This window comes from the organism of the source record quoted next, unplaced genomic scaffold, assembly GCF_019419815.1.
Source record: "Pyrus x bretschneideri cultivar Hongxiangsu unplaced genomic scaffold, Pyrus_bretschneideri_v1 Contig40, whole genome shotgun sequence".
NCBI lineage: Eukaryota > Viridiplantae > Streptophyta > Magnoliopsida > Rosales > Rosaceae > Pyrus > Pyrus x bretschneideri.
This window is the reverse complement of record NW_025999724.1, coordinates 283,831-353,824: the sequence shown is the minus strand read 5'-3', so window position 1 is coordinate 353,824 and position 69,994 is coordinate 283,831. Positions and strand designations below refer to the sequence as shown.

The window sequence follows — 69,994 nt, the reverse complement described above, 5'->3', positions numbered from 1 at the left end:
GTTGAAATATTATTCTTGCAATTAACATGTGAATATTCATCTCCAATTTGAGGCTGCCACTCTATGCATTCATCATAAAAAATATTGGCATCCATAAAATCTTCTAGTTTTATGTATGTTGGTGACTGCTGTGCGACATGCAACTGAAGTAGATCCATGTCCTTTTGTGGCTGAACACATAGCTGGATTAAAAATCACAAATAAGAAGGTTAAGTTTTAATGAACTTTTGTATTAATAAAGTTAATATTCGAAATATTCAAATAAGCATGTTTATTCTCACCTCTTGAGACATATCATCTGCAACTTTATTTTCGAAATCAAACACGGTGAAGCTATGAGGTTCACCTTCATCACAGGTTGAAATATCATTCTTATCAGTATAAGAATAATTATTATCTCCAAATGGTGATTGTATTGTATTACAATCATCACTAGTGCCATTGGCTTGCAGAACAGCTCCCAGCATTATGTTTCCAGATGATAGGAATGTAGAGGAAGGGTAATCTTGTGGCTTCTGGTGCGGTGTTTGAGGGGGTGAATTCAGAATTTCTTCCAACTCAGCACGCAACTGGTGGATTAAGAATCACAAACAAGCAGATGTTAAATTTTAGCAGGGTTTGTGAGTCCATACAAAAAAAATGTAGAGTATATGATTATCTTACCTCTAGAAACCTAGCGGATGCAGCTGGATCATCCAAATCCGGGAATTTCCCGTCACCAGTTTCATCATCATCATCATCAAAGCTCAAAATGTTATTACAGTCTATAAGACAAGAACCATCTCCTCGCTCTTTGTATCCCAGATGTTCCACTGGCTCTGGAATTACATCACTTCCAGCAGCTTGATTGTCTTCCGAGTTAGCACCTGAATCAGCTAATTTTCCGTAGATTGGATCACCCTTCGGCTTCTTATAACTAGGCGACCTGTTCTTCAGGAGGCAGAGGACAAAGGAACCCACCTCAATTTCTGTAAACTCATGGATTACCCAATCGGTCTTCTTTGCTTTCGGCCCACGTGCACGACCTTCGTGGAATGTCAGAAACCTCTTCTTCCCAATCACAGCTTGGGATTCTTCAGCGCGGATCTCCCGCTCACCTCCTGTGCTCTTGTAAAAGCCTTGATATGTGGTCCGGTCGCGGCGAGTCTTGTTGATGTCCTTGTATTTGGGCCGGCTGAAGAAGAACCATTCCTTCTCATGAACTTCTGGGAAGAATGCTAAAATCCAACAACAAAACATAATGTTCAAAATTTGAAACCAATCCATCCAACTCTTGAAGAACAAAAAAACACAAAGACTGAAACACGATCATAAATTTTTGTGTGCAACAATATTATACAATAGGAAAGAGATATGGGTTGGCTCTTTAAAGGGAAATTAAACGAGATCAACACAAAGCAAATTTTTTTTTTTTTTTTTTTTGATAAAACACAAAACAATATATTAAAATTGAAACCAACACACCTCATGAATTTATGCATACAACAAGATCGTCAATAGATAGAAACAGAGCACTAGAATTACTACAAAAAAATGAAAATCGAAACCAACCAAATTCAATTCTGAAATGAAAAAAAAAAAAAAAAAAACCGAAAAATCGAAACAATATAATAAATTTAAATAAACAACATCAGAATCCACCAGAAATAAGGAATGGCTAGTGAAGAAAAAGTGAAAAAGATTAAAGGGTTTACCAGGAATATCCCAGGGTTCGTACTTGCAGACATCGATCTCAGGGATGACGGAGCGGAAATGGGAGTCGGTGCCCTGTATCTTGTTCTTCAAGTAGTAGCAAACCAGCAACTTATCAGTGGGGCAGAATCTGAACCCAGGTAGTAGGATCACATTCGCATGAACTGCATCTCCTTCTTCAGTTGTCATGTTGCTGCTGCTACTGCCACTGCTCATCACTCTCTCTCTCTCTCTCTCTCTCTCACACACACACAACTTTTGAACTGTGATTCTTGATCAGTGTTTTGGATTGTGTGGGGAAGCAGCATTTCAGTGAAGTTGTATTTATACACGCTCATCAAAGACCCAAAGCACTGGATTTTTGTATTGACCAGTATATTTTCCAAGTCTTTGAGCTTGAGGAGTAAGTTCATCTTTTGCGCCCTACCCCTACACTTTTGGGGTTTCTTTCATTTTGGTCTTCCAACTATTTCTTTTCACAATAATATTTTTATCTAATTCAAATTACCGTGTGATAAATTTTAACTTGGGTGATGAGAAAAGAGTATACTCCCCTAGTTACTTTGGCTACGGTTAATTTTACACGAATTTAATTGTAAGTCATATTACTATTCTAAGCTACCGCACTAACAAGGATATGAGAGTTTCTATGCTAGTGTAGTGGGCTGAAGAATAAGGTTCCTATCTAAACAAGAAAATCTACCACTTGATTTTCATTACAATCGGAAACCGTCTAAATTGAATTGCACACAACCAAGAATCGGTAGAAAGATTTAATTAATCAACCAACAAATTATACAATTACAGAGGTGCCAAATGTATAAATTTTTTAAGAACTAATAATTTAAACTGGAGATAATTTACACAGACATAAAAAACAATAAATCTCCTATATGGCCAGCACCCCATGAATAAGAACCAAAGAAAACCATTGAGAACCTAAACCATTATAAAGTTATAATGAATTGTCGAGAAATTTTTCAGAGTCTTGAGAACAAAGTTTAAGACATTAGATGTCATAATATAATTAGTTAGAGATTCTATGGATTGTCATCATTTTTCCACATTTTAAAAGTTACGTGACACATTTGGTCCCAAAAACCAAAAACAAAAAGGTTTAAAGACCTAAATGTAACAACTACCAAAACTCAAGGTGCAAATTTATAATTAAGTCTCGAGCTTCGATTACAAGTTCTAGCTTTAACGCGTTAATTTTTAGTTAATTTTATTCTGGCATGTAGTGGGAATGATAAAATCGAGAGTACTCAAGAACATTCTGGAATGTGATACATGGAAGTTTGGAAAGCCTTGCTCAAAGGCAGAGCATGATGTCACTACGTCAACCGTGCATGTCCATGTGGAGTCACAATAATGTTGATTAAGGTATTATAGATGTCCAATTTGGAATAGGATTCTATCGGATTTTTCTTTGTAAGAATTTTAAGAATTACTTTATCGTATTTGGTTATCTGTTATTCTACAATAAAAATTTATTTTGAAAAATTTATTTAAAATCAAACAGAAATAGTATCTGATGAAAATTAACCGTACGATATACGATTAACAAACACAATAAAATAATTCCCGAATTCTTCATAAAAAAAATCCAAAGAGAATCCTCATCTGTGAAATTTATAGACTTTGCGGTTATAGCTTTGAGTGTGCATCAAGTCTTTTTCACTTTGTAATTTGTAATTTTTGTTTCTTTTCTTATGAGGAATCTCACCTTGTAATTGGAGATTGAAAAGCCAACATTCAAGCTTGCACCATTTTTTTCTTTCCCTGATGATGACCATTCATTTTTCTTGAGTAGCACGTCAATTTAGTAACCACGTATATTTAATTTTTGAATTGATTTATTGGCATAAATTGAGGGTTCGAAAATTGTTGGATCAAATTCAAGGATCATAAATATGTTGAACGTTGTACCAGGAAAATGCTGAAGAATAATTAGTTTGAGATTGTACACACGAAATCCTGTGACAAATGAAATAAGAACACATGTCCAAATAATATTTGTATTAATGAATTTGTAGGGTTACAATCTCTTTAATTGAATCCTCTGATTCGATCTCTAAACATGTAAAATGTGTATGTAGGGGTTGTTGATTCAATGGTCGCAATGACTTGATCTTAGATGAACTATTGCCTCATGGATTTGGCTTGTGGCAAGGGAAGAACCGGCACGTGTGGTGCTTGATGATTCTTCATAGGTTTTGATGAAGAACGTAGATGGCTTTCTAAATTCTTTTGAGTATTTGGGAATTTGGTAATTGCTTGAGAGATTTAGAGTTTCAAAGTTTTAACGTCTGGGCGTGAAAATGATTTCTAGACCCTTTCTTTGTCCTGAAGCCTCCTATTTATAGACTTTCCAAGTTTTACCTACGAATTAACTGGGGCCTCATTCGTGTCTTTGTTTGAGATTTGTGATTTTACTCCTTCAATTAATATTTGATTTAATCAAATAAAAATTAAATTAAAAAATCAAACAAATCAATCTTCTCAATTTAGCATTTTCATTTTATTTAAATTAATTCATTAATTAATTTGTTAATTTAAATTAAAATCAAATATCAATTTCCATCAAATATCATCCATCCTCGCATGCCACGTAAGTCCTCACATACTGAAATTTAATGTATTGATGAACATTTATTTTTACCGAAATTTACATGTCTAGAGAGAGTGTTGACAGAAACTTGTAATTTGGGAACAAATTTCTTCTAACACAATTTCACCATTACTCGAAAAAAAGAGGGTTTTATTATTTAAGTTTGGACCCATTCTTGATTAAGTAATGTTTTAATTACAATCTTTTGTAATGTGCCACAAGAGAAAACACTCTTTGATTAAAATTATGAAGAAATGTCATGTTTGATTTTCTAGCTTGCCTACGTATCCTTTTTTAGGAGAATCAAGTCGACTCGTAGTTCAATGAAATTTGGATGGCCATTTAGATATGATGATTGAAGTGTTTAGGGTAAATTTGGTTGTGGTTGTGTCTAGAATCTAATACTAGACTACCTATGTATCTTTTGTGGAATCAAACCAATCAAAGTGGATATTGGTGAGGCTTTTTGCCATTTGAGTGCGACTTTGTGCCGTTTTAATTTTAGAGCGACTTTGTACCTTTTTAATTAATTGGATATTTAACGAAAATTTGTAGTGGTACAAGTCCAATAATTTGAGATGGCGAGTTCATCGTTTGAAAAAAAAAAAAAAATGGCGAGTTCATGGACCTTTGTGCTTTGAGTTGATTTGTGTCCATCATATTTTATATGCCGTCGGAGTTGTCTCCTCCACACCCATTATATTTGTATTTGATAACTGGGTTGATTAAAATTATTTTTTAGGCTCGATGCCTCTTCCATTTTTGAGCCCAACACTTAACAAATAGGCAAAAATGATGAGATCAAACGATAGCCTGATCACTTGACCAAGGGCATCAAAATAACTCTACTTTGCTAATCGTGAATGTCAGTCATCAACGTAGGAGGAATCACTCCAACTCTAATTGCAAAACTACGGAGAATATGCTTCTCTTTTGTTATGGGAAAAACTTCCCTCTTTTCATTCCTTGAAACGTTTGAAGGGATTATAAAAGTTCCTAATAAGCCTTGCAACAAAATGTTGTTGTGGATACAAATTTCTGTCTTCTTCTTCTTGAATAAAATTGCACCTACAAAACAAATAACACCTTAAGTCAAGGCCAAGAGCCTCACGCGCCCACGATGAATGGGGTGGGGGGGGCTTTGGCCGAGGAACCTCCAATGTCAAAGTTAGAATTTTGAGAAAAAAATGTTTGGAGAATTTAGAGAATTTTGCAAGAGAATTGGAATTGAGTTTTGGAGAAAATGAGATGGTTTATATAGGGTGTGGCCGGCCCCTTTGGGAGGAGGAGGACCGGCCACTTGGATGGTTTTTTGGGTGAAATTCATGATTTGTTAGCTAATTAATAAATTAATTAGGTAATAAATCAATTAATTAGCTAATTAATAAAAGAAGGAATGATTTGGGAGTTACCTTATGGAAAAGATTTGATGAGGATGGATGAAATAGGTTTTGAATAAATACCTATTTTGGGCACTTTTAACTTGATTGAGAGATGATTATTCACTGCTCGCACGTAGGAGTTCCAGTGTTTCTCAAGGGTAATTTTGTCATTTTCAATCAATTGTATTATGATATGATGTACCAACCATGTATCCGGCATATTGAAAAATCTTTTCGATTTGTCCTCATTTTGCCACATTTTCGTAAAGTTAGGGGACCAATTTGGTCAAAAAAGGGTTAAAGACCCAAATAGAACAACTACTAAAAACTCAAGGTGCAAATTTAATCAAGTCTTGAGCTTCCAATACAAGTTTTACCATAGTCACAAACAGTGGATCCCATCAACGTCCTTTGGGCGTTAATTAATTTATTTATTTTATTTTGTTGTGTAGTGGAAATCCTGGATTTAAATCTTATCCGAATCATCACATCTTATCCGTTTATCGTTTATTATGCGGTCAGAAATCATTTTGAATTTTTAATTTAAAACTAAACATAAATAGTACCTAACGAAATCTAACCGCATAATATACAATAAACGAATAAAATGTGAGAATCTCTAGGATCCTCGTAGAGAGATCCTCATCCGGGAATCTCATGATTCTTATTTGCCACCTCCCATAGGTTCAGCTTTACTAATTTTCTACAGTATTTTTTCGGAGGGAAACAAAATCGAGAGAACTCAAGAACATTCTGGAATCTAATAAAAGTTCGAAAGCCCTACTAATAATTGTTCCTTGTTTGTGAAGGCAGAGCATTACGTCACTACGTCTACTGAGCGTGTCCATGTGGAGTGACAAGAATGTTGACCAAGGTATAACAAATGTTGAAATTGCAGACGTGTACAATTTAGAAGATTTCAACACTACGTGTTATGTTTAAGTGGAATTTATTCTCTATATTGATATTGATTGTATGAATCTCACGTCGAATAAAGAATGAGTTACATATGTTTATAAGAATATCTTCAATGCGAACACTTCTATTTGAAATGTAAAGTTGCATCTATATCTTGTTTTACATTTTCAAAATGTAAATGTAAGTTTTACTTCAATGGAATAAATGTAAATTTGAGATACTATTTTTCAATGTTCTAAAAAGCGGCCTTGGCGGCCGCCTATGCACTCGACAGGGGAGCACCGATGCGACGAACCCAAAATCGTTTAGGAAATTGGCGATGCTATTAGGATGCCTTGTAAGGTCATCTCCAATTGAGGGCTAGACCAGAGGGTTGTGGAATCTGAGAGGGCCCCACAGAATCGGAGAAGGCTGGAGGGCTGGCGAAAAAAAATGGAAATCCTGTCGGTTTTAACTAACAGGAATGATTTGAATTTTTTTTTTTTTACAATTTTATTATTATTTTTTATTTACAAAAATTTTCCTATAACTTCTATTTTTCATATATATTTTTTTTAAATTCTATTTTTTTCTATAACTTTTATTTTACAAAATTTGTAGTTTTTAACAACATTTAGCAAATTATTAAAAACATTTGTAGTTTCTCATATTTGTTAAAAAAAAAAAACATTTAACAACATTTAAGTTGTAGTTTTGAAATAATAAATTATGTTTGGCCCTATGACCCTCGGTTGAAGACAGTTTTTTGTGATAGGGCTAAAACGAGCCCTCTGGCCCTTTGACCCTCAGTTGGAGACAGAGGTAAATATGATCATATACTGTTCATTATAATATTAATATCTTAGAGGATCTTGGAGGGCCAGAGGATTAAAACGAGCCTTCTGGCCAGCCATCGGTTGGAGATGGCCTAACGTACTCCCCCAAACTTGAATCGTTGCAGACCACTATTCCTGAAAGCATGAAAGAAATTAAAGCTGACTCCAACAAAAAAATAAAATGAAAAACAGCGAAAACAAAAGGAAAATTAGGAAAACTTGGGTTGCCTCCCAATAAGCTCTTCTTTATAGTCATGAGCTAGACTTTGCCGGATGTCTATGGAGTGACGGATGATGGGGCCTCACAGTACGCAACTTCTTTGATTTCTGGTAAAGTCGCATCCAAATAGTGCTTGAGATGATACAGGGAAATTAATTAAAGCAATATTTACATAAGATGGGTGTTTAATTCTGAAGGTTATCAACGGATTATACCAATCATAATCATCAAATTTTGATAATGATTGTAATTGCTACTCCATTAGGGATGGAACCTCAAATTTCAATACCAACAACCAGGACATCACCATTTAGTGTCTGGCTATTGTAATATATTTGGGACTCCAGCAGCCATGTTGCAGCAGATCCTGTATAACGCCATTTCCAGAATAAACGACTGTGGAACGAAAGCCTGAGTATGAGGCTAGAACTAGAACTTGGTATCGAAGTAACAATACCATTCCCCATCGGGGACACTTGATAAGTGGTTTTAAGGAGATGCTTCAAAGAAAGAACCCTATAGATGCCTGCTTCAAAACTGTATGCTTCAAAGACTCGGTTTTTGTTTTCTTCCGGGGCCGATGAAGAGCAATGCAACTCTGCAGCTTCCCTGACCTGGAAATAGAGTTAAAAGAAATCAAATTAAGTTGATTGAAAACAGAAAATAGCCTTCCCAAAGTGTCAATACATGAGCTTTTATTGACAATTTTAGCTTTGATTGCTTACCTTGTCTTGTGATACAGCTTTGCAGTCGGATTTTTCTCGGAGCAACTTCCAGTGGATAGACACGAATGAATGATGATTGAAGACGATCTCGTTGAGGTATATGACTTTTGATGAAGACAGTACAATATTAACAGACAATTTTGCTGAGGATTATTTGTAGTTCTGTTGACAGGAGAGTCGCGGTCTCCAAACAACTGCTTCTGAGAGACATCTTTGCTTCATCTAGACTCCTTGTAGGAAAGATTTCCAGTTGAAATCTCAAATACTGGTTTTGCTGCTGTTACTTTGAACTAACAGGTTCACCTCACACGCTTTGAAGTTTCTAAAACTAGGGAATGCTTAAAAACGTCCAAAAAGGACAAGAATAGGCTTAGGTAACCTACATCGGTTGTCCTGGACATATCCACCAGAACTAGGAAAAGAAGTTTCTAATGCCTACGGTTCCTGAAATGCAGATAAGGGTGTACTCTTGCTAGAGTTCTGCTAGAGTTCTTGGGGTTTACAAGTCCCATACTGCTGTTTTTGACAACTAAATCTTCTTGTTCACTAGCTATTCTAGAGTAACTAATACCAACTAAATCTATGTTACTGTTGCTATCTTAGACTCGTGCTTGTGACTCTTGGTAGATTAGAGTCACTAAAAGTAGGGTTTGTTGTTTCTTCCAGGATACTAATTACTAATCCTGGTCGACAATGATAAATCAAGAACCTAATGGGAAAAGTGTTTAAATCTCCATATATCTAGAGATCGCAACTCATCAGTGCATCCAATACAGTTATTGGGATGCACACATCTCCCAGTTCCATGTTCATTGGTGACGGCAGCAAGTAATCTTGTGACGGATCAAACGGCAGACACATAAATTCATCTGGATGAAAACAATCCTGGATTTAGAAACATAACGAGAAAATGTTGAGTTTTGATGTAATTTTTGTGCTCCATATTGGAAAATGAAGGATACAACATTCAGAGACTGGTTCTTACCTCTGGAATGATTTCATCGGTAGCTAGATCTTGAACACCATTAGGTTTGCTAACTGGTTCATTGGGATCATTGGTTGAAATAATATGCTCAGGTGGCTGATGTGTGGAGGGGTAGTAATCCTGTGTTTGATGTGGATGCGGTGGCTGATGTGGTTCTGGTGTCTGCAGCAGCTGCGGCGGTTGCGGCAGCTGAGAGGTTGAATTCGGAATCTCTCCCAACGCAGAACACAACTGGTGGATTAAGAAACACAAACAAGCAGGTGTTAAATTTTAGCAGGCGCAAGTACATACAAAAAATATGTAGAAAAAGCATATGATTATCTCACCTCAACATCCGAGACTTTCCGGCTACCAGTTTCATCATCACCATAAAAAATGGTCAAAATGTCATTCCAGTTTATAGAACAAGAACCATCTGGAGACTCAGAGTTTAAACAACATTAAGAGGTATAAACTCTGAGATATTAACATCTCTAAACAACAACATTAAGAGGTATAAGAGGGTTTAAACGTTGGGCATAATACGCTGAAGAATAAGGTCCCATCAAAACAAGACAATCTACCACCTCTTTTTTTATAACAATCGGAAAACTGTTTGAATTGAATTGCACACATAATTTACTCGAGGCTTTATTTATCAACCAACAAATTATATAATTACAGCAGTGTCAAATGTGTAAATGTTCTCAAACCAATAATTTAATCCCAAGATACTTTAAACAGACATACAAAAATAGTAAATTTCCTGTTCCTATATGGCTATCACCGCATAAATAAGAACCGATGGAAACCGTTGGGAACCTAAACCATTTATTAGGTTGTAATGAATTGTCCCACATTTACAACATTTTAAGGGACCAATTTGGTTCAGAAAAAGGTTTAGAGACCCAAATTGAACTACTAAACTCAAGGTGCAAGTTTATAATTAAGTCTTGGAGGAATTTTTAGTTGTGACGGGAATAAGGTTGATACACTACATGTTTTTATGTAAGTGGTGAAAAATTTTATTTTTTTAAATTATTAAATTTTTAACATACATATTTTACTATTTATATAGTAATACGTCATGTACCATCTCGTTTACCGATTACAATAAAAAATCTCTCTTAAGTCTTGGGCTTTCAATACAAGTTTTACCTTAAACGAGTTAATTTTCAGTTATTCTTATTTTGTCCCGTAGTGGCTGTCCCTTCTCTTAAGTTCAGCTTTATTAATGTTCTCCAAGAGAAATGCTAGCTAGCACGACTCGCCTAAAAAGCGAGTCTGGAAGACTCCCTCTAGAGCCTCTATTTGCATTCTCTCTCTCTCTCTCTCTCTCTCTCTCTCTCTTTCAAGATGAACGCTAAGTCTGTTAAAATCTCAAACCATTCTCACTCATTTAACAAATTTGGTATTTGTGGATCGTATTCATAGCTGCAGTCCTGAAATTGGCCATAGAAAAACAAACACTTGTATGAGAGAGGAAGAAACAAAATATGCAATTGAAAATAATATTATCTCTTTCTTCTTCAACTTGCAACAAAAATAAATAAATAAATTTAATGGTCTTATTTTTTAAGAAATTTTAATGAAAAGCCTGTAATACTGTTCACTTTAATGAAAAATCACATTTTTACACTAAAAAGTCAAATCTGATACTATTTATTTTACTTTTTATTTTACCTTTATCGTTAAAACTTAAAATTTTCAAATATTTTTCTTCACTTATTCTTATTTTTTATTATTGGATTAACAGTGGGACCAGACTCAACATTTATTATGGCAGCTTAATTACACATGCCTAGCGAGTTGGGACGGACTCGCCTAGACGAGTCTTGCCGCATTTCTCTTTTCTCCAATTTTTTTTAGGAATTCCTAGCCAGACTCGCTAGTAAAGCAAGTCTGGGCCGTCTAGCGAGAATAGCTAGGCACGATGCGCTTCCATCCCATACTCAAAAACAACCTGGGACCCACATTATTAAAAACCAATAAAAATAATAAAAGTGGTCATGAAAAACTCAGAATGCTAGAGCACTTCGATTGATACGGGGAGCCCTTCATAAAAAAATAAAAATAAATGGTGAGTCCAATTCAATTCAAACAGTTTTCTGAGCAAAATTATTTCAATAAAAAGAGACGTTTAGAACTAGCATCAGCGGATGATACAACAATGCTTGAGCATTTTATGCATATGCAGGAAGAGAATCTCAATTTCTTTTATACAATGAATGTAGATGAATATCGATGCTTGAAAAAAACAATTTGGGTTATGTAAAAGGTCGTGAAGACTATAGACTTTTGGAGACATGGTTTCCTTTGATACTATATACATCACAAATAAATACAAGATAACATTTGCTCCATTTTGTAGCGTGAATAACCACTTTTAGTCCACAATACTTGGATATGCATTGTTTGGTTAATCAAAACATAGGTTAGAGCAATGGGTGGAAACCTCTGGCTGCTATACTAACTAACCAAGACAAAGCCATGAAGTTACCCATTGTTTAGGTATTTCTAAATTCACGACTTTGCTTTTGTTTATGGCAGATATTAAGCAAAGCTCATAAAAAAGATTGGAGAAGTGATTAAGAAACATGAAAACTTTATGAGCATGTATTCGATAATTGCATTTACAATTTTTGAACAAGTGAAGACTTTGAGAACAAATGATTGGATATGATTGAAACATTTGAGCTTGAAGATGATTAATGACTTAAATCTATACTTGAAGACGTTTATAATGGGTGCCTACTTATATAAGAGACACATTTTTTGCTAGAATGTCTACAACTCAACATTCTGAAAGCATAAAATTCTTTTTTCGATAAATATGTGAACAAGAAAACTACCTTGAAAAAATTTGTTAGAAAATACATAGTGGCTTTGCAAGATATGCAAGAAAAAGAATCACAATATGATTTTAAAAACATGGGATGAAGAACCTATTTTGAAGTCTCCATCACCTTCTAAAACACATGTCTACAATTTACACATAAAATTTAAGAAGTTTCAGAAGAAGGTTTTAGGCGTTTGAGAATGTTATTTATTAAAAGTGAATGAAGATAATGTGATAAAGACTTTTAAAGTTAAAAGACTTTGAAACAAAAATGAGAGTTCATGCCACTTTGGATGCAAGAAAATAGGAGAAAAGTATGCGTTGCAATTTTGGGTTGAAGATAGTAAGAAATATAACCCTGCATTATTTAGTAAAATATTTTTTGATGGATCAAAGGATTAAAACAAGCCATCTGGTCCTCCTTCGGCTGGAGATGATTTGAATGAGGGACCCAGCTTCTCTGCCCTCCCAGTTCCCATACACTCACATTCCCTCCTATTTTGTACAGTCACGGTTAAGCCACGTCAACATTTTATATTGATTTTTTTATAGAGATAATAAGACAAAAAGCAATAATGATATAAAATGTTGATGTGACTTAACCGCGACTGACATACCCAGACCCAAAATGTCTACTAGGACTCCGAATCGAGCTGTGCTGACCGACACCTGGAAGGTGACGAAGCCATGAAGTATGGTGACGTGGAAAATGTGATTAAATTTAAACCTAAAAGTGCCTAAGGACCAAAGTGCACTGCGAGCGGGTACAAGCCCGTTTCACACGCAATGTCAGAGCATAAGTAAAGTACAGTAGTGTAGGTAAGGATCATACCCTCAGAGGTAGCCACCTATACTGAGATTCGCCACAAATCCTCGTCGATACGGACTTTCAACAGCTAAAACTTGGAGTGGTGCAAAAATAAGGGTGAGTGGGCCTGAAAATAAAGTTTTTAATAAAAACCTTTTGAAAACATTGTACCCCTCGCCCTAAAACCCGTATAATTTCCTAGAAAATAATAATACATACATATATAGAAATTATGCTCAAGAGTAGTGAAAACCAAGTATATGCCATGTCAAGTATCTGAGCAATGAAATAAGTAAGCCAGGTGAAATAAATCAATGTAAAATGATATGCTAGCCGGAGTCACCTAGTGTGACCTGTACTGCAGAACTTATAGCTCATTAAACAATTCTTGCACACAAGTCGAAACCACCTAATATGGTCTGTACGATAGGCTAGGTGTAAATAAATACGCTCAAGTGCTACGATCACGTGAAGGATGTGCGAAGTATCGCAAGTCACCTACGAGTCAGAACCACCTAATGTGGTCAGTACGACAGGCTGACACCTACCTTGGATCCAAGGTGAGCGTATGGTGTGGGAGGTGAACGATCACGTGAAGGCTGGCCCTAACCTCGGGTGGAGCACTAACACAGGGGTGCAGGATAATGAGTACCAAATGCATCCAAGCATATCCATATACATCGCAACCACTAACATCATAATGTACTCACTTGTAACTTACCTGGGCTCCGCATCATCATGCAACATTATGCAATGTTATACTAATGAATAGGCTAAAATGTAAAGCAACCATGACATGGCATTTTAAACAAAATTCCATTTAAAACCATTTCTGGGAAAAATGGGAAACATATATACGTATATATAGAAAACCAAAAAGTCCACTCACCTGGAGTCCACACTACAGCTCCCTAGCACAAACATCAAGGCGTCACAAACGATCGACGCCTAGAACAATTATCAAATCATGTCTTAGAATTCTTATCAATATAACATATAACTTACTTATCTTATTCGGGAAGATCCGTACGTTGGATTCCCAATCCGTAAGTTTTTAGCATCCTCAAATATTACGTATTATAACGTATTAGAGTTAGGTGACAATCCAACGATCGGATTGTCAATTATTATAATAATCAAGCGGCAGACCTTAGTGGAACTACGTTCAAATGATGAAAATTCATCAATCGGACTTCACCAATGGAATTAGGGTACTCAAATTTAGCCTAGAAAGGTCAAGGAACGTCTCAGCCCACGCGCCGCCGGGACTCGTCGGAAAATTCAACTATTTTTAAAAATTCTCAAACTTCACAGAAATGAAGATCTCAGTAAGTGGAGAAACTTTCATACTTGTGACTAAGGTCAATTTTTCTGGGAAAAGCCTCAATTTCATGAAAACCCGCCGGAAACCCTTAAAATTGGGTAGTTGTTGATTCGCCACAAAAACGAACTCTGATGCCTCCACCAAATCTTGGTCCTTGCTCCTGGGGTTGAGATGAGTCTTTTGGTGGTGATCATCGACGGTGAAACTCGCCGGAGTCACCAAAAAAAGGTTAAAACCTCCGGATGCCCCCGTGGGTTTGTGGCTTCGATTTGTGAATTTGGGTAATGAATTTGGAAATCTAACACTATAGAGATGTAGGGCTCGTCAAGGGCTTTCCATGGACACCAAGATCACCCAAAACAAAGTTTGTACAAAGGAGATATGAGCCGATTAAGTTGGCGGGTCGGGTGGAGAAACCGGGTTTGGCCAGTTCTCTCCTTCTCCTTACCCTCATTCCCTTCATTTCTCTCTTTTCTGATTAGTCAGCCTTTCATCTCTCATTTTCTGATTAGTCCGGTTCCTCCCTCCTTTCTCTCCTTTATACTCCATCTACACTGACCATCATTTGTTCCTTTTAATCTGGGCCACACACGTGGCATTCCAGATTTTGCTCCAAAAATCTGGAATTTGCTAGATATTAACCAATTTACTAAAGTGCCCCCTTTAAACATTAATAACTCCTTCATTATAACTCCAAATTGCGTTCCGTTTGTGCCCACGCCTCCGTAGCGACAGGTCCTACGAGGATATGCTAAGAAAATGAACTTTACGTGACACGACATGGCAGTCAACAAAAGTCAACACTTTGCCTCAAAGGGCAATTTTGTAAATTCACTTTTTAAAATTATAAAAATCATAATAATTGGGGACCGGCTGTTACAGTGACCACACAAATGGAAGGGGATAAAAATGTATGAAAACTGGGAGGGTAGAAAAGCCAGGTCCTTGAACGAGGATATAAAACATGACTAATGGGCAGTGAAGTTTAAAGCATAATAAGACAGTGGAGTCAAAGTGTCAGACTATTCCCTTGACGTTGACGTTTGAGTACGCCGTGCTAATTTTTTTTCATTTTATGGCATTTTTAAGAAGTGGGTCTCGTCATCGATTTAAGTGTTCTGCCATTTTGAGTTCTTCTTGACGGAAAGGGATCTCTTCCCTTAAATTTAGTCAATTAATTAATTAAAATTTTTAACATTTGATTGAACGGTTAAAGTTATTATAATTTTTAAAGAGATATTTTGTTTTTAGCCATTAGATTAAATTTTAAGGGTCCGATTTAACTGATTGAGTAGATTTGATAAAAGGGATACGGAGAAGATCCCTTTCCTTTCTTAACCATTTTTTTGTATTTTTTCGTTTTTAATGATATGGGTCCAACTTGTTTTGAGAGTGGGATAAAAGGGCAACGTGTGCTAGCAATCCCGGCTAGTAATTCTAGGGGTGGAAAAAATTCCCAAAAATTCTGAACCAAACCAAAAAAATACTGATCCCAAACCCAAAAAAATACCTATCCCAAACCAAAAATGTCCCAAACCGATTTTCCCAAAATTTTCGGTATGCTATCCCGAACCAATACCGAAATTTCGATATGGGAATCGGGATTGTCTTCCCAATATTTCGGTATTCCCATACCGAACCAAAAATATATATTTTTAATTATTATATATATATGTAGTTGGAGTTAATTTGAACCATTGGATTGTTTCAAATTAATCTATGTCGTCCATTCCTTGTTAGGCACTTAGGCTTTCTCCCCGTCAAGTTCGATTTCATTTCTTTCTCACAGACTCACGCTCACTCAGTCTCTCAACTCAGCCACGGAGAGAGCCCTCTCCTCCTCTCTATCTCGACTCTCAAAACCAACTCCGACCAGTCACCGGCCCACCACCACACAGATCCACCGTTGTCTCTCTTCGACGGTGACGACACAGAGCCTTCCTTCACGACAATGACGACACAGAGCCACAGCCACGGTCTCTCTCTCGTGATTCCCTCTCTTGCAAGACTCTCTCTCGCAATTCTCTCTCTCAGAAGTCTCTCACGCAATTCTCTCTCTTAGATTGAGACACGGGTAAATAAATGTGGGAATTAATTTAGGGTTTGAAATTTAATTTAGGGTTTGTGAAATTTAATTTACAAATTCTAGATTAGGGTTTGTATTTAGGGTTTTTGAAATTTAATTTTCGAATTCTAGATTAGGGTTTGTCAATTTAGGGTTTGTTTGGTCTCACAAGGCAGTGGCATCATGCTCCTACTTTGACGGTCCGACCTGCCTTTTGTTATATACTGCTTGTTCTAATTCTCAATTCACTGTGTTTCGCTAAATTTTCAATAATTGTAACCTGAGCATACCAGATAGGGACATTGTTGGTAATATAGTACTACCGTTCTTTGAGCAGCTAGAAATAAGCAGTTAAAGGGAACTTCTCTTTTATATTGCACATCAGTACAAGCTGCAACTGATACAAATTCTGTTATTAGCTTCTTTGTGGTGTAAAAATACTTTATTTGCTTCTTGCTTTCTTGTATTAGTGTAGGTATTTAGATGTGTTTTGATCATATTTCGGGATTCCCAATTGTCCCGAAATATCGAAACTATTTTGGGATTCCCGAAAATTAGGATTCCCGAAAATTTGGTTTGGGATCGGTCTTGAAATTGGGAATCCCAAAAATTTCGGTTTGGGAATTGGGACTAAGGTTTCGGTTTGGTATCCCATACTGAACCACCCCTAAGTAATTCTTATATTTTTATTGTGAGAAACATATATCTATTAAATCACCAACATTTTTATTCTCTAGTACAGAAGTTGTAAAGTTTTGCTCACTCAAAATAAGAGTAATGCTAGAGAGAATAAAGTTTTAAATTAAATGATGTGTTAACAATGAAAAATAAATACGTTAATCAACACTTGTAATAATTTAATCGTCAACAACTATATCATCTGACTTACAAAATTTAATTTAGAAATTTTATCTTCCTAATTGTTCCTGTTTTTTTTTTTTTTTTTTTTTGAAAACTTTTCCTAATTGTTCCTTGGTTGTGAAGGCAGAGCATTACGTCACTACGTTATCATCATTGCATGTTTATATGGAGTCACAAGAATGTAGTTCAAGGTACATATTCGATTTTATATTTAGCTGACCTAATAGTTGCACACGTGTATAATTTAAAAGATTTCCACAAATGGTATGCTAAAGTGGATCTTATTTTGACTGTTATACGAATTTTACATCGATGAAATAATAGTTCATATGTGTTTATAAGAGCATTTTTCAATGTTGAAACTTATATTTGAAATGTAAAGCCAAATTTATATCTTGTTTTACATTTTCGAAATGTAAATGTGAGTTTTATTCCAATAGAAGAGATGTAATTTTGAAATGCTATTTTCTCACTTAGACTAGTGGGGTCCACCTAAAACGTAAAAGAAAAGAATTTGCAAATTTGATATTCCTACCAAGGTTTATATTTTACATTTCGTCTATTAAAGAGCTTCTGACCAACCAAAAATGTAGTTCCTATTTCATGGCTTTTTGTATCTAACATTGGAGATCCTTTAAGGAATAGGCTAGTTGTCATACTACTAATTAAGTTTTACACAGAACCTCAACTTCCTTTATGATTGAGAATAAAAATCACTTACAATACTACAATTCATAACGACTTTTCAGAATGCGAGTTTGAATCGTCCAACAAAATAGAGATGAATTTCATTATATTAGTATTTTTTTATAGAACAATTTCAGAATGGTCTAGACTCTATATTGGTTAGACTAACATAAAAATTTTATACAGCCAGTTGGTAAGAAATTTGTAGCTTGAATAATGTACGTGACATTGCTAACGACCACAACCTAAAATATTTCAAATTGAGTTATTCATGTGACAATCTAACTCTTTGTCTAATCATTCCTAAAATTAAATCTTAGATTCGAATTCTCCTTTGCCACATTCATTGATTCATTTTTTCATTTGGTCTACTACATTAGCAGCCATGACATTGAAGTACCCGACACCAATAATCTAATGACAAAAATAGGATGAAACATTTACCATAGTTCAAAAGTAACACCATGATATTAATGCTACGTAGTATTAAGTGTTACAGATAATTTAGTTGTTATATTTGATTTTCATAATTTTATAAAACTTTTATTTTCAATCTTACTATACCAATGAGTGCTACTTACCTTTAAAAAAAAGATTGCAACAAAAAAAAAAAAAAAAAAAAAAAGGAAAAAGAGTAAAACAAAAAAAACAACACAAAATACCTCATTCAACATTCAACCGTTTTGAAATAAACCACATAGTAATCTAATTTAAATTATAGTTAAAATTACAATGTGATAAATTTTAGGCTTAAATGTTAAAATGATCCATGTGTTTTAGTCATTTGGGTTAATTTAGTCATTGTGTTTTCAATTTGGCCAATTTAGTCATTGTGTTTATCTTTGTTAGCCAATTAAGAACATTTCCATTTAATTTTTGTATAAAAATAAAAATTATTATAAACTTATTTACAAAATTATATATTTGATTTAAAATATTTAAAAATGAAATAAAATTTTATTCTCCCTCCCAATTCACCGACCTCCTCCCTAACATTACCTTCTCTCCTTTCTATGTCACAACCTAATTATTTTTCTGATTGGAAGTTTTATCTCTTATATGTGTTATTTCTCATTGATTTGCATTTTTATGTACAGATAAAATATAATTATATCCCATATAATGTTTCTTATGAATTTTTAAAAGAGACTGACTAAAATGTCTTTAATTGGCTAAAAGAGACAAACAATAAGACTAAACATAAGGACTAAATCGGCTATATGGCTATAATACAAGGACCATTTTGACATTTAAGCCTAAATTTTAACTTGGGTGACAAGAGGATAGTACACTGTAACTTGGATACGATTAATTTTACATGAATTTAATTACAAGTTATAACCACTTAGTACTACAGTTTAGTGATATTCCTCGTCACTTGTAAGTAAGATATCTTAGGTTTGATTTTCGCCAAAGATGAATTTGAACCACATTACTACTAGCTCATTGTAAGGTTAAGCTCACGCCCTTCCCATAGTATAGATAATATCATATGTTCAAGAAAAAAAAATACAAGTCTTATTACAACTCTAAGCAACAACACTTGGTATAGGAGAGCTTATACGCTTGGTATAGTGGGCTAAAGAATAAGGTCCTATCTAAAGAGGACAATCTACCGCTTGTTTTTCATTACAACCAAAAACTGTTTGAATTGAATTGCACACACCTTTTATTATTTTTGACAAGAAATGATAACGAGATTTTATTTATCAATCAACAAATTACACAATTATATAGATACGAAATGTGTAATTTTCTAAGGACCAATAATTTGCTCTGGAGATAATTTACACTAACATAAAAAATAGTAAATTCCCTAAATGGCCGACTAAGAACCAATGGAAACCATTGAGAACCTAAACCATTTTTTAGGTTGTAATGAAATGTCCTCATTTTACCACATTTTTCAAACTCAGGGGACCAATTTGGTTTTAAAAAAAGGTTTAAAGACCCAAATAGAACAACTACTAAAACACAAGGAGCAAATTTACAGTCAAGATTAAGTAATCTCTTTTTTTTTATTTTTTTTATTTTTTTATCTACACTAAACGAGTGGAAGAGTGAGCTAAGTCTCACAATGGGTTAGCCATAATAATGTGGTTCAAATTCGTTTTTTGACGAGAATCAAACTAATATCTCTTAAATACCATTAGATCGTAATACTAAGTGATTAAGTAATCTCTTAATTACAAACTCTTGTAATACTCGACAAATCATTTAAATGGAACAATGGTTTGTTTGATTTTGCAGCTGCACATGGAATGCCGAAACAATGGACGCTTAATTGCAGCTGAATATTCTTTCTTTTTCTCCCTAGTTGGGTGTAACATAGATAACATGTAACATTATCGGGTACAGAACTCATATATACATATGGAAAGAGAAAACAATACACAAAATTTCATTCAATACTAAGAGGTTCTGATAAACAATACACAAGGATATACTTACAGAAAGGTTTAAGATCTTAAACTACAACCAATTATACACAAGATCACATCTTAATTATCAATAATATGTAGACTGATAGAGACTCCAGCAACCATGCACCAACAACTGCAGGGCAGATATAAGCATTGCCAATAAGGCGAGAACTACGGCTTGGTTGAATCGTCATTCCGTGGAGGACTTGACTAACGACTTCGGGGTGTTATTTTCGGGAAATTGAAAGAATGTTTTCAATTGCTGCCAGCTACCTCTTCCTTTTATTCGTAGTTTGATTTTCAAAATTAGAAGCGATGCTGCTAAATTGTTTATCCTTAACATTGGTTGAAATATTCTTCAGATAAGAATCTTTATCCCAACATGTAGGTTGCCAATTGTTGTAGCCGTTGTCACAAATATCGGCATGCAGAACGCCTCCCAGATATTTTTCTGGTTGAACACATGCCTGCAAGATTAAGAATCACAAACCAGCGACTGTTAAGTTTTTCATATACAAGTGTCAAAAGTAATGTTCAAGCATGATTATTCCGACCTCCAGAATCATGCTTTCTGTATATTGATTTTTCAAACCAAATGCATTGTAGCTAACCGGCTCATTTTTATCATTGGTTGAAATATTATTTTTGCAATTAACATGTGAATATTCATCTCCAATTTGAGGCTGCCATTTTATGCATTCATCATAAAAAATATTGGCATCCATAAAATTTTTGAGTTTTGTGTATATTGATGACTGTTGTGCGACATGTAATTAAAATACATTCATGTCCCTTTATGGCTAACAGGATTAAAAATCACAAATAAGAAGGTTAAGTTTTAATAAACTTTTGTTTTATTAAAGTTAATATTAGAGTATTCAAATAAGCATGTTTATTCTCACCTCTTGAGACATATCATCTGCAGCTTTATTTTCGAAGGTGAAGCTATGAGGTTCACCTTCATCACAGGTTGAAATATCATTCTTATCAGTAAAAGAATAATTATTATCTCCAAATGGTGATTGTATTGTATTACAATCATCACTAGTGCCATTGGCTTGCAGAACAGCTCCCAGCTGTATGTTTCCTGATGATAGGAATGTAGAGGAAAGGTAATCTTGTGGTGTCTGGTGCGGTGTTTGAGGTGGTGAATTCAGAATTTCTTCATTCTCAGCAAGCAACTGGTGGATTAAGAATCACAAACAAGCAGTTGTTAAATTTTAACAGGCTTTGCGAGTCCATACAAAAAAAAAAATGTATAGTATATGATTATCTTACCTCTAGAAACCTAGCAGATGCAGCTGGATCGTCCAAATCCGGGAATTCACCATCACCAGTTTCATCATCAAAGCTCAAAATGTTATTACTGTCTATAAGATGAGAATCATCACTAGTGCCATTGTATTGTATTGTATTACAATCATCACTAGTGCCATTGGCTTGCAGAACAGCTCCCAGCTGTACGTTTCCTGATGATAGGAATGTAGAGGAAAGGTAATCTTGTGGTGTCTGGTGCGGTGTTTGAGGTGGTGAATTCAGAATTTCTTCATTCTCAGCAAGCAACTGGTGGATTAAGAATCACAAACAAGCAGGTGTTAAATTTTAGCAGGCTTTGCGAGTCCGTACCCAAAAAAAAAAAATGTATAGTATATAATTATCTTACCCCTAGAAACCTAGCAGATGCAGCTGGATCATCCATATCCGGGAATTTCCCGTCACCAGTTTCATCATCAAAGCTCAAAATGTTATTACTGTCTATAAGATGAGAACCATCCGGAGACTCAGAGCTATTAACATCTCCTCGCCCTTTGTATCCCAGATGTTCCACTGGCTTTGGAATCACATCACATACAGCAGCTTGATTGTCGTTCGAGTTAGCACCTGAATCAGCTAACTTGCCGCAGATTGGATCATCCTTCGGCTTCTTATAAGTAGGTGACCTGTTCTTCAGGAGGCAGAGGACAAAGGGACCCACCTCAGTTTCTGTAAACTCATGGATTACCCAATCGGTCTTCTTTGCTTTCAGCCCACGACCTTCGCGGAAAGTCAGAAACCTCTTCTTCCCAATCACAGCTTGGGATTCTTCAGCCCTGATCTCCCGCTCGTCTCCTGTGCTCTTGTAAAAGCCTTGATCCGTGGCCCTGTCTCGGCGAGTCTTGTCGATATCCTTGTATTTGGGCGGGCTGAAGAAGAACCATTCCTTCTCATGAACTTCTGGGAAGAATGCTAAAATCCAACAACAAAACAAAATGTTCAAAATTTGAAACCAACCCGTCCAACTCTTGAAGAAGAAAAAGAAACACAGAAACACGATCATAAATTTTTGTGTGCAACAATATCATACCATAGGAAAGAGATGTGGGTTGGCTCTTTAAAGGGAAATTAAATCGAAAACACAAAGCAAATTTTTTTTGTTTTTGATAAAACACAAAACAATAAATTAAAATTGAAACCAACCCACTTCAATTCTTGAGGTACAAGCGATTTTACTACTCTCAATTATGCTAAGGGAGGGCAGTGGGCACTGGAATTTATGCATACAACAAGATCATCAATATAAACAGAGCACTGGAATTACTAAAAAAAAAAAAACAAAAAAGAAACCAACCCAATTCAATTCTGAAATGAAAAAAGAAACCGCAACAATATAATAAATTTAAATAAACAGCATCAGAATCCACCAGAAATAAGAAATGGCTAGTGAAGAAAAAGTGAGACAGATTAGTGGGTTTACCAGGAATTTCCCAGGGCTCGTACTTGCAGACATCGATTTCAGGGATGACGTAGCGGAAATGGGAGTCGGTGCCCTGTATCTTGTTCTTCAAGTAGTAGCTGACCAGCGACTCATCACTGGGGTGGAATCTGAACCCAGGCAGTGGGATCACATTCACATGAACTGCATCTCCTTCTTCGGTTGTCATGCTGCTGCTGCTGCCACTCTCTCTCTCTCTCTCTCTCTCTCAACTTTGAACTGTGATTCTTGATCAATGTTTTGGATTTGTGTGGGGAAGCAGCATTTCAGTGAAGTTGTATTTATACACGCTCGTCAAAGACCCACTTATGACTCAAAGCACAGGACTTTTGCATTGACCAGTATATTTTCCGAGTGATAAATTTTTATCCAATAATATTTTTATCCAATTCAAATTACCGTGTGATAAATTTTAACTTGGGTGATGAGAAGAGAGTACACTCCCCTAGCTACCTTCGCTACAGTTAATTTTACACGAATTTATTTGCAAGTTATATTACTATTCTAAGCTATAGCACTAACAGGGATATAAGAGCTTTTATGTTGGGTGTAGTGGGCTGAAGAATAAGGTCTCTATCTAAACAAAACAATCTACCACTTGATTTTCATTACAACTGGAAACCGTCTAACTTGAATTGCACACAACCTTTATTATTTTTACAAGAATCGGTAGAAGGATTTTATTAATCAACCAACAAATTATACAATTACAGAGGTGCCAAATGTATAAATTTTCTAAGAACTAATAATTTAAACTAGAAATAATTTACACACATAAAAAACAGTAAATCTCCTATATGGCTAGCACCACATGAATAAGAACCAAAGAAAACCATTGAGAACGTAAACCATTTATAAAGTTGTAATGGATTGTCAAGGAATTTTTTTTCAGAATGTTGAGAACAAAGTTCAAGAGATTAGATTAGATGTCATAATATAATTAGTTAGTTCTATGGATTATCCTCATTTTACCACGTTTTAAAAAGATATGTGACCCATTTGATCCAAGAAAATAAAAAAGGAAAACTAATGAAAATGGTTTGAAAACTTTGAGTTTTAATGATAAGAACAAAATAAAGGGTAAAGTGAATAGTACCAAGATTGACTTTTTCGTGTAAAAATGTGGTTTTTCGTTAAAGTGAACAGTGTCGTGGGTTTTTCGTTAAAACTCTCAAATAAAAAAGGTTTAAAGACCTAAATGTAATAACTACTAAAACTCAAGGTGCAAATTTATAAATAAGTCTAGAGCCTTGAGTTCAAGTTCTAGCCTTAACGCGTTAATTTTTAGTTAATTTTATTCTGCCGTGTAGTGGGAATGATAAAATCGAGAGGACTCAAGAACATTCTGGAGTCTGACACGTGGAAGTTGGAAAGCCTTGCTCAAGGCAAAGCATGATGTCATTACGTTAACTGTGCATGCCCATGTGGAGTCACAAACATAATAAACAAACATAATAAAATAATTACCGAATAATTCACAAAGATAATTCGAAAAATATCCTCATGTGAAATTTATAGACGTTGCGGTAATGGTTTTAAGTGTGGATCCCACCACTTCCTATCAAGTCTTTTTCACTTTGTAATTTGTAATTTTTGTTTCTTTTCTTATGAGGAATCTCACCTTGTAATTGGAGATTGAAAAGCTTGCATTATTCTTTCCTCCCCTTAATGATGACCATTCATTTTTCTTGAGTAGCACGCCAATATAGTATCCACGTATATTTAATTTTTGAATTGATTTATTAGCTTAAATTGAGGGTTCGAAAATTGTTGGATCAAATACAAGGATCATAGATGTGTTGAATGTTGTACCTGTAAGTGCTGATGAATAATTAGTTTGAGGTTGTACATACGAAATTCTATGACAAATGAAATAAAAACACATGTCTAAAGAATATTTATATTAATAAATTTGTAGGATTACAATCTCTTTAATTGAATCCTCTGATTCGATCTCTAAATATGTAAAGTGTGTATGTAGGGGTTGTTAATCCAAGGGTCGCGATGACTTGATCTTTGATGAATGATTGTATCAACGATTTGGCTTGTGGCGAGGGAAGAACCGGCACGTGTGGTGCTTGATGATTCTTCACAGGTTTTGGCGAAGAACGTAGACGGCTTTCTGAATTCTTCTGAGTGTTTGGGAATTTGGATGTTTGAGAGCTTTAGAGTTTTAAAGTTTTAGTGTCTGGGCGTGAAAACGATTTTTGGACCATTTCTTTGTCCTGAAGCCTCCTATTTATAGACTTTCCAAGCTTTGCCTACGAAAGGACCAAGGCCTCATTCATGTCTTTGTTCGTGATTTGTGATTTTACTCCTTCAATTAATATTTGATTTAATCAAATAAAAATTAAATTAAAAATCAAACAAATCAATCTTCCCAATTTAACATTTTCATTTAATTTAAATAAATTAATTAATTTGTTAATTTAAATTAAAATCAAATATCACTTTCCATCAAATATCGTCCGTCATTGCATGCCACGTAAGTCCTCACATACTGAAATTTAATGCATTGGTGAACATTATTTTTTATCGAAATTTGCATGTCTACAGAGAATGTTGACGAAAACTTGTAATTTGGGAACAAATTTCTTCTAACACAATTTCACCGTTACTCGAAAAAAATAGGGTTATATTATTTAAGTTTGGATCCATTCATGATTAAGTAATGTTTTAATTACAATCTTTTGCAATGTGCCACAAGAGAAACACTCTATGATTAAAATTACGAAGAAATGTCATACTTGATTTTGTAGCTTGCCTATGTGTTCTTTTTTTTAGGAGAATCAAGTCGACTCGTAGTTCAATGAAATTTGGATGGCCATCTGGATATGGTGCTTGAAGAGTTTGGGGTAAATTTGGTTGGCCATTTTGTCCCCATGCTCTTGATTTAATTTAAGCCCAACACTTAACAAATAGGCGAAAATGATGAGGTCAACCAAATAGTCTGGAATCACTCGACAAGAGGCATCTAAATAATTTCACATTGCTAATTGTGGATGTCACTCAATGTAGGAGGAGTCACTCAACTCTAATTGCAAACTTAAAATGAATATGCTTCTCATTTGTTATGGGAAAATTTTCCCTCTTTTTGTTCATTGAAACATTTGAAGGGATTACAAAAGTTCCTATTAAGCTTTGCAAAAAATGTTGTCATCTCACCTATGCCACTAGCTAAAACCATTCTTCCAAAGACACCAACTTAAACTCAATTAACAAACAACTAAACACAATAATTCAAAATAATTATTCCGTAGCAATTAGCTATTCCAATTATATCCGAATGCCCTGAATTAGTGCATCTCATTCCAACGTAAATTTGTATTCATTTGTTGCAGACTTGTGCTACTTTCTCAGATTCTATCTTGTTCTCAAGGTGTACGTCAGGGAGATCCTCTTTCTCCACTACTTTTTTGTTTAGCTTAGGAAGCTCTGAGTAGAAGTTTATCTTTACTCTACTCTGCTCTACTGGACAAATCATTACTATTTCAGCTCCACCGAGTTGTTGCCCTCCAACTCATGTGTTATGTGCTAATGATCTTTTTATTTTTTCTCATGGGAATGTTCGATCTCTTCGTTCTATTCGAAAGTTTTTGGATAAGTATGGTTATGCATCGGGACAACTTGTATGGGTGTTGTTCCTTTCATTTATCTTGGAATCCATTTTTCGTGGTGAGCCAAGCAGAATTCACTTTCAAGCTTTGGTGGATAAGACTAAAGCTCTTATTTCAAGTGACTACTCTAATTGGTGCAATTTGTTTATCAAAACTTGTTTTTTTCATAGCATCTCAGTTTATCAATGGCCCATTTGCCTTTTAAAGCATCTCTCTGCTTGTACAGGAAATTTTATTTGGTCAGGGGACTTGGTTTCACGAAAGCTAGTAATTGTTGATTGGAGTATTGTGTGTCAACCTAAGCATGAGGGTGGCCTTGGTCTTCGGGATTTGACATTGAACTTGACAGCTTTTGTTAGTTTTAGCCAAGATGCTTTACAATCCTCTTATATATAGAGTTCATTCGCTCGTCAACATTTTCCTCTTGCACCTTAACAAAACTCTATCATAATGGTTGAATTTTAGAAAACGAACGTCATAAACGAATTCAAGACGTCGAAAAACATAAGGGGGGACCTCGGGTACCCCTACGCGTTGCTACACGCGGCCTCACACGCCGCCATAAAGTGGCGGCCTCGACGACCACGCGTTGCCCTACACGTCAATATGGGTTGCTGAAAAGTTGGTGGAAAAGTCACCGACGCCACCATGTGCCTCCGATGGAGGTGTTTGTGTTCCTCGCGCCGGCTAAAGCTCAGCCTCACTCTCACCCACACACAGGCTCATGCACGGACCCACGTGCTGGCTAGGGTTAGGGTTTGGGTTTCTAGGCTTGGGCCTAGGGTCCTGGCTTGGGCATGGGGTTATTTGGGTTTGGGCCTAAAGCTTGGGCTAGACTCTATGACGCAAAGGCCTGGTTAGGTTTCTAGGTTACTAGATTATTGGGCTAGGCTCAATTGGGTTCAGGCTTAGGTTATTAGGCTAGATAACATGGCCCAAATGAATTTGGGTTGATGTTAAACGGGTTGGGTCGACCCGGTTTCAAGCCATAGTTTGGCTGGTTTTTAGGCTAATTTTCAAACGCTCATAACTTCTTCAATACTTAACCAAATCAAGTGGTTCAAAAACCAAAGTTATAGTACTCAATGGGATGAAAAGAATGGTACCTTACACAACTACTAACGCATCATGGTCTGGCAGAAAACACCTCGAAAGTGGCAATGCTCATCGAAAAATTAGCTATTTTCTACGATTAACATGTAAGTACAACTCAAAAGAAGTTTTGATCTACTCTTAAAACACATCCCAAGAGTTTCTAGAAGATTACCAACGTCGGAAAAATCATGAAACACGTCGGGGAAGACGATGAATAATGACCACATCGTTAAAGGGTTCCTCGGTTGGCACGGGGTTTCCCGAAGCTTCTCTGTCCACGTGGTGGTGGTTTGGGATGGTTGTGTGATTTTCAAAGAGGAGAGTGAGAAATGCAGAGAGAGAGAGCACGGGAGTGAGAGGGAAGAGATAGCAAAAAAATGGAGAAAATGAAAAGTGACGGAGAGAGAGAGAGTTACAAAAATCAGAAAAAAGAAAAGAGGGAAAGGGGATGCATGGGTCCAAGGGGAAAAAGCAAGGGGACAAGCTTTCCAAAATGGGTCCCAGTAGCTCATAATTCAAGAACGTGTAAGATGAAATACAAAATATCCGCAAACGTTCGACGTTTGAACGTAGAATCTTCGTTATAAGTCCAAATTCAAATCTGTTTGCACCTACGCTTTCGTGGAGATAAGTACGTTAAGAATAATTTAAGAAAATTAACGTTACTCATTTCAACGAGATGGTCAAACAAAGTCAACTCGAGGGCAGAATGGTAATTTCATAAATTAGTTAATATGAAAATACACTAAATTTGGGACGGGGTTTCACAATCTACCCCCTTAAAAGAATTTCATCCCAAGATTACAAACTTAGATAAATAGGTATGGATACCAACTCCTCAACAGTATGACTTTGTTCCTCAAAGCTTTATCCTGTCGATCGATGATCGTCGTTGGTTCCTCAACATAACTCAATGATCGTCTTGACTCACCTTTAATGGTTCCGGCTGAATAACATGAAAGGGATCCGGTACATACTTTCGCAGCATGGAAACATGGAGTAGTCTTTAATCTGTGACAATTCTGGTGGTAGCTCAAATCTATAAGCAACTACGCCAATCCTCTCAGTGATTCAGTAGGGGCCAACATATCGAGGACTCAAATTTCCTCGTTTACCAAAACGAACCACACCCTTCAAAGGCGACAACTTCAGGAAGAAAAAAACACCAATCTTATACTCACGATCCCTGGAATGTTGATCCGCAATTCTATTACGTAGATCTTGTGTTGCCTTTAGGTTCCTCTTTATCAACTGGATATTAGTATTAGTGGTGTCGACAATTTTTGGCCCTACCAACACCCGTTCACTAACCTCAGTCCAACATAATGGTGTCCATCATGCTTTCCCATATAGTGCCTCAAACGGTGCCATGCCAATACTGAAGTGGTAGCTGTTGTTGTAGGCAAACTCGATTAATAGTAGTTAACTATCCCAACTACCCTTCCACTAGAGAACATACACTCTTAACATGTCCTCCAAAGTCTAAATTGACCTTTTAGATTGACCATCGGTCTGTGGATGATAGGCAGTGCTATACAATAGTTGAGTATTCATGGCATCATAGAACGCTCTCCAAAATCTAGAGGTGAATCTTGGATCTTTGTTCGAAACGATGGTGATGGGTACACCATAAAGTATGACAATATTATCAATAAAAAGTTGTGCTAACTTCTCGAGTGTGTAGGTTTGTCAAACAGGTAAGAAATGAGCAGTCTTGGTGAGTTGATCCATAATCACTCAAATGCCGTCAAACCTCAACCGTGTGCTTGGTAAACCATACATGAAATCCATGGTTATGTCTTCTCACTTCCACGCTGGTATAAAGAGATTCTGCATTAGCCCCTCAGGTATTTATCTGTCCGCCTTCACCTGATGGCAAATAATACATCTCTTTACATACTCTGTGACATCCCGTTTCATCTTATACCAGTAGTAGAACAGACGGATAGCGTGAAACAATTTGGTACTCCCCAGATACATGGCATATACCGGAATATGAGCATCATCAAGAATTTCCTTCTTCACAACTTCATTGTCCTTAGGTATAAACAACCTATTTCCCATCATCAAGGCTCCATCTCTTCGGATTTTCAAATCTCACCCAGAACCATTCCGCACTTGTTCCTTTAGGTCTACACATTATTGGTCGAGCTTATGAGATTCCCGAACCAAATCCACCAAAACAGGCCTAATTTGGAAGTGTGCTAACAATGCTCTCTGTGAGTCTGGTATCATTCTAACGTTGGTTTCTCGAAAAAAAAATAGTAGCAGAACATGGATAGCTCAAAGGAAGGCAAGCTATCTATAAAACTTCCCGCTAAGTGCATCTGTTACGACGTTGGCGTGACTAGGATGATACTCAATAGTGCAATCATAGTCACTAATAAGTTTCATCCACATTCTCTGCCTCAAATTCAACTCCTTCTGGGTGAAGACATACTTCAAACTCTTATGATCAGTAAAGGTGCGACACTTCTCGCTGTACAAGTAATGTCGCCAGATTTTTAGAATAAAGACCATTGCTCCGAGTTCTAGATCATTGAGTATGGTAGTTTTCTCGTGAGTTTTGAGCTGCCTGGAAGCATAGGAGATGACTTTCCGATGTTGTATCAGAACGCAACCCAATATCAACAAGGATGCATCACTACAGATATCAAATGCACCGCCATCGTCTGGAAGAGCGAGGACGAAGGCATAAGTAAAACACTGCTTAAGCTTTTGAAAACTCCATTCATAATTTTCATCCCAGTAGAATTTGACCCTTTTCTGAGTCATTTAGTAATAGGCAAGGTGATTGCCGAGAAATCCTGCATAAAACATCGGTAATAGCCAGCCAGTCTCAAAAAACTCCTCACTTCAGTAACATTCCTCGGTTGCTCCCATTTAGACACTGTCGAAATCTTCTGAGGGTCCACACTAATTCCCTCAATGGAAACCATATGCCCGAGGAAACTAATCTGGTCTAGCCAAAACTGACACTTACTGAACTTCACAAATAGCTAGTGCTTCCTTAATCTCTCCAACACCAACTTCAGATGTTTTCTATACTCAACATTATTCTTGGAGTAGATCAGGATAACATCAATGGATATAATCATAAACTGATTGAGATACAGTCTGAAAACTCTATTCATCAAATCCATGAAAGCTCGGGTGCATTAGTTAACCCAAAAGGCATGACACGGAACTCATAGTGTCTATACCTAGTGCAGAAAGCAGTCTTCGGTACATCTTTGTTCCGAATAAGTAACTGGTTGTAACCTGAACAAAGATCGATCTTAGAAAACACTTGAGCACCTCTTAATTGGTCAAATAGATCATCAACAAGGCAGGAGGTAATAGTTCTTCATTGTCACCCGATTCAGTTGTCTGTAGTCGATGCAAGTATTATTTCATAACAAACAATACAGGAGTGCCCCAGGGAGACATACTGGGCTGGATGTAACCCTTGTCCACAAGCCCTTGAAGTTGAATTTTCAATTATCTCAACTCAATCGGTGTCATTTGGTATAGTGCCAATGAAATATGGTTGGTACCTGGAAGTAAATCAATTGTGAATTCGATTTCCCTCGCAAATGGTAATCCCGGCAAATCCTCAAGAAATACATCGGTGAATTCGTTCACCACTGGTATATCTCCAACACACAGAGAAGGTTCACCCTGCGTGACCACGTGAGCTAAGAAGCCCACAAAACCTTCTACAGTAACTTTGTTGTCTGGATGGTGAAGATAATACTATTCTGGAGGATCCGTTATTTACCCTAAAATGTGATCGCTGGTCGTCTAGGCCAATCAAAAGTCACCAATTTCTCCCTACATTCAACATAAGCATTATGCTTAGATAGCTAATCCATTCCTAGAATGACACTGGACTCCAAAATTTGAAGGGAATCAAATTGGCCTTCATAAGTTCCCCTTCAACAATAACTGGGCAATCCCTAAACTCCAATTGTGCATAGAATAGATCTCCAAGTGGCAATTGTATAAACATATCATAATTGAGCGATGCAAGTTGCGAGTCTGAGTCATGGCGTTGATATGCCCATGAGCCTGACGTCCCAAACCACTGTTATGGTTGCCTCGAGTATTAATGCCCTGACTATTGCGGCCGGCTTAGTTCCCCTAAGCACGATTGCTTGAAGCTGCTCTAGAATGATGTGGCTATCACTGAGCAGAAAACTAGGTACTCGAATTACTACTGCCGCCATAACTCTTAGTACCGCTATAACTCTGAGTATTCAGATTACTTCCCCCACCGTAACTCTCTGATAGGTTCGTCGAAGGGAAAATACGGGCATAGTGCCTAGTGACACCACACCGGTGATACATGGCAGCACTCACAACTCAATCTCCAAGATGGTGCATACCACAATGCGCGCAAGCCGCAATCGATGAATTAAAGTGGCTAAATGATTACCTCACCGACTCATTACTTGAGCCCTCGCTGGATGATCCCGAACCCTGACCATGTTGTTTCAACGACTGAGAGTGTCTCGAGCCGAATGAATGAGAAGAAGTAGAAGGCTCCTTCATACTCTGGAATCAGAATCCACGACCCCACTGATTCTGGTTCCGAGGCTGATTTTGAGTTCAAGGCTGATTCTGGTTAAGTCTGATCCACCTTGTCTGTTCGACCCTCAAAGCCACCTCAAGCATATCCTTGTATGAGGCATACCTCTGTGGTGCCAGAAGCTCACAAATGTCCTGGTTCATAGCAATATGCAGCTGTATCATCATCTCCCGCTGGTTCCCATAGGTTCCCTCTTGGTGTCTCGACAAGCACCGAAAAATGCTATCAAACTCTGTAATACTCAGATTGCCCTGGCAGAACTCTATGAATTCCTGTATCTTCCTTAGCTGATAATCGGGGCTAAAACAGTGTGCGATGAAAAGTCTCTTGAATGTAGCCTAAGTCATCAAAGAATTATGTGGGCGAGAGCTTTTCATTAACTTCCACCAATATCTCGCATTCCCCTTAATGAAGTAACCATCGGTATTCGCCCATTCAGATGATGGGCATCTCATACTCTCTAAAGTGTCTTCCATCTTTTCCAACCAATCATCAGCCTCCTCATAGGCTCCAACCATATTAAGCTCTGTAACGTCGTGGCTATGAGCAAGCTTAGTGTGTGTACGACTCGGCTTGCTACTACCAAGAAAAACATTCCGTAAGCGGAGGTCAACTACTGAATTCCTCCCATTAAACCAGAACGAGGTCGTTGAGGTACATTCCCACCTAAATTATCCATGATTCTAATAAGAGGCAAACAAAATTTAGAAGAACGAAAGACTATGGCCACAAGAAAGGTTATAATTTACCAAATGGAAAAATGAAGTCCTAAGTATGCTTTGATACCAATCTAACACGCCCCAATCCCGATGTCCAGGGGACAGTGGGATGGCCACATGCTAGCCGACACCCGAGGGTGATGCAAGCCATTTAATAAATGCATATGCCGAGAACATGTGAAACATGCATATAAATTTCATGCGAACTATGCAATTTAATATTCAAATATAAACTTTACCAAAATAATATTAAAAAAAGTCAATTGTCAAATAAAATGAATGTGTTAATGCATGACATGTTCAAAGCATATATCTAATTCAAAATACAAGCGGAAGGTGTAACAAGAAGTGCTATTACAGGTGAAGTCAAAAGCAGAGAAGATGACACAATATCATTGGTAGGGGAATGTCTCATAGCTCTGATCGTATGCCTCATTCCTTTGTCATGAGTGGGTGCAAAAAAAAAAAGTGAGTGGACCAAGTTGATATATAAATAATACAGAAACAATTATTCAACGTACTAACCCCCAAAGTTTATGAAAACTCAATAGCATAATATATAGTAGGTTTTTTGAAAACCCTAGCATGCCATAAAACCTTCATAAAACATATATCATATATAATGTGCTAAATAGTGGCATTAGTATCGCTCGAAGGCATATAGAAGTCTTCCGACCGAAGCCACCTACACACGCCAGGCTGAAGCCAACATAAATATCTTCTGGCTGAAGCCACCTACACAAGCCCGACCAAAGCCAATATAAGTATATTTCGGCTGAAGCCACCTGCACACGCCATGCCGAAGACAATATAAGTATCATCGTCCGTAGGCAGAACAATGACCCCTAGATAAGCACAAAACCATTGAATATAATATTTCCTACATAAGTACATATATCTCAACGGAGCTTAGTAGCTCAAACATTATATCTCAAAACATCTTCATAGTATATAGTCATCCATCATATGTACTACAAAGAAAAAGAAATCGATAAAGTATGGTATTCCAAAATATTCTCAGTAAAGCATGATATCTCATAATATGTAAAATCTAATTTACTCATAAAACATAACCATTAAATCATGTTTTTCATGTATGTATTTCTAATAGTAAAATATGCATTTTAGTAGGGGTCTACTCACAGATACTCTGTCGTCGCCGTGCGAAAAAAAAGGGACAGAAACGCCACTGATAATCATTCCTAAGCACATAAAAGGTCCAATTTATAAAACTCTATATAAAGGTTGAATTTCGAAAAACGGACGTCATAAACGGATTCAGGATGTCAAAAAACAAAAGGTAGAGAAAGTGAGAAGTGAGGGGGAGAGAGAGAGTTACAAACATCAGAAAAAGAAAAAGGGGAAAGGGGATGCACGGGTCCAAGGGGAAAAAGTAAGGAGACAAGCTTTTTAAAGTGGATCCTAGTGGCTCACAATTCAAGAACGTGTAAGATGAAATATAAAATATTCGCAAACGTTCAATGTTTGAACATAGACTCTTCGTTATAAATCCGAATTCGAATCCGTTTGTACTTACTCGTTCGTGGCGATAAGTACGTTAAGAATAATTTAAGAAAATTAACATTACCCGTTTCAACGAGACGATCAAACAAAGTCAATTCAAGGGCAAAATGGTAATTTCATAAATTCGTCAATATGAAAATACACTAAATTTGGGACGGGGTTTCACATATATTGCGAAGGAAATGTTGTTGCGGACAATTTTGCTTATGTGGACTTGTCTTCTCCAACTTTAGTATGACATGATTCCCCTCCATTGGCGGCTCGTGTTGCTTATTTTTCAGACTATACTTTCTTTCTTGGCTACCGTTTCTCAAATTAATTTGCAAATGGGCATATAGGTTTGGCTCACTTTTTTTTCTCCTTGACCTTGTGATGTTGCTTAATCTATTTTGCAGGTTTAGATTTTTAGGTTTGGTTTTAGAAGGGTTAGGTTTCATGTCCCGTCTCTTTTCTTTGTATCTTTATTGTTTGCTTTTCTAGAAGGGTAATGTTGATATTGACAAGATCATTTTATTGGGAAATGGGGATACTCTAAACATTCCATTAGTTATATATCAACTTTGCGACAAAAATACTTGTATGCACGAAAAACCCTAGGTTTGGCAAGGTAAATGTATTAAAAAGGGACAAATTTTAGCAGATGGTGGTACTACGGTAGGCGGTGAACTGCTTTGGGAAAAAACATATTAGTAGCTTATATGGCATGGGAAGGTTACAATTCTGAAGATGCGGTACTCATTAGTGAGCCTTTTCAACTCAGTGGTAAAGTAACGCTATGGTAAGGCGTAAGTCATTGATTCAAATCCGATAAAGGGCTTTATTTTTTTTCATAAGCAAACATCAAATCCATGGGTATTTGAAATTGAGTATCCGAAAAAAGTAGAATATTTGATGGAAGAACGGGAGATCCTTTTGAGGAGTTATACTAGTTGTAACTTCTTTTGCGTTATCAATAAAATTCTTCTTGTACCATCGAAGGTTTATAAAAACAAAAAGCAAAAAAAAGCACAATCAATCACTTAACATTTTGGCTAAAAAAATGAGAAGATAATATAACACACAAAATTCCACTGAGATTAATAGGTTTTAAGTAAACAACATTAACAAGAATACAACATATAAGGTTACAGGAAAAGCAGAAATGCTGCACAGGAACGCGGCAGCTGATGCAGGGAAATTAATTAAAGCCATATTTACTAGAGACCAGAGTTTTAATCTGAAGGTTATCAAAGGATTATCCCAGCTGTTCCACTGGCTCTGCAATCACATCACTACAGCAGCTTGATAATCTTCCGAGGTAGCACCTGTATCAGCTAATTCGCCGTGGATTGGATCACCCTTCGGCTTCTTATAACTACCTGACATGTTCTTTATGCGCCAGAGGACAAAGTTCATCTGCTTGGTGGGTTTAGAACTCACCTTAGTTTCTGTGAGATTATACTCATGGACTACCCAATTAGTCTTCTTTGATTTCGGCAGATGACGTTCATAGAATGTCAGAATCCTCTTCTTCCCAATCACAGCTTTGGATTCTTCAGCCCTGATCTCACGGTCCTTCCCTGTGATCTTGTAAAAGCCTTGATCCGTGACCCGGTTGCAGCGAGTGCCGTTGTACTTGTAATCGAGCCGGCTAAAGAAGAACCACTCCTTCCCATGAACTTCTGGGAAGAATGCTGAAATCCAACAACAAAACAAAATGTTCAAAATTTGAAACCAACCCACTCCAACTCTTGAAGAACAAAAAACACAAACACTGAAACAAGATCATAAATTTTTGGGTGCAACAATATTATACGATAGGAAAGAGATATCGGTCGGCTATTTAAAGGGAAATTATATCGGTCGGCTATTTAAAGGGAAATTTTTGGGTGCAACAATATTATACTTTACTTTGAGCTATGCTAAGGGGAGGGAGGAGGGAATTTGAACCCGGAACATCGGACTCCAATTCTTGAGGTACAAAAACACAAAAACTGATAAGACCATAAATTTATGCATACAATAGAAATAGAGCACTGGAATCACTAGAGAAAACAACAAATCGAAACCAACCAAATTCAATTCTGAACGAAGAAAAACTGAAACAAGATGGTATAGATTTACATAATCATCGGCAGAATCCATTGGAAACAAGATGTATGGCTAGTGAAGAAAAAGTGAGATAAAATAATGGGTTTACCGGGAAGATCGCAGGGCTCGTACTTGCAGACATCGATTTCAGGGATGACGTGGCGGAAATGGGAATCCGTCCCCTCTATCTTGTTCTTCAGGTAGTAGCTGACCAGCAACTCATCAGTGGGGGAGAATCCGAACCCAGGTAGTCGGCTCACATTCACACGCACTGCATCTCCTTCTTCAGGTGCGACGCTGCTGCTCATCTCTCTCTCTCTCTCTCTCTCTCTCTCTCAACTTTGAACTGTGATTATCGAACAGTGTTTTGGATTGTGTGGGGAAGCAGAATGAGTGGAGTTGTATTTATATACGCTCATCACAGAACCACTTTTGAAAGTTGACTAGTGTTTTACCAAGTCTTTGATCGTGTGGTGCAAGTTCATCTTTTGCTCCCTACACTTACCGGATTTCTTTCATTTTGGTCTTCCAACTATTTCTTATAATTTATTTTATTTGAGTGATATTATAATTTAATTTAAATTACACTGTGATAAATTTTAACTTAGGCGATGAGATGAGAGTATATTGTTCTCGTTAACTTAGCTACGGTTAATTTTACACAATTTTAATTACAAATCGTATTACTACTCTAGGCAACAACACTAAGAGATGTAGGAGAATTTATACCCTAGGCTAGTGGGCTGAAGAATAAAATCCTATCTAAACAAGACAATCTTCCACTTAGTTATTATTACAATTAGAAACCATTTGAATTGAATTGCACACACCATTTATTAATTTTTACAAGAAACGACAGCGAGATTTTATTTATCAATCAACAAATTATACATCTACAAAAGTGCCAAATGTGTAAATTTTTAAGGATTAATAATTTAAATTTGGATAAATTACATTTTACCTCCTCAGGTTTTTAATCAATTTCAATTCCAATTCCCTACTACATCTTTAAAACATTTCAATTTCATACATTTACTTACCATTTTATTTCAATTTCATACATCTGTTATAAAACCTGTTAAGTAAATTGTTAAGTGATGACGTAGCAAATATGGGATCCATATTTGTGCTGACGTGACTGCTACATTTGTGCCACGCGGCAAAAAAATTAATTTATTATGCATTTAAAATATAATATTATTTACCCTATTATAAAAAATAAAATAAAAACAACCAAACAAAACTAACCTACCCACTTCTCCATCTCCTCCCTCTTCACCTCCCATCCTTTCTCTCTCCCCAAACCTACTCCTTCCTCTTCACCCCCAACCCCACCCCCACCTCCCTCGCAACCCCCCAACCAAAACCCTAAATAGTTGTAGCTACACACATGGCGGTCAGAGGACTGGTGCTCGGAGCAAAAGAGCTCGCCGCACCGGCATCGAAATCTGATCAACCCGACCTTTCACTATCTCTGACGCCTATTCGGCGATTCGCCTGATGTTGTGATCTCCGACACCGTCGTCTTCTAGAAAGTCTTGACTGAGGCCTCGAAGCTGAAGATTGGTTGGGGGTGAAGAGGAAGAAGTGGGTTTGGGTGAGAGAGAAGGGATGGGAGGTGAAGAGGGAGGAGATGGAGAAGTGGGTTGCGGGGGATTCTGGGTTAGTTTTGTTTTGTGGTTTTATTTTTTTATTTTTTTAACAGGGTAAATAATATTATATTTTAAATGCATAAAAATTAATTTTTTTGCCACATGGCACAATGTGGCAGCCATGTCAGCACAAATGTGAATCTTATATTTGCCACGTCATCACTTAACGGTTTACTTAACAAATTTTCTAACAGACATATGAAATTGAAATAAAATGATAAGTAAATGTATGAAATTGAAATGTTTTAAAGATGTTGTAAGGAATTGAAATTGATCCCAAATCTGAGGAGTAAAATGTAATTTACCTTTTAAATTTTAATCTAGAGATAATTTACATAGATATACAACAATAGTAAATTTCCTCTATGGCAACCACCGCATAATATGAACTGGAGTAGGATTCTCTTCCTTCTATTTTCATCCCCTTCCCTCTTCGCCTTTCATACTTTGTTTTCTGCCTTGTTGTGTCTATAAAAAAATTAATGTAAAATGTTGATGTAGCTTAATTGTTCAAGTAGGAAGGGATAAAAGGAAAGAGAGATTAAGAAGGAAAGAGAATCCGATTCCAAACGTAAAAGTACTTCTAAAAGCTAAACTTCCAAGAGGGGTTGTCTCCCAGTCCCTGAAAAGTAAAGGAAAAAGGAAAACTGCCAAGAGGGGTTGATCAAAAGGGCAAAATATTAAAATTAAAGAAACAAAACGCTGGCACGTCAGCTGACTTGTTTAGGAACCCAGGACTTAATTGGTTGGGATCAAATACTACTGGAGTATTCTGAAGTGAGTAAACAACTTGCAGTTGCATCTTCTTTTCAGTTCACACACACAAACATATGGGAAGCAACAGAAAAACAAGAGGAGGGGTTTCAGACCCAGTAGGGTTCAGATTCTACCCCACTCCGTATGAAATGGTGGACCGTTACTTGAAGCGCAAGAAACAGGACAAGGATTTCAAATCTGATACATGGGAGTTGGAAAGCCTTGCTCACAAAAATAATTGTTCCTTGTTTGTGAAGGCAGAGCATCACGTCACTACGTCTACTGTGCATGTCCATGTCCACGAGGAGTGACAACTGACAAGAATGTTGACAAAGATGTAACAGATGTCGAATTTTCAGACGTGTGCGGAAATGCCTTTGAGTGTGGATCCCTCCACTTGCTATCATGTCTTTTACTTTGTAATTGGAGATTGACAAGCCAAAATTCAAGCTTTGTACTATTCTTTTCTTCCCCAGATGACGACTATCGATTTTTCTTGAGTAGCACATCGATTTAGTATCCACGAATATTTGATTATAAAGTTGATTTTATTGGTTTTAATTGAGGGTTTGAAAATCGTTAGATCAAATTCAAAGATCCTATACTTGTCAAACGTTGTACCTGTAGGTCTGGAAGAAAAATTAGTTCGAGAGCGTTGACAGAAACTTGTAATTTGGGAACAAATTTCTTCCATCACAATTTCGCCATTACTCGAAAAGAATAGGGTTTTATTATTTATGTTTGGACCCGTTCACAATTAAGTGTAATTTTGTAATGTGCCACAAGAAACACTCTTTGATTAAATAAACAACATAACAGCAATACTACATGAAAGGAGTACAGAAAAAGAAGAAATGCTGCACAGGAACGCAGCAGCTAATGCAGGGAAATTAATTAAAGCAATAGGTACTAGAGATAAGAGTTTCAATCTGAAGGTTATCAAAGAAGTATCCCAGATGTTCCACTGGCTCTGCAATCACATCACTTACAGCAGCTTGATCATCTTCCGAGTTAGCACCTGAATCAGCTAATTCGCCGCGGATTGGATCACCCTTCGGCTTCTTATAACTAGCTGACTTGTTCTTCAGGCGCCAGAGGACAAAGTGCATCTGCTTGGCGGGTTTAGAACTCACCTCAGTTTCTGTGAGAGAATACTCATGGACTACCCAATCGGTCCTCCTCTTTGCTTTCGATCCACGACCTTCGTAAAAGGTCAGAATCCTCTTCTTCCCAATCACAGCTTTGGATTCTTCAGCCCTGATCTCACGGTCCTTCCCTGTGATCTTGTAAAAGCCTTGATCCGTGACCCGTTTGCAGCGAAGGCTGTTGTTGTACTTGCGGTCGAGCCGGCTAAAGAAGAACCACTCCTTCCCATGAACTTCTGGGAAGAATGCTGAAATCCAACAACAAAACAAAATGTTCAAAATTTGAAACCAACCCACTCCAACTCTTGAAGAACAAAAAACACAAACACTGAAACAAGATTATAAATTTTTGGGTGCAACAATATTATACGATAGGAAAGAGATATCGATCGGTCGGCTATTTAAAGGGAAATTAAATCGAAATGCAACACAAAACAAATTTTTTGATTTTTGATACAACACAAAACAATATATTGAAATTGAAACCAACCCACTTCAATTCTTGAGGTACAAGTGATATTACTACTTTACTTTGAGCTATGCTAAGGGGAGGGAGGAGGGAATTTGAACCCGGAACATCGGACTCCAATTCTTGAGGTACAAAAACTGATAAGACCATAAATTTATGCATACAACATCATACAATAGAAATAGAGCCCTGGAATCACTACAGAAAACAACAAATCGAAACCAACCCAATTCAATTCTGAATGAAGAAAAACTGAAACAAGATGGTATAGATTTACATAATCAACGGCAGAATCCATTGGAAACAAGATGTATTGCTAGTGAAGAAAAAGTGAGATAGAATAATGGGTTTACCAGGAAGATCGCAGGGCTCGTACTTGCAGACATCGATTTCCGGGATGGTGTGGCGGAAGAGGGAGTCGGTGCCCTGGATCTTGCTCCTCAAGTAGTAGCTGACCAGCAACTCGTCAGTGGGGTTGAATCTGACCGAAGGTAGTAGGATCACATTCGCATGCACTGCATTTCCTTCTTCAGTTGTGATGCTGCCACTATTCATCTCTCTCTCTCTCTCTCTCTCTCTCTCTCTCTCTCAACTTTGAACTGTGATTATGGATCAGTGTTTTGGATTGTGTGCGGAAGCAGAATGAGTGAAGTTGCATTCATATAGGCTCATCAAAGACCCACTGATCACTCAAATCACTCGACTCTTGAAAATTGGCTAGTGCTTTTTCCAAGTATTTGAGCTTGTGGTGCAAGTTCATCTTTTGGACTTCCAACTATTTCTTATCATTTTTTTATTCGACTGATATTATAATCTAAGTTAAACTACAGTGTGATAAATTTTAAAGTGATGAGAGGAGAGTATCCTGTTCTAGTTAATTTGGCTACGGTTAATTTTATATTGTGTTTGGTACTAACTAAATTAATCGAGCGTTTGGTACAGTATTTGACTAATGATCGTATTATTTATACTGTGTTTGGTACTGAACCGGATAGGACAAGGGAAAAAACAATTTGACAAATCTTTGTTTGTTTGTTGAACTTTTCTTATATTTATACCTTTTGAGAACCACATAAATTTCAAATAACAAAAAGAAAAATAGTATCAAATTTCACAAGCAAGATATGCATTCCTCATTCTTCAAGTTCAATTAAAAATTAACACGAAATACTATCAAATTTCATACCTCTGAGCTACAAGTACTAAGACAGAACAAATAAGCACAGGAAGCACTTCACCTAAAAGCACTTAAATCGTAAGAAAGTTGGAGAACAAACAGATTAACAGCACAACTGTTAGACAAATAAGGAATATACTAGCCATCCTACAGCCGTCCTACAGCCATCAAGCCGTCCTACCTTGTCCTACCTACACACTAGCCGTCCTACAACCGTCAAGTCGTCCTACAGCCGTCCTACCTTGTCCTACCTACACGCTAGGACGGCTACCTTGTCCTATCTACACACTTGTATCATGTATATATATCCTTGTAATCTTGTAGAGAAAGATAATGAGAAAAAAAGCATTATCTTCCATTTTTTCCACATTCACGTATCAATATATTTTTAGCCTACATACCTTTTTCTACATGGTATACAGAGCAGGTTTATAACCCTAGCCCTAATTTTTTTTCTCGGCAGCTTTCTCTGCCGTTCCCATGGCTGTTCGTGGCCCGTCCCGTCCCTCCTCTGCTCGTCCTCCCCTCCACTGCACCTACTGCAATTTTGATTATCATACCCGAGACACCTGCCATAAACTTCATGGCTATCCCGTTGCCCATCCCCTCCATGGCCAACCGTGGCGACCACCGCGTCGTGCCACTGCTTCCAGTTCTTCCCGCAACCATGCACCTTCCAGTCCTCCCCGGCAGCCACGGTTTTCTGCTTCCCGGCCCCATAATTTCACCCAGGCCCATCACGTGCAAGGCACCCAAGCCCCTGCCTCCTCTTCTACTCCAGCGACCCACCAAGTGCACGGGGCCCAGCCCACTATGCATGACTTGCAGCTTGCCATGCCTGACCTCTCTGCCGAGCAGTACTCCCGTGTTTTAGCTGCTCTACGTGACACCACCACCCCTCCTCAGGCCAATGCCGTGCTCACTACTGATTTTGCCCAAGGTTTGTTACCTGTCACCTCTCGTCATGGTCAATGGATTCTTGACAGTGGTGCTACGGATCATATTACTTCTTCCGCCTCATGTTTGGTTAATCGTTCTCCTTCACATTTGCAGCCCGTTTCTTTGCCTAGTGGTGCTTCCGCTCCCATTACTTTTACCGGCACTCTTCCTTTAAATTCATCAGTTACTTTGAAGGATGTTTTATGTGTCCCTAATTTCCGAGTGGACCTTTTATCGGTTGGTAAACTTACAGATGGATTATCGTGTTCCATAACCTTCTTTCCTTCTTGGTGTGTTTTGCAGGACTTGGTTTCGAAGGCGATGATTGGTGTGGGTAAGCGACGTGGCGATCTGTATTACCTTGTGGCCCTTACCTCTTCTCTCCCCACCCGTCAACCTTTCTGCAACTTCATTACCATCCCCTCCTCCCTCTGGCATAGGCGTCTTGGTCACCCCTCCTCCACTCGTTTGCAAGCTTTAGCATCTAGCTCTCTTAATTGTCCTTTTGATTCTAGTCATATTTGTGATGTTTGTCCGTTGGCAAAACAAACTCGTCAACCTTTTCTTTTGAGTTCAATTTCATCAACTTTTCCTTTTGCTTTAATTCATTGTGATATTTGGGGCCCGAATCGTCAATCTTCTCTTTCTGGTGCTCATTATTTCTTAACCATTGTGGATGATTTTTCTCGCTTTACGTGGGTCTTCCTCATGAAACATAAATCCGACACTCAACAATTAATTAAGGATTTTTTTGCTTATGTCACTACCCAATTCCGCACTACCATCCAATGCATTCGTACTGACAATGGTGGTGAATTTTTATCTCTTCGTAGTTTTTTCTCTGATCATGGGGTGCTTTTACAAACTTCTTGTGTTTATACCCCCCAACAAAATGGCGTTGTTGAAAGAAAACATCGTCATCTTCTTGAAACCGCTCGCGCCCTTCGTTTTCAATCTCATCTTCCTATCAAGTTTTGGGGGGAATGTGTTCTTACCGCTACTTATCTCATCAATCGTCTCCCTACCCGTCTTCTCCATCATAAATCCCCATTTGAGGTTCTCTTTTCGAAAACCCCATCTTATGACCACTTCCGCGTCTTTGGTTGTCTGGCATATGCCACCTCTGTCACTCCCACCACCAAATTTTCCCCTCGGGCTCATCGTTGCATTTTTCTCGGTTATCCTCATGGACAAAAGGCCTATACCCTTTACGATCTCGACAATCACCGCATTTTCACTAGTCGAGACGTCATCTTTCACGAAACTACTTTCCCTTATGCCGTTTCTCACCCTCCTATCTCTTCCTCTTCGCCTACCCTACCCATCCCACCCCTTCTGGACTTTACATATAACCCACCCCTTCCTGCCCCGACGCCTCACCCTCCTCCACCTTCCTCCCCTTCCACGCCTCCCACAGATTCCCTTGCTGCCCCATTACCCGTTCCTCCCCATGCCCCTTTACCCACGGACATCCCTACCCCCCCCACTACCTACCACTCCTCCCCTTCCCCGCACCTCTTCCCGTGCCCATAAACCTCCATCCTATTTAAAAGACTACGTTTGCTCGCAGGTGATTTTGCCATCCCACCCATCTTCGACTTCGCAACCCGGTTCTACACAAGGTACGCGATATCCACTTTGTAATTTTCTCTCTTATCACCGTTACTCTCCCAGGCATTTTTCTTACATTAACTCTGTCAGTCGGACTGTGAAGCCTTCCTCCTTTGCCGAGGCTGCCACTGACCCCAATTGGCAACGTGTTATGACTGAGGAGCTTCAAGCTTTACATGCTAATGGTACTTGGACTTTAACTTCCTTGCCCCCTGGCAAAATTCCCATTGGTTGTAAGTGGGTGTACAAACTCAAGCACAATTCCGACGGCTCTATTGACCGCTACAAAGCTCGTTTGGTTGCTAAAGGCTTCACTCAGGCTGAAGGTATTGATTATCATGACACTTTTTCTCCTACTGCTAAGATGATTACGGTGCGTTGTCTTCTTGCTCTTGCTGCTAGTCAGTCTTGGTCTCTTCATCAGCTTGATGTTAATAATGCTTTCTTACATGGTGACTTACATGAAGAAATCTATATGTCTCCTCCTCCTGGTCTTCGGCGACTGGTCTTCGGCGACAGGGGGAGAATCTTGTGTGTCGCCTTCACAAGTCACTTTATGGTCTTAAGCAGGCTTCTCGCCAATGGTTTGCCAAATTCACTAGTGCCATCATTTCTGCCGGTTTTCAACAATCCAAAGCTGACTATTCATTGTTCACTAAAAAGTCTGGTATTTCTTTCACAGCTTTGCTCATTTATGTGGATGATATTGTGATTACATGCAATGATACTAGTGCCATTAATTCTCTGAAGTCTTTTCTCCGTGATCATTTTCGGATAAAAGACCTTGGTGATTTAAAATATTTTTTGGGTATTGAGGTTTCTCGTTCCAAATAAGGGATTTATATTTCTCAACGCAAGTATGCATTAGAGATTCTCAAGGACTATGGTTTTTTGGGAGCACGACCCATTGCTTTTCCTATGGATGACACAAAATTATCTGATAAAGGAGAACTTCTCAAGGATCCTGAAAAGTATCGACGATTAGTAGGTCGGTTAATATATCTCACTATCACTCGGCCGGATATCACCTATTCTGTGCATGTTCTAAGCCGTTTTATGCACGAGCCAATGATATCTCATATGGATGCTGCGCTTCGTATTGTTCGTTATTTGAAGGCTACTCCAGGTCAAGGTTTATTATTTCGTTCTGACAACCAGACCAAGTTAACTGCGTTTTGTGATTCTGATTGGGCAGGTTGCCCTATCACTCGCCGTTCGACTACTGGGTATTGTGTATTCTTGGGCGGTTCTTTGATTTCTTGGCGGACGAAACGACAGAAAACCGTTTCGCTCTCTTCAGCAGAGGCGGAATATAGGGCCATGGCAGGTGCTTGTTGCGAGATAGTTTGGCTTCATTTTTTGTTGAAGGATTTGAACATTCCTTTGGATGGTCCTTGCATTTTATTTTGTGATAATCAAGCAGCGTTACATATAGCTGCCAATCCTGTTTTTCATGAACGAACTCGTCACATTGAGATGGATTGTCACTTTATACGAGATAAGATTGTAGATGGCACAATAGAGACCAAGCATGTGGGTACGGCACAACAGTTGGCAGACTTGTTTACTAAACCTCTTGGGAAAGAAAAGTTTTCGGGTATGTTACGCAAGTTGGGAGTTCTTGACATCCACTCTCCAACTTGAAGGGGAGTGTTAGACAAATAAGGAATATACTAGCCGTCCTACAGCCGTCAAGCCGTCCTACAGCCTCCTACCTTGTCCTACGTACACACTAGCCGTCCTACAGCCATCAAGCCGTCCTACCTTGTCCTACCTACACACTAGCGGTCCTACAACCGTCAAGTCGTCCTACAGCCGTCCTACCTTGTCCTACCTACACACTAGGACGGCTACCTTGTCCTATCTACACACTTGTATCATGTATATATATCCTTGTAATCTTGTAGAGAAAGATAATGAGAAAAAAAGCATTATCTTCCATTTTTTCCACATTCACGTATCAATATATTTTTAGCCTACATACCTTTTTCTACAACAACTCAGTTAGCTAAATCCAGAAGAAATCAAAAAACGCATGCAGCCACACAAGTCCAACTATTGAAATATCAAAACATCACTGGCAACCCATTTCTCTAAAAGCATAAGAAACTCGATGCCCAATTCACAAAACCCACCAAAATTTGATTCCAGTGGGTGCAAAATCTTAAACATACACAGCAAAAATAAGAACCCATATGAATAAAAATTAGAACTTTATACTCAAAATCAAAGAGGCATACCAGGCAAGCACTGCGGTTTTTGGGTAGCCGGAAAAAAGCAGCACCATAATGATAAAGACGAGGAGAAAGTTGGGGGAGAGTGGTGAGGAGGGAGAGAGAGAGTGAGTGAGCTTCTGGAGAGGAAGAGAGAGTGTCTGGAGACTGCCGTCTGGAGAGGAAGGAGAGAGCGAGAGAAGCCCGGGAAGAAGAAGAAGAAAAATGAAAAGGTGAACTGTGATGCAAACGAAGAAGAAGAATTTGAGAAGACAAACCTGGGATTCAGATGAGAGAGGAGTGCATCTGGAGAGGACGAGACCGTCTGGAGAGGAAGGAGGGAGCGAGAGAAGCCTGACTAAATTATACCGTGCTTTTGGACGGTATAAGGAAGAGGGTAAACACCGTATAAAAAGACACCAAACACCGTCCTCCGTATTATTAGTATTATCCGGTGTCTTATACAGTGTGCCAAACAGGGCCTAATAGATACATGAGAGTTTATACGTTGGGCATAGTGGTTTGAAGAATAAGGTCTTATCTAAACAAGACAATCTTCCACTTAGTTTTCATGACAATGAGAAACCATCTAGATTGAATTGCACACAACATTTATTATTTTTAACAGGAAACGACAGCGATATTTTATTTATCAACCAAAAAATTATACATTTGCAGAAGTGCCAATAAGGATTAATAATTTAAATGTTAATCTAGAGATAATTTACACATACATACAAAAATAGCAAATTTCTTATATGGCCACCATCACATGAATACAAACCAATGGAAAGGTGTTCAATACAATTGAAACTTAAAAAAATAATTTTTCAACTAACTGTATTATGATACTTTGGTGTACTAAACTATGTTTTCTGCATACTGAAAAATCTTTTCGATTTGTCCTCAATTTACCACATTTTTTTAAAAGTTATGGGACCAATTTGGTCGAAAAAAAAAGGCTTAAAGACCCAAATAGAACAACTACTAAAACTCAAGGTGCAAATTTAATTAAGTCTTGAGCTTCCGATACAAGTTTTACCTAGTCACAAACAGTGGATCCCATCAACGTCCTTTTAGGCGTTAATTTTTTTTTGTTTATTTTATTATGTCGTGTAGTGGGAATCTTGGATTTGAATCTTATTTGGATCATTATATTTTATCTGTTTATTGTACATTGTATAGCTAGAAATCATTTTAATTTTTTTATTTAAAATTAAATATGAATAATATCTAACGAAATCTAACCACATAATATATAATAAACGGATAGAATATGAGATATCCTCACAAAGAGATCCCTATCCGGGAATCTCATGATTCTTATCTGCCACCTCTCGTTGGTTCAGCTTTTGCTAACTCTTAGTCTAATCATTCCTCTCTTCCCAAAATTATATCTCAGAATTGAATTCTCCTTTGCCACACTCGTTGATTCATTGTTTCATTTGGTCTACTGCATTAGCAGCCATGACACTGAAGTACCCGAAATCAATATTCTAGAGGTGTGATATCCACACACATTTTTTTACTTTTTTCATATTTTTTTGGTTTTCGGCAATCGGATCAAATGAGTTGAAGAATATCAATGGAAAAAAATTAACAAGCGGTGTGTGAGAAGTAAAAAAAATGTGTGTAGATAGTATACCCCATAATCTAAAAAATAGGATAAAACATTTACCATAGTTCAAAAGTAATGGCATGACATTAATGCTACGCAGTATTTAGTGTTACATTATTTTAGTTGTTAGATTTGATTTTCATAATTGTTTAAAACCTTTATTTTCAATCTTACTATACCAGTTAGTGCTACTTACCGTTAAAAAGGATTGCAAAAAAAAAAAAAAAAAAACGAAAAAACAATACAAAATACACTATTCAACATTTAAATGTTCTAATAAACTACATTCACAAGAATATTTTTCTTTTGATACAACATAATAATAAAAGAAACATTAACAAGTCTAACAAGTCTTTGAGTGAAGTTGTACTTATATACACTCATTACAGACCTCACTTAACCCTCAAAGCACTGGACTTTTGAAAGTTGACTACTGTTTTCCCCGAGTCTTTGAGCTTATGGTGTAAGTTCACCTTTTGCTCCCTTTACTTATGGGGATTCTTTCGTTTTGGTCTTCCAATTGTTCCTTATCAGTTTTTATTTTATTTTATTTTATTTTATTTTTTTATATTTGAGCAATATTGTAATCTAATTTAAATTAAATGTGATAAATTTTAACTTGGGTGACGAGAGGAATACAATGTTTTAACTAACTTGGCTACACTTAATCTGCATGACGAATCTTCACCTTCGTCGCACAATGTTGGGAAAAAGCAGTAAAAGTCTTGGTTTGGAACCAAAAGCTTGCGCGATGCACAAACCGTGTCACTCAAATGACCTTTGCACAACGTTTTGTTTCACTGTCGCACAAAGACTATTTGCGCGACGCGGTTTACTCGTCGCGCAAGTTTTTGGCGCCAAACCTAGACTTCAACCACTTTTTTCCCAACATTGCGTGATGAAGGTCTTTGTTGTGCAAAACTGTTTTGCACGACTAAGGTGTACCTTCATCGCACAAAACTGTTTTGCACAACGGCAATCTTCGTTGTGCAAAGTCAACGATTTTTTTCACAACACTAAAATAGTATGGCGTATGCGATTTTGAAGTATATACAGACAAGTTTGATGGTTTGATCGTTGAATGGGTGATTTGTCAACTTCGATACTTCATTAAAGGGAGTTGCCATATTTTTTTTTTCAATTTTTTTTTCTTTATGTGGTCTTTCCATTTCTTTGCTTTGATGAATGCATTGCGTGTATTAGTTTTTGCAAACATTGAGGAGAATGTTTCATTTAAGTTTGGGGGTGGGCACTTTATTTTTGTGTTTTCATTACTTTTGTTTTAAGAATAGTCAAAAAATTTATTAAAAAAAAAATTTAATAGGTCGCTCAAGCAGGCATTACATTGGGGTATGCTGCTCAAGCGGTTTATTTTTCTTCCACTCAAGCAGAAAGTAGTATGTGTTCTGTTGCTCAAGTGGCCACATAGTCCACTCAAGCGGAAAGTAGTATGTGTTTTGTTTTTGCACGACGTACAAACCAATCTGTCATGCAAAGGTTGTTTGCATGACGTACCAACCAAGGCGTCATGCAAATGTTGTTTGCACGACGTATCAACTGCGTTGTGCAAAGGGTTTTTATACTTTCATTAAGCATAACATAAGATTTTGTGGTATCCACTAGTGTAAATATTTTAAATTGAAAATCGAGTTCGTTCATTGTATTCATATAGGGTCAAGGAGTGTAGCTGTAAAAAAATTATCAAAATCAGAGTTAAAATAACCGTTAAATCGTGATTTTTCATTTATAACCGTCCAAAAGTTTTGTCCTGTTACTTGATCTATGAATGTTTGTGTTTTGCGATTTTTGGAGTATGCGATCTCGAAGTATATACAAACAAGTTTGATGGTTGGATCGTTGAAATTAGTTTGTAGATTACGTATCCCATCAAAACAATAAATTCACTAACACTTGAGTTTATTTATACTTTCATTAAGTATAACATAAGATTTTGTGGTATCCACTAGTGTAAATATTTTAAATTGAAGATCAAATTCATTCATTGTATTCATATAGGGTCAATGAGTGTAGCTATAAAAAAAATCATCAAAATCGAAGTTAAAACTACCGTTAAATCGTGATTTTTTGTTTATAACCGTCGAAAAGTTTTGTCTCTTTACTTGATCTCTAAATGTTTGTTTTTTTGCGATTTTTGGCGTATGCGATCTCGAAGTATATACAAATAAGTTCGATAGTTAGATCGTTGAAACTAGTTTCGTAGAATGTGTATCCCATCAAAACAATAGATTCATTAACACTCGGAGTTTATTTACACTTTCATTAAGTATAACATAAGATTTTGTGGTATCCACTAGTATAAATATTTTAAATTGAAGATCAAATTCATTCATTGTATTCATATAGGGTCAAGGGGTGTAGCTGTAAAAAAATCATTAAAATCGAAGTTAAAACTACCGTTAAATCGTGATTTTTTATTTATAACCGTTGAAAAGTTTTGTCTCGATACTTGATCACTGAATGTTCTTTTTTTCTTTTTTTTTGGGGATTTTGGACGTATGCGATCTCAAAATATATACAAATAAGCTTGACAGATGGATCTTTGGGTTTTATTTAAAAAAATTGAATTTGAAAAGAGTAAAATTACATTTCCAATAAATTTATAATAATTTTTGTTTAAAAAATATGACTAGCGCGACACCACAATGAGATGTTGCGCAAAGAGTAATAGCGCGACTCTACAATGAGGTCGCCGAGCAAAAACTAATAGCACGACGTCATAATTTTGTTAAAATTGTGACGGTCCAAATTGGACAATTTTGAATTTTCCCAAAATTTTAACAAAATCATGACCGTCCAATTGTAAAAAATAGGCGATTATTTTAAATTTTCCCAAATTACTTGGACAAAATGGAAAAGAGTCCTTCCTCCTCATCTCTCTCGCTCATCTCGCCCTCTCCCTCACTCTGTCTCGCGTAGCCTTCCTCCCGACTGCACCCAGCCAGCCACCTCCTCATCCTTCTTCCTCATCCTCTCCCGTAGCCTTCCTCTTCATCTTCTTTCCATCCCTCCCGACTGCACCTAGCCAGCAGACAGCAGCACAGAGCCACTTCAGCAGGCAGCAGGTATCTATCTTTTCTTAATTCTTTAATTTTCTTCTTTCTAAGGTCAGAATAAGGCTTTAATGCCTTAATTTGAAGATTTTGGTATTGTAATTAGATTTAATTTGGAAAATTAAATTAGCAATTGGGGGTTTTAGTGTTAAATCGAATTTTAGGGTTAGGAATTAGGAGCATATATTTCCGCGTGATTCCTCCGTAAATACGAGCAGTCTATCTATCTATGAAGCTTTAGGATTTTTTATTTATTTGATTTGTTTGATCTGGGATTTGTATATTGGAGATGTAAATATCATGCATGTAACATATAGGTAGGTGGGTGTTTATGCTACAATTGGATTTGGAGTTTGATATAGGAGTTGATGTATCAGTTTGTGAAACTGGGGTTACAGGGATTCGATTTCGGATTGTTTTTGGTCTTTTTGGTCTGTTCGCCACCGGTGCTTTTGGCCTCTGGTAATGTTAATACCCCTTTCAGTCTTGTTTCTCACATTTTAGTTACTGTTTGGTTGCCAAGAAAATATCATCGATCGAAGAGAAAAAGATTTGAGCTTTTGGTAATTCACTGCATGGAAATCATACTTCTAATCAATCCAAACATGCCCATGTTCTTATTTGATACCAGAGAATATACATTATAATTTATTTTGGTGCCTATTCACACTTGCTAATTACTTATGTCCGTTTGGTTGGGGGAAAATTTCATCGATCAAAAGAAAAAGATTTGAGCTTTGGCCAATTCACTGTCTGGAAATCATAATTGCAATCAAACCAAACATGCCCACGTTCTTATTGGACACCCGAGATTCGAGAAGAGAATTTTTATTCTGTGTTGATGCTAGGAAATGAGATTTGTGCTTATAATGAATGACTTGATTTGAGCTTACATTGAGTGAATGTGTATTTGTGGATTGAATTTCAAGGTCCAAGAAGACGAAGATTGGTGGAATGGTGGGCTGCCCTTGTAAGCACTTTGGTTGGGCTTGCAGCAAGTAATTTTGGCATAATTCCTTTTGAAGCGCCTGCATATTCCATTGTCTTGGAGTTCCTTCTACCATTATCTATTCCATTGCTATTATATAGAGCTGACTTGTGCAGTGATGCGGTCCATGGGGACTTTGCTCTTAGCTTTCGTGCTTGGATCAGGTAATATTTTCTTGCTTGTGATTCTAAATGGGATCAATATGTTTGATAGGCTTTATTTTGAGTTTTGACCAAATTATTAAAAGTGTGAGGCATGGGCAAGGCATCTGAGGGATAGCCCGGCCTTGGTGTGAGGCGTGAGGAGTGAGGCAAACCCTCGCGGGACCTAAATTTTTTTAATATATACATTGAGTGTACACATATATTATTTAAAAAAAAAAGAACATTATTAATCAATAGAGGATGAAAAGCACAATGAGCACACATATAACAATACACGTAGACAGCACACACATCCGTTATATAAAAAAATAAAAATCAGAAAAAAAAAGATAAAAAAAGAAAGAAAAAAGAAGACAAAGAGACGATAGTGCAAGGAAAAGGTATGAGGCAGTTAAAATCCTACCCAAAATTTGGGTTTAAGCAGCCAAACAGAGACGCCTAGGCACCCTAAGGCTTGCCTCCGCCGCCTAGGTTATTCCGGTGACTCCTTCCGCCCACTCCCTCAAAACAGAGGCGGCAACCCTCATGCCCAGCCTCATAGGCCACCTAGGCGTGCCCTGAGGTGAGCCTTTTAAAATATTGGTTTTGACCCTGTTTTTTTGTATGAGCTAGTGGCATTGAAGTTTCATATTGATTATTTGTAACTTCATGTATGTAACAGTTGCGACTATGGTTGGAACTCTCGTGGCATTTCAAATGGTGCCCATGCGATCACTGGGTCCAGATAATTGGAAAATAGCTTATGCTCTCATGGGTAGCTATATTGGTGGATGTAAGTGTCTTTGGAATGTCAGCTTATGTATATGGATATTCAGTAAACAGATTGTATGATTGTAATACGTTTCTTGATTCCTTTCTGTCCATGTTATCATGTCTATTAAACGGACATGTTATGCATCCTACAACTGAACACATGATTCTACGTTTTTCCTTTGAAGCTTAGTTTTGGTGCTTCTGAATTGGTGTGTTTAACCGTATGAGTTTATATAGTTATGACTAAAACGTTTTCTTTCTCTTCTTTTCCTTTTGGTTTATTGCTGTAGCTGTTAATTATGTTGTGGTTTCAGAGGCTCTCATGAGTAGCAGCAGACAATGTTATTTGTGCTCTGTATTTCATGGTGTTGTTTGCTTTGGCCTCTAAAATACCTCCTGAGGCCTCAACATCAACTGATGGGATGGATTTCTCATCCTGCAAATAATCTAGTCAAACTTCTTTGGCCAACGATAATTTTTCGTTCCCAGTTATTCTCCAAAGGCATGCCAGCTTTAAATAATCTTTGCAGATATTTCTTATTGGCAGATGTTTCAATGCAAACAGAATCCAATTACGACAGAAAGCTGCCTGTTGTAGAAACTGCCACTGCTCTTGCTACATTGTTTGTGATATGCAAGGCTTCCACATATCTCACAGGATTGTGTGGAATTCCAGGAGGCAGCTTGCCAATGATAACAGCTACTGTTGGAGATGTAAATATCATGCATGTAACATATAGGTAGGTGGGTGTTTATGCTACAATTGGATTTGGAGTTTGATATAGGAGTTGAGGTATCAGTTTGTGAAACTGGGGTAACCAGGATTCGATTTCGGATTGTTTTTGCTCTTTTTGGTCCGTAAAGTATTGTTCTTTTTCCTTAAGGACATGTTTGATTGCATTTTTGGAGAGCATCTGGTTTTGATCCGTGGTGTTTTCGGTTGGGTTGCTTAATGATTTTGCCTACGTTATTGTGGGGGTGTCAATCGATTAGGTCATTGTAGTTCTTCTATCACAGTATCTCTGTGTGTGTAGTTAAGAAAATTGAGCAGAAACAGAGAAAAAAAGGAATTTTTGATTGCTTTTTTGGGGGTTTTTTTATGTTCTTGTTCTTTGGCTCAGAAATGTAATTACTGCTTTTCTTGTTTAATGTTCGATTGTTTTCTAATACCTTGTTTCCAGGAAACTGGAAGATTAAGGTGTGTTTGAGAAAGATCCTCATTGAGAATGGGCAGGATAACTGCAATGATAATTTGCCAACAAATATTGAGGGCAATGCTGCATCTCTGGATGGTTGACATGAAACTACTGTATTAGTATAAATATGTTTTTTGGCTATCCCTTTTCCGGAATATGAATTGTTTTGTTTCTCTTCAGGTTTGGTTGTTGGTAAAGACGATTTGATCAACCGCAAAAGTATAAGCCATTTGTCAGCAGGTGTGTGGTGCAGGGAAATCTTGAGATTGGAAGTCTCAGAGAAGTTGATGTGAAGTCTGGGCTTCCTGCCACAACAAGTACTGAGAGATTGGAGCTTCTTGACGATGATGAGCATATTCTTAGCATTAAAATAATTGGTGGGGATCACAGACTCAGGGTATGGAGATTCTTTCCTTTTATAATCCAGCACATACTATCGTCATCATTATGTCGTCATTTATATTTTTGAACTTCTGAAGAACCCAATCTCTTGTATATGATACTGCTCTAGTCTTCCACAACGCATTAAACAATTGATGAGACAGCCTTATGGGCAAGAGAAATTGTTGACAGATACCCAACTCAGAATGAGGAATCCACATCAGGTGAACAGCAGTTGGAATGCCACAGGCATGCATTTTCATGTACAGCCCATCAAACCCTCCAAAATCTTCAAATAACATTTCAAATTCCTGGTATGAGAATTTAAAATTTAGAAACATAATTAAAATAGCTATTTGCTGCATGCATAATCTGTTTATCTTTCTTTAGCTACATGCTTGCTTGAGAGTTATTAGAGGAGGGGTTTTGTCTCTTATTTGCAATGCACCTATGTTGTAAGATACATTTTTAGGGTTAATAATTGGATTACGGCAGATTTCCATTATATAAATCATGTACCAATTGCCAACTATGATGACCTCTTATCCTTTCGAACTTTCTCTCTACCTTAGTTGGCTAGCTATGAGCTTGATGATATTATCATGATGTCAGTCAATTTAATCATTGAATTACTGCTTTTATTTCAAATGGTAGCTACAAGCCAACCTTATCTTCCATGTACTTAAGCTTTCAATTTGCTTTGAGAACTATTAAATGTAATCAACTTTGGTATTGCCTTTGTTCCCTTAATCTGTATATTGCCTTTGTTTCCTATATCTTCTCTGCAACCTATTTCTTACGTTTTATCACATGGCAGCTCATATTTAGAACAAAGGGTGTGCTTTACCACAATGATATTTGTCTTGCAAAGTAATACTTTGCAAGGAAGCTCGGGAGCCCAATTATCGGCCCAGGACGATAAGATGAGTATGATCTTTCGGGCCTTGCATATGTTCGGCCTTCAAATCCCGATGCGCTGATCTTGCTCCACCTTCGACCTCCTAGCCACTTTGTGTAGCCAATATCTAGCATCATGATGAATCAAACCTAGAAGGCTCCTTGTAGTTCTTTTCTTTTATGTTCAGACATCAACATTTTCATATATTTTATAATTAAATACATTTTCTTGGTTTATTAATTATTGTTTATAATTTAATTACAATATTTATAAAAAATATTTTAGCAAAAAAAAAAAAAAAAAGGGTTTGCATGATACACGTTACTTATTTGTCGTGCAAATGGACTTTGCGTGACGACATAACTTGCGCCGCACAAAGAGCTTTTGCTGTCATCTTTGCGCGACGACAGCACCTGCGTTGCGCAAACTCTGCTCTCATGGACTTTGCGCGTGACGAGGATGTCGTCGGGTTAATTTTCAGGCAACGTGTTTTTTTATTTTGCTCGCAAACTTTTTTGTACTAATGTACATAGGTGTTGAACGTGTATTTCCTAAGGACCAATAATTTAATTTGGAGATAATTTACACGGACATGAATAAAAGTACCACCACATGAATAAGAACCCATGGAAACCGTTGTGAACTTAAACCATTTATTAGGTTGTAATGAATTCTCATTTTACCACATTTTAAAAGTTAGGGGAACAATTTGGTAATCAAAAGGTTTAAAGACCCAAATAGAACAACTACTAAAACTGAAGGAGCAAATTTATAATCAACATTAAGTAATCTCTTAATTACAGTCTCTTGTAATGCTCCACAAGAGAAACACCCTTTAATTAAAATTACGAAGAAATATTATTTAAAGGGAATGACGGTTTGTTCGATTTTGTAGCTGCACTTAGTATGCTGAAACTATGACAACATGTAATAATTAACATTGTTGGGTACAAAACTCATATATATATATATATATGTATATTTGGAAAAAGAAAAGAAAATGCAAAATTCTATTCAATTTTAAGAGGTTCTTAAAAACAATACACAAGGATATACTTATAAAAGGGTTTAAGACTTAAACTACAACCATATATTTTGATGGTTATTCCAATAATACACAAAAACACATCTTAAGCATCGATAATATGTTGACTGATAGAGACTCCAACCGCTATGCAACATCTTCAGAACAAACAATAGCATTGCCAATAAGGCGAGAACTACAGTGCTTGATCGAATCAATGATCTGTGGAGGACTTGATTAATGGCCTGAGGAGATTATTTTCGGGAAATTGAAAGAATGTTTCAATTGCAGCCAGCTACCTCTTTCATGCCTAAACCAAAAGGCCTCTTTTGCTATTCTCCTTTAGCCAATGCAGAATAGTCCTTTACACATACATGACACTACTTCAGTGTTCCCATCAATGCTTACTGCACTAGGGTAGCTTTTAGTCATTCAAAATGAGTTTACATTGTTTCTTCATAGGACTAACAATCATAGTTAACTATAATTTTATTTAAGAACTTGGTGTAGCTTCAAATCGGGGACCGAAACTCATTGTCATGCAAAACATTTCCCACTGTCATGTTCATTAGTGGCTCCAATGTGTAGTCCTCTGGCTGAGGTGGATAAAAGAACAATTCCAGATTTTCTTCTCGTGGAGGACATACCTAGATTAAGAATCATGAACAAGCAAGAAGTTTAGTTTGAATATCTTCTTCCATGTCTTCTTGTGGCTAAAGACATAGTTGGATCAAAATTCACAAATGAGAAGGTTTAAGTTCTGATGAACATTTTGTGTTATTAAAGTTCATATTAGAAATATTCAAATAAGAATGTTTATTCTCACCTCTTGAGACATATGATCTGGAACTTCATTTTCAAAATCAGACATGGTGAAGCCAAGAGGTTCACCTTCATCACAGGTTGAAATATCATTCTTATCGGGATAAGAATAATTATTATATCCAAATGGTGATTGCATTGCATTGCAATCATCAATATTGTCATTGCCATGAGGAATATCTCCCAACTCTATGTATCCTGATGACAGGAATGTAGAGGAACTGTAATCCTGTGAGTGAAGAGCATGAAAGAGAGATGCATTAAGTTTCAATATATCGACATCCATAAGAAAAATGTTGAAAGACGAGACGGTTCTCATTCTCACCTCTGGAGTCACAACAGCTGCAGCATGATCTTCAACATTAGACACACTGCAGCTGCCAAGTTCAACTTCACCGATTGAGGTATCCTCCATATCGGAATTTTTCTTCATGCGGCAGAGAACAAAATCATTCTGCATAAGTTGGATAACATTATGAATTATAGATCAAATTCCATTGTCACACTTCAAAACTAATAATTCATGCATGTTAAACACGGAAACAGCAATCCGACACACAAAATTTTGATGCTGCATTTTTTTTTTTTTTTTAGACTGTTCAAGATGCTGCATAATCCAAAGATAATAAACAAAGATCCAAAATAACAACTTCTGCAACTGAAAAAGAGACTAACCTGATGCAGCTTAGGATTAGAGCTGGCCTCACTATCAATGAGATAGAACTCGTGCATGACCCAGTCGGTTTTTTTGGGTTTAGGCTGACAACGTTGGTAGAATGTCAAGGTCCTTTTCTTCCCAATGACGGATTTGGACCGCCGAGCCTTGATCGCACGCTCCTTGCCTGTGATTTTCCAGTGGCCTCCTGGTGTGGCTCGGTTGGACCGGGTGCTGTTGATGTACTTGTAATCCTTTCGGCTGAAGATGTACCACACCATATCGTCGGATGGAATGCGAGCTGCAAATTATAATGCAAAAAAAAAAAAAAAAAAAGGAAAAAAAAATCAAACCAAGAATTGAGGCCAACCCAATTCAAGTCTTGACAAACCAAGTACTAAAATCAGAGCAATTCTTTTTCCCTTGGGGAACTTATACATGATTGCTAGTGAGAAATTCAACACGAAATAAATTCAAAACAAGAAATTGATGCCAACCAAATTCAGTTCTTCGAAAACAGAGTACTAAATACAAAACACTACATTTTTTGGGAAATTTTTCATAACAATGGATTGCTACTGAATAATGAGAAATAAACAGTAAAGAAAGAGTGAGACAAATTTAATAATTACCAGCCAAATCCCAAGGGTCGAAGTTGCAGACATCGAATTCAGCAATGTGATCAGATTTGAAATCGTTGTCCTGTTTCTTGAGCTTCAAGTAATGGCTCACCAGTTCCTCCGGAGTGGGGTAGAATCTGAACCCTACTGGGTCTGATGCCCCTCCTCCTCTTGTTTTTCTGTTGCTTCCCATATGTTTCTTTTCTTTCTCTCTGTTTTTGTGAGTGTGAAGTTTGAACTGAGAAGAAGGTGCGATTGCAAGTAGTTTATAACTCACTTCTGAATACTCCAGTAGTATTTGATCCCAACCAATCAAGTCCTGCACTTCCCAAGCAAGTCTGCTGACTTGCCACGCGTTTTTTTGATAATTTTTAGTTTTTATATATTTTGTGCTTTTGATCAACCGCTCTTGGAAGGGTATTCTATAGCTCTACCCTTTTACTGAGAGACAACCGCTATTGAAAGTTCAGCCTTTTTTTTTTTTTTTTTTTTTTTTTTTTTTTTAACAAATGACATTAAGGGATGAGTTTAGCTTCATAATAGGCTAGTAATAATGTGGTTAAAATTCGTCTTTTGAGATAATCGAATCTAAAACCTTTTACTTACAAGTGATGAGAAAATCACTAAATCGTAATACTAAGTGGCTTGGAAGTTTAGCTTTTAGAATATTTTTAATTTTGGAATCTGCCCAAAGTCAAAAAATTTGTCGGAGTAATGCTACACTTACCACATCTTTTATACTATATTTGTATCATCTCTCTAAGAGATATAGGACTTACCAATATATGAGAGTCTCATCTCTATTAAAGAAATAGTACAAAATGTGATATGAAAATTGTGGTAGAAGTAACATTTTTTGTAATAGAAATGATTTCTACACAAATAATACTTGGCTACCCAAAGGATAAGTATGAATTCTCACTCAAGAGTTTTAGTTTCCAATTCGTAGAACTTTGTGTGTATAATCATAACCTTTCATATTATTAATCATTCTATACAGACTATCTCTGCAAAAATTTCAATTAAAACAACGTTGTTTAGTTATTGAACAATATAAAAACAGATGGACACAGATGGTAAGAATCATTACGAATTGTCGATCTATTTGTTGATTAACTAAACGACTTTCGTTTTAATTCAATTTTTTTTACAAAGATGATCTTTATAAAGTGATTTATAATATGAACTATTCTGATCACGAAGAATTTTGAGTAAGTGTTCCTACTTATTCTTGAGTAACCAAGTATTGTTCTTTCTACACTCATTTTTTTTGAGTTGCAACCTTTTTTTATTCATGGATATTTTGTAAGTTTTTAATGTAACGATCACAAATAAGTATGGATTGTGTGTGTGGTAAAAAATAATGTGTCGAAATCTTCGGTAACTAATATGGAGTGATTTCTACCCATCATTTTACACCTTCTGCATTCTCACTTAATTTTAGTATTTGATTCTATTTTAATTTGTTCAGTTCAATGACTAGATAAGGAGTTTGTATAAAGTGAAAATGTGTGTAAAAATCGTTTTTAACGAGTATGGTTGAAGAGAGTACTTGAAAAATTTAAGTTCAAGTTGGTCATCCAAAACTGCATTCCAGTGTACACTCCTAGTCCCGTAAGCTCCACTAAAACAAATAGTTCACCCAAAAAGGGCCAAAAACTTTACATTTCTCGATTTTTCCAAAAACTAGCCAATTAAGAAACTCAACCTTGATAAATTAATGGTATTACTCTTTAAAGTGTATCACATGTTAAGTCACGTGACTTAAATTTCTCAACCTGACTATGCCGAAATTAAGTCGAAGATGGTGGATCATTGAATGAGGAACCACTTCATGCATCTTCTTTGTGTTCCTCGTCTTCCACTCTATGCAAGACAATGAGCCACTACATATTTCTGTATTTTCTTAAATTTCAAAGCTTGAGACTTCTTTCTCTTCTTCACCTTTTTACGTGGTCTCTTCCACCATATCTTGGCTATTGGAGTGGAATAGAGTTGACCAAACATATCCTCAATTTTTGGTTCGATTCCATACTCTTCCATAATTCGGTAAGCGAACTACAAGTGGATCTTTGGAAGCATTTAGAGTAAATGAATCTAGAGCTTTAGGATCAATGGATTCAAAGACATCGCAACTGGGAATTTCCAGTAGAGATGAATTTGCTTCAACACTAGAATTTCAGTAGGGAGTAACCGGTTGGTGAAGGTAGTTTGACTAGTTGGCCCAAGCAAAGGTTCCTCCATCTTTGACTTTTCGATCTTTTATTCGTCTTCAATTAGTTCATTCAATTCGTTTTGAGTTTTCGATCTTTTCTTCTTCTTCAATTAGTCCATTCAATTCGTTGTCGATCTCCTCCTCACTTCTTAATGTGGTGATAGCATTGTCTTGTTCATGGCACACGTTTTGCTCCATTAGATTAGCTTCAAATTCACTTGGTAACAGTTCTTGCCTTGTGTTTGGGTTAACATTTGAACTTTGGGCCGAAAACAAGGAGGGCCCAAAAAGACTAAAGAAAGGAGGTTTGCTCAAAGCCCAGCACCAAGCCCGGACCGTGCATCTCAAGACCAATTGGCTTCCCCCATTATTGCAAAGGTTAGGTGCTTATAAGATAAAAATGTAATGCCGGTTATAAAAAAAAAAAAAAAAAAGGTCTTTCGCACATAGATAAAAATGTGATTAAATTACATTAAATTAGTTGTCAAATGATTGTTTTTTTTTTTCTAACAAATGATATTATCTACATTTTCTCTATTCTTAATGTAAATTCTATAGAGACCGATTTTATTATATGAATTCAGTTGCTTTAATTAGTTTATAAAAGATTTCTTCTAGCATGATCTAAGATTATTCATTTACTTCAAATATTTGACTTTCCTTTTGTCAATTTACCCATATAAGTATATTTAAAACGTGTAAATCACGCGTAGCACGCCGTAGTTCAAAAAATACCTTCATCATTTTAATTAGTTTTTGTGTGTGTGTGTGTTTTTTTTTTTTGTGTGCTGTTTTTTTAATTAGTACCTCATAATAGCTTAGTAATAATGTGATTCAATTTCTCTATTTTAAAACACGTTCAAAACATCTTAAGAGGCGTGTAATGCCGGTTATAAAAAAAGTATTTCACATGTAAATAATAATGTGATTAAATTAGTTGTCAAATGATTGTTTTTTTTTTGTTTTTTTTTTTAACAAACGATATTATCCACACTATGAGAAGGTGGTGGGCTTAGCCGCACAATGAGCTACCAACAATGTGATTCAATCAGTTGTTTATTAAATATTATTTTCTCTACTCTTAATGTAAATTCTATAGAGACCAATTTTATTATGTGAATTTAGCTGCCTTAATTGGTTTATAAGAAGTTTCTTCTAGCATGATCTAAGATTATTCATTTACTTCAAATATTTGACTTTCCTTTTGTCGATTTACGCATATAAATACATTTAAAACGTGTAAATCGCGTATAACATGCCGTAATTCAAAAAATACCTTGTGCATGCGTGAGCGCATGCATGAAGGTTAGTACATAGAAAAGAATATGCAAAATAAGATGTTCTGATAAACAATACACAAGGATACACATATAGAAAGGTTTAAGACCAACTACAACCATATGTTTTAATAGTCATTCCAATTATACACAAAAACACATGTAAAGTAACACTAATATGTAGACTGATAAAAACTCCGGTAGCCTTGCAGTAGCAGCTGCAGAACAAACAAAAGCACTGCCAATACAGTGAGAACTACGGCTTGGTTGAAACATTATTCTGGAAAAGAGATCATTTCCAAATCTTTTCCTTCAAAATCCGCAGATCAAGTGATCCGGGTTATTGAAATTTGATTCAATATCTATTGAAATTCGGACCCTTAAAAGTTATAATAAATTTTTGTTGTTGAACTAAATTTCAAAAGTTCGGATCACTTGATTTACTGACCTTGGAGAAAGAGATCCGGAGAGGAGGATCTCTTTCTATTATTATGTGGAAGACTATGAACTGACTTCAGGGAGATTTTCCGGAAATTGAAAGAATGTTTTCAGTTGCTGCCAGCTACCTCTTCCTTGCCTAATTCAAAGGGCCTCTTTGCTTTTCTCGCTTAGCTAAATCAAAATGGTCTTTCACAGATAAATGATCCTACATCAGCGTCCACATCAATGCTTACTGCACTTCCGTAGCTTGTAGTCAGATAAAATAAGAATATATTATTTCTTCATAGGACTAGCAAACATAGTTATTGTCATGCAAAACATCTCCCACTTTTTTGTTCATTGGTGGCTCCAGTGTGTAGTCCTCTAGCTGAGGTAGATGAAAAGCCAATTCCAAATCTTCTTCTTGCGGAAGACATACCTAGATTAAGAATCATGAACAAGTAAAAAGCTAAGTTTGAATATATTCATAACAAGAAGTTCATACAGCAAAAGTTCAAAGAGCATTCTCATTCTCACCTCTGAAGTCCTTTCATTTGTAACTCAATTTTCAAAATTAAAATGTGTGTTGCTAAATTGTTCACACTCATTATTGGTTGAAATATTATTCTTATCTGTAAGATAAGAATCTTTATTCCAAAATTGTGGTTGCCAATTGTTGTAGCCACTGTTACAGACATCAGCATCCAGAACACTTCTCGCATGTTTTTCTGGTTGAAGATAAGACTGCTAGATTAAGAATCACAAACAAGCAAGCATTGAGTTTTTGGTATACATCTTGTGTTCAATATTAAGAAGTTGGTATAAAAATGGTCAAGCATGATTCTTCGCACCTCTTGAATCATATCATCTGCATTTTGATTTTTAAAATCATACGCGGTGTAGCTAACTGCCTCATTTTCAGCATTGGCTGAAATATTATTCTTGTATGTAAAATGTGAATAAAAATCTCCAACTCGAGGCTGCCAACATTCATCATAAAGACATCAGTATGCATAAAATCTCCGAACAAATCACAAACAAGAAGGTTTTGATACACTTGTATTATTAAAGCTCATATTAGAAATATTCAAATAAGTATTTTATTCTCACCTCTTGACACATATCATCTAGAAGTTCATTTTCGAAATCAGACATGGTGAACAAATCACCTTTATCATAGTTTGAAATATCATTCTTATCGATATAAGAATAATGATTATCTCCAAATGGTGATTGTATTGCATTACAATCATAATTAGTGCCATTGGCTTGCAGAACATCTCCCGGCTCTATGTATCCTGATGATAGGAATGTAGAGGAACTGTAATCCTGTGACTGAAGTGCATGGAGTGATGCATTAAGTTGGGATAAATTTCGCATAATCCATAAGAAAAATGTTCAAAAACAAGACGATTCTCATTCTCACCTCTGGAGTCACAGCAGCTGCAGCATGATCTTCAACATTAGACACACTGTAGCTGCCAAGTTCAACTTCACCAATTGAGGTATCCTCTTCATCAAATTCTTTCTTCATGCGATTGAGAACAAAATCCTTCTACATAAGTTGGATAACAATATCATGAATTATAGAGCAAATTCAATTGTCACACTTCAAAACTACTACTTCATGTATGTTACACACGGAAGCATCAATACGACACAAATGTGAACGAAGATGCAATTGAAAAAGAGAGTGACCTGACGCAGCTTAGGATTAGAGTTGGCTTCACTATCAATGAGACTGTACTCGTGCCTGACCCAGTTGGTTTTTTTCAGTTTGCGTTGAGGCCCACAACGTTGGTAGAATGTCAAGGTCCTCTTCTTCCCAATGACAGCTTTGGACAGCCGAGCCTTGACCGGACGCTCCTTGCCTGTCATTTTCCACTGACCTCCTGGTGTGGTTCGGTTGTAACGGGTGCTATTGATATACTTGTACTCCTTAGGGCTGAAGAAGTACCACACCATATCGTCGGATGGAATGCGAGCTGCATATTACAACGCAAAAACAAAACTGAACAAAGAATTGAGGCCAACCCAATTGAAGTCTTGAAAAACAGTACTAAAAACAGAGTAATTTTTCCCCTTTGGGAACTTAAACATAATTGTTAGTGAGAAATTCAACACAACATAAAATCAAAACAAGAAATCGATGCCGACCCAATTCAGTTCTTCAAAAACCAAGTACTAAGTACAAAACACTATTTTCTTTTATGAAATTTTTCATAACAATGGATTGTTAATGAATCATGAGAAATAAACAGTGAAGAAAGAGTGAGACGAATTGAACAATCACCAGCCAAATCCCAAGGGTCCAAGTTGCAGACGTCGAATTCAGCGATGTGATCAGATTTGAAACCCTTGTCCTGTTTCTTGAGCTTCAAGTAATGATCCACCATTTCTTCCGGAGTGGGGTTGAATCTGACCCCTACTGCGTCCGAAACCCCTCCTGTTTTTCTGTTGCTTCCCTGTGTTCCCATATGTTTCTTTTCTCTCTGTGTTTGAGCGAGTGAAGTTTGAACTGAGATGAAGGTGCAACTGCAAAGTAACTTATAACTCACTTCAGAATACTCCAGAAGCATTTGATCGCACCTCAGCAAGTCTGCTGACGTGCCACGCGTTTTTATTCTCTTTAATTTATTATATTTTGTCCTTCTGATCAACCCCTGTCGGAAGTTTTCCTTTTCTGCGAGACAACCCCTCTTAGAAGTTTAGCTCTTAGAATGCTTTTACATTTTGGAATCTGCTCCAAGTCATAAAATATGTCAGAATCAGTTACGAGTCCTTTTACTACATTGAATTACAAATCCAAGAGTATGGTAAGTAGATTCTTTGGAACTTTAAACTTTCTGTTACTACATGTCTTTTTTTATAATATTTTATAATTTTAACATAAAAGTAGTAAGAATGTGAACTGGCAAAGTTCTTGAGAAGTCTCACTTTAAAAAATCATTCTTAACATTTCTCACAACTTCAAAATCAAATTATAATGAGAAATGCTAACGAAATTCTCTTAAAGTGAGATTTTTCATAATCCCTTTGTCACTTTAGAGTTTAACATTAATTTTTTTGTGTCAATATTATAAAATACTGTGTAAAAAACATGAAGTGACAAAGAGTCTATAGATAATTCCACTTTTAAGAGTTTTCTTAGCATTTCTCAATAACGTAAATGATTTCTACACTAATAATACTTGGCTACTCAATATATAAGTAAGAGCTCATCGTCAAAACTCTTCATTTTCAATTCATACAACTTTGTATTTATTATTATAACCGTTTATATTATGAATCACTTTGTAAATATTAGCTCTACAAAAATTTCAATTAAAACAAGGTCATTTTGTCATGGAACAACATAAAAATAGATGGACAAAATAGGATAAAAGCATTACATACAGTCTATCTATTTGCTACCTTAGTTTTAATTTCTTTTATGCAAAGATGATTTTTATAAAGTAATTTATAATATGAAGGGTTCAAATTATAAACATGAAATTTTGTGACCCGAACAAGAAAATTTTTGTGTAGGGTGTTCTTACTCATTCTTGAATAGCCACGAATTGTTTTTTCTACTCAACTCATTCATTTGCACACCTTATTGTTTTTATTCATTGATTTTCTATCACTTTTTTAACACAACGATCACAAATAAGTGGGTCGTGCATGTGGTAAAAAATGATGTGTTGAAATGGAAAAAGATCCTCGCCGGATCCTTTTCCTAGGGATCCCGTGATCGTGATTGTGACCATTCATCGTACATCGTGCGGTCATTTTTTGTTAGGTACTATTTATATTTAATTTTAAATTTTGAAATGATTTATGACCGCATGATGTACAATAAGCGGTCACGATCACGGATCCCTAAGATCCCTAGGAAAAGGTTCCGACAAGGATCTTTTTCCGTATTGAGATCTCCCGTAATAATACTAGACTTACTAGACTTTCTAATATGGAGTGATTTCTATGCATCATTTTGCACCTTTTGTAGTCTCACTAATTTTTATATTTGATTCTCTTTTAATTTGTTCAATTCAATGACTAGAAAAGGAGTTCGTAGGAACTGAAAATATGTGTGTGAAAATCATTTTTTTCTTCTATACAACAACGAATGTATACATTGTAAGTCACGTAATCATCATCTCATATCCTAAGAGAGAAGGAGAACTCGTAATATTCAAATGATTAAACAAGACTTTGACGAATCAGTTTGAAGATGGTACTAAGAAAAATCAGGTTCAGGTTGGTCATCCATAATTTCAATTCTTCAAAACTGCATTCATGTGATCTAGAGTGCCCTTATCCAAGTTTAATCACTTTCTTTCCTCCCTCTTTATAAAAATATATTTGAATTTTGTGATTGGAAGATGGAGATATCCAATACTTCCTCAGCAAGTAGTCCTCTAGTACACTACTGACGACCCCACCTCAGATATATATTGTTCCATTCATTCACACCTTTTTGTTCCCATTTTTCACTTAATCCATAATATCGAAAGTGTATAATTCATAAATTTTAGAATTAAGGATTAATTCCACGGAATAAAGATAGGACAATATGGGTATACATCATTCAGTATCCAATAAATACTGACCTATTACATGATTCAAAAATATTACAACATCTGTTCATTTAATATTCACAACCAAACACCCTTTTTTTAATGTTCATTACAAATATGATCATACTCATCTTCTTCCATGTCAATCAATACAAAACCTTCCATGAAACCATTTCATGATTCGCTGTCACCTTCCTCCCCTACTGCCATGGCTGCCACGAAATAAGGGGACGGATTGGAGGCGGAGTCGATGGTAGAGACGGGTGGGAATGATGGAAATGACGAGGTTGGGTCGATAGAGGTGAAAGGGTTGAGTCGACGGAGGTGACAGGATGGGAACACCCAGAAGGAGGTGAGGGATTGACCAGATCTCCCATGAAGGAAGAAGATAGGCAATCCACATAACAAGATGTAAGTGTCGCAAAATTATTGATCGACGTAATGAGTGAGTATTTTGAGTACTGATTGGTAAGTTCTCAATACCCAAGTATTATGCATAAAGATATAAACCACAGTATTATTTCGTAAATGTGTCTAGCAAGGTTGCTTTAATCTTTCTCTAAGCATCAAATTTGAATGGTAATGCAGCTCCCCTTCAAACCATTTTTTACCAAGCAAAATTTTTAGGGTGGGTTGTGCAGATGTGGGCTATATGACATATAGGTGGTAAATGGGCCACTTTATGTGCTCTTTAACCAAAAAAAGAAAAAAAGAAAAAAAGACTTTGAACAACGGGGTGGTGGCGCGGTTGGCTAGTCCAAATGATTTCTTTTGAAATTATATTAAAACAAAAAACATTTCAACTTCTCAATTTTAAAAGATATCTCAAGAGTTCAAATCCTTGCTCTCCAAATGATTCTTTTGCAACTATAGAAAAACGAATAACATTTCCACTTCTAACGACAAGAACAACACCATGGTCTAGTAGTGCTTCTATTTCACAATTTTAAGAAGATATCCCAAAAGTTTGAATCCTGTTCCCTAAATGATTAGGCAAAAAAAAAAAAAATTATATTTGAGATTTCAGGCTCAGCCATCCATCCTTTCATCTGGTCCGTAGAAATAGAAAAAAGTCAAACTTTATAGGCTATAGCAAATATAAACACTACTGCAAACCGTGGCTGGTACTAGGAAGTGGAAAAAATTTCCCAAATCCCAAACTGAACTGAAAAAATTCCGATCTCAAATAAAAAATTTTCCAAACCAAAATTCTCAAAATTTTTGGGATGCTATTCCATACCGATTCCGAAATTTCGGTATGAGATTTGAGATTGTCTTCTCAATATTTCAAGAATCTCATACCAAACCGAAAATATATATTATTAATTATTATATATATATATATTTAAACAAATATATTATATATATTTTTAATTATAGTTAGAGTTAATTTCAACCATTGGATTGTTTCAAATTGATCTGTGCCGTCCATTCATTGTTAGGGTTCTCCAGCTCTGAGTTTTCTCCGTTCATCTCAATTTTGAAGCATTTAGGACTCCACGGAATTCTCACTCCAGACCGAAAAACGAAGATCTACTTAGCTTGCTCGAATCAAGTAAGTGCTCTGTTCCTTTTGACATTCCAAGAATACCCATTTCTTCTGCGAACCTTTTGTCCAAACCCTCCATTTATTTTGGCCTTTTATCCCCACTCTGTTGCCATTTCAGTCTGCAAGTTCATACCTCAGGACTGTGAATCTGGAGCAAACTTTGCTTAAATTTAGTCGGTTTAGTTTAATTGCGCTTCTGTGTCTCTGTACTTCATATTTCGGATACTATTTTTTGCATTTTTTGCGGGATTGAAGAATGTTAATTTAGCTGCCTGCTGTTCATTGTCAAATGGGTAAAATCTGTAGTTCTCTGTTATCTCTTTTGTATGGGGTGGGGTTGGATCTACTTTAGTTACAGTGACTTTGTAAATTAGATTTGTTGTGAAATTATGCGGTAAATTGTATTGTGGGTTTTTTTATATGTTGCTCACCAAAATAATAAACGGTATATTTTACTTGCCTATGATTATTGAATACAAGAAAATGACGAAGCTTTTTTGCGCGTAGTTCGTAATATTTTGGGTTTTTTCACAGAATCATGTTAACCGTAGATGGGAAAGTTCAATTTTTTCCCATTTCATTATATTGCCTGTTCTACCAGCCCAAAAGATAATATTGTTATGATTTTGTTAGAGCTTAGAAGATATTTAACCGGCAATGTATTGCAGTAGATTCGGACGGGGATACAGCTGCACAAGTCTAAACTACCACAAGTCTAAATTTCTCAAATCTGTCTAAATTTCGCAAGTCTAAATTACCACAAGTCTGGATTCCAGCCCTATTTGCAGAGCTTAACCATTACATGTAGCCCTGAAGTACAATTCATAATTTCATTTTTCAATTTTAGATTCCCGATTTGTCCCGAAATCCTGAAAATATTTTGGGATACTCGAAAATTTGGTTTAAGATTGGTCTTCAAATTTCCATCCCGAAAAATTTCGGTTTGAGGTTCAGGATACTAGTTTCGGTTCAATATCCCATACCGAACCAGCCCTAGCTAGTGCTCCCACATTTTAGAGCAGCAATAAGTAACCAGTAAGTATGGCATTACTCATTGTGTGACAGACAACAAAAACTAACCATTTTCCGGTAAATGAACCGCTCTAGCACCACCGTATAAAACCGCTTCCCGAGCAAAAAT

At 36.7% G+C, this 69,994-nt stretch overlaps 7 protein-coding genes and 3 long non-coding RNA genes across 14 annotated transcripts in view; 3 read left to right on the top strand and 7 right to left on the bottom strand.

Moving 5' to 3' along the window:
* The window catches only part of LOC108866002 (NAC domain-containing protein 89-like), a 2,740-nt gene extending 732 nt beyond the window's left edge, over window positions 1-2,008 (bottom strand). The window contains exons 1-4 of the mRNA XM_048566210.1: window positions 1,695-2,008; window positions 664-1,217; window positions 282-569; window positions 1-182 (exon numbers count right to left, since the gene is read on the bottom strand). The exon at window positions 1-182 is cut by the window's left edge and continues 76 nt beyond it. Of these exons, the coding sequence (XP_048422167.1) occupies window positions 1-182; window positions 282-569; window positions 664-1,217; window positions 1,695-1,908 (1,238 nt within the window). The 5' untranslated portion in view covers window positions 1,909-2,008. The remainder of the gene's footprint in view (window positions 183-281; window positions 570-663; window positions 1,218-1,694) is intronic.
* Window positions 2,009-7,547: 5,539 nt separating this feature from the next.
* LOC125469103 lies at window positions 7,548-9,575 on the bottom strand. Its single transcript, XR_007251384.1, has 3 exons — window positions 9,349-9,575; window positions 8,364-9,248; window positions 7,548-8,252 (listed from the first exon to the last, which is right to left on the bottom strand). It is a non-coding gene; the product is annotated as an uncharacterized LOC125469103 (long non-coding RNA).
* Window positions 9,576-20,289: 10,714 nt separating this feature from the next.
* Window positions 20,290-29,862, bottom strand: LOC103932936 (NAC domain-containing protein 101). The gene is made up of 6 exons (XM_048565931.1): window positions 29,699-29,862; window positions 23,069-23,289; window positions 21,998-22,560; window positions 21,613-21,897; window positions 21,237-21,515; window positions 20,290-20,801 (listed from the first exon to the last, which is right to left on the bottom strand). The coding sequence occupies exons 1-6, from the start codon at window positions 29,860-29,862 to the stop codon at window positions 20,604-20,606; spliced, it is 1,710 nt and encodes a 569-aa protein (XP_048421888.1). The 3' UTR covers window positions 20,290-20,603.
* Window positions 29,863-35,664: 5,802 nt separating this feature from the next.
* Window positions 35,665-41,533, bottom strand: LOC108866003 (protein NTM1-like 9). The gene is made up of 3 exons (XM_048566047.1): window positions 41,259-41,533; window positions 36,791-36,991; window positions 35,665-36,284 (listed from the first exon to the last, which is right to left on the bottom strand). The coding sequence occupies exons 1-3, from the start codon at window positions 41,359-41,361 to the stop codon at window positions 35,875-35,877; spliced, it is 714 nt and encodes a 237-aa protein (XP_048422004.1). The 5' UTR covers window positions 41,362-41,533; the 3' UTR covers window positions 35,665-35,874.
* On the bottom strand, window positions 39,867-41,265 carry LOC103932902 (protein NTM1-like 9). The gene is made up of 2 exons (XM_009342554.3): window positions 41,057-41,265; window positions 39,867-40,482 (listed from the first exon to the last, which is right to left on the bottom strand). The coding sequence occupies exons 1-2, from the start codon at window positions 41,256-41,258 to the stop codon at window positions 39,980-39,982; spliced, it is 705 nt and encodes a 234-aa protein (XP_009340829.2). The 5' UTR covers window positions 41,259-41,265; the 3' UTR covers window positions 39,867-39,979.
* Window positions 41,534-51,105: 9,572 nt separating the features above from the next.
* Window positions 51,106-54,757, top strand: LOC103932907. Its single transcript, XM_048566046.1, has 6 exons — window positions 51,106-51,344; window positions 52,262-52,289; window positions 52,422-52,484; window positions 53,146-53,256; window positions 53,785-53,977; window positions 54,419-54,757. The coding sequence occupies exons 3-6, from the start codon at window positions 52,439-52,441 to the stop codon at window positions 54,432-54,434; spliced, it is 366 nt and encodes a 121-aa protein (XP_048422003.1). The 5' UTR covers window positions 51,106-51,344; window positions 52,262-52,289; window positions 52,422-52,438; the 3' UTR covers window positions 54,435-54,757.
* A 140-nt stretch (window positions 54,758-54,897) lies between these two features.
* Window positions 54,898-55,948, top strand: LOC103932937. The gene is made up of 2 exons (XR_007251383.1): window positions 54,898-55,077; window positions 55,632-55,948. It is a non-coding gene; the product is annotated as an uncharacterized LOC103932937 (long non-coding RNA).
* Window positions 55,949-56,693: 745 nt separating this feature from the next.
* On the bottom strand, window positions 56,694-59,636 carry LOC103932914 (NAC domain-containing protein 71-like). Its single transcript, XM_009342566.3, has 5 exons — window positions 58,846-59,636; window positions 58,234-58,514; window positions 57,884-58,012; window positions 57,563-57,787; window positions 56,694-57,383 (listed from the first exon to the last, which is right to left on the bottom strand). The coding sequence occupies exons 1-5, from the start codon at window positions 59,024-59,026 to the stop codon at window positions 57,249-57,251; spliced, it is 951 nt and encodes a 316-aa protein (XP_009340841.3). The 5' UTR covers window positions 59,027-59,636; the 3' UTR covers window positions 56,694-57,248.
* Window positions 59,637-62,374: 2,738 nt separating this feature from the next.
* On the bottom strand, window positions 62,375-65,361 carry LOC103932913 (NAC domain-containing protein 71). 5 transcript variants are annotated; one of them, XM_048565911.1, is made up of 7 exons: window positions 65,039-65,361; window positions 64,444-64,730; window positions 64,172-64,300; window positions 63,856-64,080; window positions 63,597-63,725; window positions 63,283-63,492; window positions 62,375-63,184 (listed from the first exon to the last, which is right to left on the bottom strand). In XM_048565911.1, the coding sequence occupies exons 1-6, from the start codon at window positions 65,322-65,324 to the stop codon at window positions 63,307-63,309; spliced, it is 1,242 nt and encodes a 413-aa protein (XP_048421868.1). In that variant the 5' UTR covers window positions 65,325-65,361; the 3' UTR covers window positions 62,375-63,184; window positions 63,283-63,306. The 5 variants fall into 5 exon arrangements, with proteins under 5 accessions (XP_048421868.1, XP_048421869.1, XP_048421870.1 ...); XM_048565912.1 differs by having other exon boundaries at window positions 62,375-63,492; XM_048565913.1 differs by having other exon boundaries at window positions 62,375-63,489.
* A 2,700-nt stretch (window positions 65,362-68,061) lies between these two features.
* LOC103932912 lies at window positions 68,062-69,257 on the top strand. Its single transcript, XR_665064.3, has 2 exons — window positions 68,062-68,859; window positions 68,972-69,257. It is a non-coding gene; the product is annotated as an uncharacterized LOC103932912 (long non-coding RNA).
* Window positions 69,258-69,994: the final 737 nt, after the last annotated feature.

What these genes read in the sequence shown, in the direction of transcription:
- LOC103932936 (XM_048565931.1), bottom strand. Translation starts at nt 29,862, where the DNA reads ATGGGAAATAGGTTGTTTATACCTAAGGACAATGAAGTTGTGAAGAAG. An exon ending in CATCTGCTAGGTTTCTAGGG is followed by an intron (nt 21,898 to 21,997) that starts GTAAGATAATTA and finishes TTAATCCACCAG; the next exon opens with TTGCTTGCTGAGAATGAAGA. An exon ending in CATCTGCTAGGTTTCTAGAG is followed by an intron (nt 21,516 to 21,612) that starts GTAAGATAATCA and finishes TTAATCCACCAG; the next exon opens with TTGCTTGCTGAGAATGAAGA.
- LOC103932902 (XM_009342554.3), bottom strand. Translation starts at nt 41,258, where the DNA reads ATGAATAGTGGCAGCATCACAACTGAAGAAGGAAATGCAGTGCATGCG. An exon ending in CGAGCCCTGCGATCTTCCTG is followed by an intron (nt 40,483 to 41,056) that starts GTAAACCCATTA and finishes GTTGGATTTCAG; the next exon opens with CATTCTTCCCAGAAGTTCAT.
- LOC108866003 (XM_048566047.1), bottom strand. Translation starts at nt 41,361, where the DNA reads ATGCAACTTCACTCATTCTGCTTCCGCACACAATCCAAAACACTGATC. An exon ending in AGAGAGAGAGAGAGAGAGAG is followed by an intron (nt 36,992 to 41,258) that starts ATGAATAGTGGC and finishes AGAGAGAGAGAG; the next exon opens with AGATGAGCAGCAGCGTCGCA. An exon ending in CGAGCCCTGCGATCTTCCCG is followed by an intron (nt 36,285 to 36,790) that starts GTAAACCCATTA and finishes GTTGGATTTCAG; the next exon opens with CATTCTTCCCAGAAGTTCAT.
- LOC103932907 (XM_048566046.1), top strand. Translation starts at nt 52,439, where the DNA reads ATGCGGTCCATGGGGACTTTGCTCTTAGCTTTCGTGCTTGGATCAG. An exon ending in AGCTTTCGTGCTTGGATCAG is followed by an intron (nt 52,485 to 53,145) that starts GTAATATTTTCT and finishes TGTATGTAACAG; the next exon opens with TTGCGACTATGGTTGGAACT. An exon ending in GGGTAGCTATATTGGTGGAT is followed by an intron (nt 53,257 to 53,784) that starts GTAAGTGTCTTT and finishes TCTTATTGGCAG; the next exon opens with ATGTTTCAATGCAAACAGAA.
- LOC103932914 (XM_009342566.3), bottom strand. Translation starts at nt 59,026, where the DNA reads ATGGGAAGCAACAGAAAAACAAGAGGAGGAGGGGCATCAGACCCAGTA. An exon ending in CAGCTGTTGTGACTCCAGAG is followed by an intron (nt 57,788 to 57,883) that starts GTGAGAATGAGA and finishes CTTCACTCACAG; the next exon opens with GATTACAGTTCCTCTACATT. An exon ending in CAGATCATATGTCTCAAGAG is followed by an intron (nt 57,384 to 57,562) that starts GTGAGAATAAAC and finishes TTCTTAATCTAG; the next exon opens with GTATGTCCTCCACGAGAAGA.
- LOC103932913 (XM_048565912.1), bottom strand. Translation starts at nt 65,324, where the DNA reads ATGCTTCTGGAGTATTCTGAAGTGAGTTATAAGTTACTTTGCAGTTGC. An exon ending in CAGCTGCTGTGACTCCAGAG is followed by an intron (nt 64,081 to 64,171) that starts GTGAGAATGAGA and finishes CATGCACTTCAG; the next exon opens with TCACAGGATTACAGTTCCTC. An exon ending in TAGATGATATGTGTCAAGAG is followed by an intron (nt 63,726 to 63,855) that starts GTGAGAATAAAA and finishes GAATGTTGGCAG; the next exon opens with CCTCGAGTTGGAGATTTTTA.